Source organism: Camellia sinensis, chromosome 8 (genome assembly GCF_055761805.1).
Source record: "Camellia sinensis isolate YWXY chromosome 8, ASM5576180v1, whole genome shotgun sequence".
In the NCBI taxonomy this organism is placed as follows: Eukaryota; Viridiplantae; Streptophyta; class Magnoliopsida; order Ericales; family Theaceae; genus Camellia; species Camellia sinensis.
Window position 1 is genome coordinate 22,816,145 of NC_138968.1, and position 72,089 is coordinate 22,888,233.

Below are 72,089 nucleotides of genomic sequence, written 5' to 3' on the forward strand. Positions count from 1 at the left end.
TGCTGGGTAACAAGAAATAGTTTGCAAGAAACTCAGTGGAACACAACCTCCCATTTTCAGAATCAGCCCCTCTGACCAATAGTTAGCTGCAATACTCATCTCTCTATACATATGCGTAAATATACTTGTACTGAATAGATGGATAAAAATGCAAGTACCGATTTACGAGTTTATGCATGCATTTGACAATGCTATTTGCTGTCACATTGTAAGCCTATTTAGAAGAAAACCCGAAATGGAAATAAAACTAAAGCAATTGCAATAATGATGTGAATTCAAATACACCCAGTTTAGTATAGCCAAAAAAAAAAAACTTTAATTGTGAATGCCAAACACCAAACTCCCAATTCTACAAACCTAACAAATATTAGATCGAATTTTTCTTAATTAAACAAGGAAAAAAGAAGAGCAAATGAACTCAACAAGCCCATTCAATTCCACATTCACCAACTTGTGCCAAAAAAAAATGCCCACAAAAATTTATTTCCAATTCATCACATACAATACAAGAAACAAGCCCATTCAACAACTCTTACATAAGATTAAACAAACATGATACAGAATGTACAAGTTCGTACACAAACAATCAAAGAACGAAACAATCAAACACTAACCCAGATCAAAACGATTCAAGAGAACTACCAGATCAAAAACAAAATTGCAGAACTAAAAAGAGATTGATATGATTGGGAAATCAAACAAAGTCGAGAGAAGAATGAGGTTGCTAGGGTTTGAGGTCACGTGATCTGTGATCAGCACGTGACCCTAGTGAACACGAAAAGAAGAGCGAGAGAGAGAGAGAGAGGATTTGAAGAGAGAGTTCACGTACCGATTGTGACGAAGGAATGGAGGGATCGCCGGAGATCGGAGGGAATCGAAGTCGCCGGAAAGTGGGCCCCGTTACGATATAGAGCTCGCAATATAGGAGAGGCGGTCGGCGAGAGAGAGAGAATTGCAGGGAAGGAGGAGAGAGTGAGAAAAAAAGTATATAAAGGCAGAGATGGAACCCTTTTCCGTAAATAAAGAAACTTATAATTCATTAACTTTTAATTGCATTTTTAACTTTCTTCAAATGTTATTTTAGTCCATTATCTTTTAATTAACATATTTAAGTTTAAGGTACCGTCGGGTAGAATTTTCTAAATATAATATGATAATAGAGTTGTATTTTGAATTTATGAATTTTTTATTTTTTTTTTTAGATTGCCCAAAATAGGAACAAAGAAACAAATCAAAGAGGCGCCTCCCTCCTAACGAGGGAGCGCAAAGAAGGCGGAACATCCTCCAGCCAGATGGAAAAATTATCCATAACAAAAGCCATTCGAGCGACACACTGGGCTACTGAATTTCCTTCCCTCTTCACGTGCTGAACAGCCCAGGAATGGAATCTGGGCAGCAGAGATTTTGCCTGCTCCACAAAATGCCCAAATGAAGCCAAGGATTTCGAAGCGGAGTGAAAGGCCCGAACTATTATCATCGAGTCACCTTCAAGAACTATGTGGTGGAGCCCCAGATCCAATGCGAATTGAATAGCAGCCAGCGCTGCAAAGGCCTCGATGCAATCCACCGCCATCGTTGACCCCCGTTTGGCTGACATGGCAGCAATGACAGCACCCATATGGTCCCGAGCCACAATCCCAACACCAATAAAGCCATCAGCAGTAGAGCAAGCCCCATCAAAATTAACTTTAACCATTCCTTCTGCTGGAGGAGTCCAACGAATTGGCAGGAGAACGTGCAGCGACACTTGAGTACGAGTCTGGACAGCGCAAAACTCTTGATAATAGTCAGATGCATACCGAGCAAGCTCCACCTCAGTGTGGACCGTGTTATTGAACACCACTTGGTTGCGGTGTGTCCAGATGCACCAGCATATTACCCAAAACAACTCCCCCATTACTAAATCGACAGATGAAATGAACTCGGAAATCCAGTCGAACAAGGTCCCAGACCATTTCCGGTGAACAACCAGCGCGAGACTACTGCATGCCCACACCTTTTTGGCAAAAGGGCAGTCGAAAAAACAGTGGTGAGTGGATTCTGGAGCCTGATGACAGAGGCCACAATCCGCCATAGTTAAAACCTTACGAGTTCGTAAGTTAGAGCGCACAGGCAAAATTTCCAAACACAGTTTCCAGCCAAAAACTTTAATCTTACCAGGGATCCGCATATTCCAGAAACTCTTCCAAAAGCTAGCCCGAGCCAGCCCACCATTCGACGACGAAGCATGCTCAGATCTTCTACGGATACTCATCTCAAGATGGTATGTCGATTTAACCGAAACTGACCCTGTTTTGTATAATGCCATACTAATATGTCTTCTGCCAACAACGGACATATAGGAACCGATTTAATAATCTCAATCTCTGAGGGGGGAAGCAAGCACCAAGCACTCCTTCATCCCAATTCCCCACATCGTGATCAATCAAAGCACTGACTTTAGCATTAACGTCCAGGTGAGAAGGAGGGGTGCAGATTTTGAAAGAAAAAGGCCGCGGAACCCATTTGTCCTGCCAAATGCGAATTTGAGCCCCATTGCCCACGCGCCACCGTAAACCTTCCAACAAGAGAGAACGCGCATTCCAAATACTCCTCCACGAAAAGGACGGACTGGCCCCCAGAGGTGCATCAAGAATCGAGCACTGTGGGTAATATTTGGCTTTCAGAACCTGGGCCACCAAACTATTTGGGAATTGAAGGAGTCTCCAAGATTGCTTAGCCAACAAAGCTTTATTGAAGGCCACAATAGATCGAAATCCCATCCCGCCTTCAGGTTTCACCTTACAAAGGGTTGGCCAACTACACCAGTGAATCTTGCGCCTTTCCTCACGTTGACCCCACCAGAATCGGGCAATCATGCCACTAATCTCACGGCACAATCCATCTGGCAATTCAAAGCAGGACATGATATAAGTGGGGATAGCTTGAACAACTGCCTTAATAAGAATTTCTCGGCCTGCTGCCGATAAGCACTTTTCCTTCCAACCATTAAGACGTTGCCACACTTTATCCTTTATATAACCAAACACTGCCTTCTTTGACCGACCCACAACAGACGGCATCCCCAGGTATCTCCCGCTAGTCACCAATTAGCCCACACCCACTAGAGCTGAAAGGCGAAACATGTTCCTCCAGCCGTACATTCGGACTGAAGCATATCCCGGATTTGTCAAAATTCACCCGTTGTCCAGAGGCCACTTCATATTTCCGTAGCAGACCGTGAACGGTATGCAACGACTGGTCATTCGCTTTAGCAAACAACAAACTATCATCAGCGAAAAAAAGATGGGAAATTTGCGGCCCTCCTCGACAAATAGAGATACCCGAAAGGCGACCCTCTACTTCAGCCCGCCGGATCAGAGCCGATAAAGCTTCAGCACACAGTAAGAACAGATACGGGGAAATGGGATCACCCTGCCGAAGGCCCCGCGAAGGTCGAGAACAACGTGTGGGTTTACTATTTAGAAGCACTGAATAAGAGACACTCGAGACACAATGCATCACCAGTCCAACAAATTTGAATGGGAAACCCATCTTAATCATAACCGCCTCCAAAAAGCTCCACTCCACCCGGTCGTAAGCCTTACTCATATCAAGCTTTAAAGCAAAAAACCCGGTTCCCAATCTTTTATTCTTAAGGTAATGGAATACTTCAAACGCCGTCAAAACATTGTCTGTAATAGCCCGTCCGGGAACAAAAGCACTCTGATTGACTGACACGACCGTAGCCAACACCTCCTTAAGCCTATTAGCTAAGACTTTCGAAACTAGTTTATACACTACATTGCACAGGCTTATAGGACGAAATTGACTCGGCAACTGTGGGTGTTTCAATTTTGGAATAAGAACAATGTAAGTATTATTGATTATAGAAACATCATGCCCCTTATTCAGAATTCCCAAAACAGCCCGACACACATCGCCGCTTACCAAATCCCAGAATTTTTGAAAGAAAAGAGCTGGAGTACCATCAGGCCCAGGGGCCTTTGTAGGGTGCATCTGGAACAAAGCTAGACGAACCTCTTCTGCCACAAAAGGCCGATCCAAATGATGACTCATGCCTGCAGGTATAGAGGTATTGATGCAGTCAACAACCTCATCCACATTTTGAGAAGTATTGGTGTGAAACAAGTCTTGAAAATAGCCTAACACAATATCTTCCAAATCAGCTGGCCGCGAGCACCACTCACCCCTTTCATTTTCCAGGCCTGAAATTGCCTTCTTCTTCTGCCGTTGGGAAGCCTTCGCATGGAAGAAAGCAGTGTTTCTATCCCCATCCTTCAACCAATTTGTACGAGCCCTTTGAGCCCACATCACTGATTCTTTTTCAAGGAGCTCATCCACCTCTAATTGGGCATGACGCAACGCCTCCAAATCAATAGCACTAAGAATCGGCAGAGCTTGTAGCCGTTGGATGTCTGCCAACTTTATATGCAGCTTACGTTGCACATTACCCAGAACCTGCCAATTCCAAGCTTGCAATTGAGAAGCCACAGCTCGCAATTTACCAGACACCAGCTCAACTCCAGAGAGATTACTATCTTGGTGCCATTCCCGTGTAATGATGCCTTCACAAGCCTCCTCCCTCAACCACATTGCTTCAAAACGATACAACTTTCGGTATTTCGGCCTGTGGGCCATCTGAGCTTTAACCCCTTCCAGATCTAACAATATAGGAAGATGGTCAGACGATGTACCTCCCAAATGGTAGACCCGAGCCATCGGAAAAGAATTTAACCACCTCTCATTAGCCACACATCTATCCAAACGTTCCCGGATCAAACCAGCCCCCGCCCGACCATTACACCAAGTGAAAGCCGCCCCTTCAAAACCCAAATCAGCTAAGTCACAGTCAGAAAGGACCTGGCGGAAGCCAGCCATCTGCCTTTGACTTCTTTCCGCCATTCCAGATTTTTCATGGGCATACAATATTTCATTGAAATCTCCCGCACATAACCACGGCATATGCATTTGATCCTGAAGGCGTCGCAACAGTTCCCACGAATCATTCCGTAGAGAAGCGATCGGGTTTCCATAGAACCCAGTAAAACGCCATGAAGCAATCCCAGAGTCAGAAAGGATAACTGAATCAACATGGCCTCTTGAAAAACTCTTAATCTGTAGCTGAATGTCACCAATCCATAATAATGCTAAACCTCCCAGAGCCCCACACGATCAACCGTAAAACACCCCTGCAACCCAAGTTTACAACGAATCCTCTCCATAGCTCTAGCATCAAGTTTGGTTTCCATCAGGAAAACCAGAGTGGGAACTTCCTTCTTCAACAAGAGCTGAAGAAAACGAACTGTCCGTGGGTTCCCAAGCCCACGGCAGTTCCAACAGATGATTTTCATGGCTGTCGGCGGGGCTGGGTCCCAGCCACCACCGTTGAATCCAAACAAATTTGTATATAGAAAATTTGTTTGGTTATGAGTCTTAAAAAGAATTTTGAATTGAGTTTTGAGTTGAATGTTGAACTGAGTTTTTAATGTTTGATGTGACATGTGAAATAAGAAAATTTGTTTAGTTATGGATTTTGGAAAGAGTTTTCAAAACTTAATTCAAATTGTTATAACTCATAACCAAAAACACTACTCAAAACTGTATCGAAAATTCTGATCAATAAGCAAACTCTTTTTAAAATTCAATTAAAAAAATTAATTATTAACAGAAAATAATATTAATCAATTTTTTTAATTGAAAATATTACAAAGGCAATAATTTTTTTTTCAAAATAAATATTCAATTACTGATTCAAAATAACTTTTGATTGTATATTTGGTTCGAATTTTTTAAAAATATTTTTTAGTTAAAATAATTTTATATTTTTAATAATTGTTGTCACAAATTATTTGTTATTTATTGTATTGTTATTTTCAAATAAATGGCCAAAATGTAGAAGTCAAACAAAAATTAGAATATTATTTTGTAGCATCTACACAGTTTACCACACACACAATTCAATTTTATTCAAATTTTTTATTCGCTTTTAACAGAAAATTAGTCTACAATAGCACAAACACATGTATGTATGTATGAAAGAGTTATCCAAAAAAAAAAAAAAAACCACTATAGTGCTTAACCGGCTGGACATCCGGAGAGATGTCCGAAGGGATGTTCCATAGACTCAAAAAATTCAAAAACTGTATGAAAATGTGAGAGTTTTGCATTGAAAGTTTGTTTTGGAATGAGTTCTACCAAACGTGAAACAGAAATGTATTTTGAAATATGTGGTGGAATTAATTTTTGAAAATCTCATCCAAACACTTTGTTCACGTGAAGAGATAGAATTGTAATTGAAACGCTATACCAAACACAGCCTAAGATTTCAGCTCGCATTTTAATGTAATTCTTTTGTCATTTTTTTTTTCTAATCAAATTATAAATATGAGAAATATTTAAACCATTAAATAGACCATCTAATTCACCCGAGCGGTTGCACAAATGGTCATGAAAAAAGCATTTAGGTGCTAAGGTGACTAATGTTTCAGATTTGAGTATATATGAACAAATGTTAGCCTACTTTATAGCTCACTATAGCTAAACAGTTGATAAAGCCCAATAATCACCACCAACTACATATAAATCTTATAATATGGGAGAAATAAATCACTACGACAAAGTACATACAAACCTCAAAATAGGAGAGAAATAAAACCACCATCGCAAAGAGTACAAAACTCCTCTTCATAGGAGTTGGACACAAGATCTCACCATTACAAAAGGTATCAAATTTTTTTTCTATAAAAGTTGAACTCGAAATCTCACGCTACAAAGATTGTTACACAATAACCATACCAAAAGCCCTAGTTCTTTTGTCATTCCATTATATAAAATTGGATTAGATTTATCTTAGGTTCATATCTCAATTTGAGAGGCTTATGGGATCTACCATGAGTTATGTTTTGATAATTCGAATTATTCATTTTGTAAAGTCTTCAAGGTATATCATTTATTAAAAAATTAGGTCGATTTGATAATCGTAACATTTTCATTTCATCATGTTTGTCTCTAAAAAATTGATGGACTTTTTAAAAATATATTTGTTATTTATTTTTTTGGAGACCAATGCGATAAACTAAAAATGTTGTGGTTATTGAATTGAATTAAATTTTTATGGACAATATGCATTGAGTGTCTTATAAAATGAACTATTTAAATTATCGAAACGGAATCCGTAGTGTGTCACATAAGCTCCTTAAGTTTTTTTAAGTTCAGATGTGAACTTGAGAGAAGTATAATCCTATAAAATTTGAGTGAAAGATGAAACAAGATAGGCTAAAACAAAATTTAACTGACTATTAGAGGGTAAAAAAAATATAATTTATCTTGCAATATGTTTCTTCTAATATTTCTAAATTATGTTCATGTGGTCCATTATTAGTTATTTTCTCTAAAATTTTAGGGGTAAAGCTTTACCCCCCATTGTTTTGTGCTGGGTACAGATTACCTCCCTAACATTGGAAAATCACAACATAACCCCTACGTGGGTTTATAGACCAAAGTGCACCGTCCACTTTTCCATCCAAATTAATAAGCGGTGAGGTTCACAGTCCCATAAAGAGAGTAAGCTATATTTTAAGACCAAAATACCCCTTACACATCTTTAAATTTACAAAAGCTTGCTATTCTTATTCCTTCTTCTCTCTCACAAAACAAACAAACACATATCTAAAAAAAAGCCTCGAAACCGACAAAAATCAGCGTGGCGTAGCCATAAATTCTCACTTAAACCAAGGTTGTTTCTCCAACCTTTCATTTTTGCTGATTAATGTTGGCGCATTTTAGCACAGTCCCCTTTCTACATCTGAAGAGAATCCTCAATCACCAGAAAATTGTAGACGAAGAAGAAGAAGAAAAAGAAAAAAAGAAAGAGAACCAGTGAAGAAGACAACAACCTCACCAACCCTAACCAACACCGGCACACACACAATCACAGATTCCACAAAACACATCTCTTTCTGTTTTTTTTATCATATACACAAATATTCATATATATATATATATATATATATTTGTGATCTTCATATTTGAGCTGAAATTGAGAAAGTCATTGCAAACTATGAGCTCATAGCTTGCAGCATAGTGTAGGTTCTTCTTCAAGAAACAATGTTTCCGCTCTCTTTCTAAACTCTCTCTCTCTCTCTCTTTCTCTATATATATATAGAACTTTTTTTTTCTCTTTCTTCTCTCTAGAATGGCTTGTCGGAGGATGAGTGCAGAGAATTTGGATCCAGAGAGGAAGAGGAGTAGGGTTCTCAAGACCAAACAGGCAGGACGAGGCTTGTGTCATGGAAGTTAGGCTGGAGTAGCAGAGTCGCCGAAAAATGCTTGATCTTCGATGCTGATATCTCTTTGTATCTTTCTCTCTCTTTCTCTCTCTCTCTTAATCTTTATATCGATATCTCTCTTCATGCGTTTTACACATCTTTAAATTTACAATAGCTTGCCATTCTTCTTCCTCATTCTCTCTCTACCATTTTTCCTTTTCTCATTATTTCTCGCCCATGAAATTCCCTATTAACTGATCATTCAGTCACTCTATTTTCTCTCTCTACTATTATAAAAGTAATTTTAATTTAATTATAATATATATATATATATACATATACATATAGCTGTTGTGGGTTGAAAGTTGGCAATGGTAGCCATGGGAGAACATAAGCTCTAAATCAACAAGAATATTTATATAAATATACATATATAGTTGATATATATTGGCAGGTTTAATTCAAAGATAGAAGAATAAGAAAATGAGGGTATAATAGTCAATTTACATGTTCTGTTAACAGAAGTTAGCATGCGTCTTGGTCCACAAATCACGTGAGGGTTATGTGGTGATTTTTAAATATCAAAAAAGTAATCCACACCCGGCCACAGGGGTTAAAGTGAAATTTGCCCAAATTTCAGTGATGAGTGATGGAATGGGTATAATGAAATATTGGGATGAAATTTGACAGCTTTGTTACAATTAGATGTCAAAGAACTAAAATAAAATTTGAATAAAAGTTACATTTCTTATTTAAATTTCACATTCATTTTTGTATTCTAATTGCAATGTTGTGTTCTTTCCTTCAATAATTTGTGTTATAAAAGTGATTATTAAACTCACTCTCTAACATCAATCAAATTATTTTTTTTTTCTTTTGCAGTAATCACCATAACTTCTTCTTCTTTAATGCAACTCTTATTTTATTTGTAATTGATGTCGTTCATATTTAGCTCTCTGTAATTGCCTTCACTTTTTAGTGAAAAGTTAAAATGATTTTATCCATCAAGAACAAAAAAAATAAAATGCAACCATGTCAATCATTGATTGATATTGTGAATCACAAATTAACATTACAATAATGGTGTTGCTAAATATGTTCATAATATTTCTCTTTACATAAACCTTCCCACTCTGTGTCGTGTTTTTTTCCAAAAATGGCTGTGAAGACAAATTTTTTAGGTTACATGAAGTTGTTGTCAACGACCAAAGTCCAATGCCTTGGATCTTACGGAACAATAGTCACCTTATTTGGTTTCAATTTCAAAATTCAATTTTTTTAAAATTGATTTTTTTTATTTTTCATATATTTTTGTTTTAAGTGAATTTTTTTAATATTTTAAGTTTTTTTTTTTACTTTTTAGATGCACTTAATCTAAATGTATCTAAAAAGTAAAATATTTATAAAAAAATATTTTAAAAGATAAATACACAAGAATATGAAAATGTATTGAATTTTTTTTTTGAATTTTTGGTATTTAGTAAATTTTTTAAAGTTTTTTTCACAAATATTATACTTTTTAATTATATTTATATTAACTGTATTTAAAAAGTAAAAAAATTGTTTAAAATAATTAAAAAAATTACTAACAATAAAAAAATATGAAAAAAAAATAATTTTCAAAAAATTAAATTTAAAAAATTAGAACCAAACAATATAAATGTTACTTTCTGTTGATAATGGTTGTGTGGGCTGATAATTTAGCCCAATCCAAACATTGGATTTTGCCCATTTAAAGTTTCTTAAAATTTTTATTTTTTTAAATGTATAGGTGGGTGTCCAGAGAAGTTTGGTGAGTGATTTAGGTGTGTTGGATAAAATTAAAATTTAAAAATTGATTTTTTCAAGTTTAAGATTTGTTGATAAAAACTTAAGTAATTAACTGAAAATAAATTGTTTAATATGTGCAAGATGAAATTAAATTTTATTTTATTATTTTTAAATTTTCTTCTATAAATTTTATATTGCGGTAGTGAGGTGGTGGATGTGGTAACGATAACTATGGTGCCAATGACAATGGTGGTGGATGTGGTAACGATAACTATGGTGCCAATGACAATGGTGGTTGATGTGAAAGGGTGATGGTGTAGTGGTGGTGGTGGTAGCAATGAAGGTGAAAGTGAAAGGTTGTAATAGTGGTGATAGTGGCATCATCGCCTATAGTGATAGTGTGGTGGTAGTACTAAAGAGTCCGGATCTTCTACCGTGGTCTCTTGCGGTGGTCCCTGCGGTGCCCCAAAACGACGTCGTTTTGGGGCAAATTTTCAAAAAAAAAAAAAAAAAAACAGAACACACCACCAAGGAAGAGAGATGGGGAAAGAAGATACAAGCACAGAGGAGGAGAAAGAGAAAAGAAGGTCGTTCGTTTTTTTTTTTGGTGTGAAGATTTCTTATCTAGGATCTCTCTTTTTCTCTCTTAAAAAAAAAAACCCTTTCTTTTCTCTCTCTTAAAACCTTCTCTCTTTCAGAGACTGGCCCAACAGATTGAAATCTCCATCTTTTTTTTCTTCTAGTTGTTGACGATCTAAGTTTCTTGCAATGGTGTTACCAAAACACCCACTTTGTGTTTCTTTGTATTTATTATTAATCTTTCTTTATTTTTTGCCCCCGGTTTCAACCTAGATCTGAAATGCAGAAAGATGGATTTATGAAGAAAATCAAAGTTTCAAAATCTCTATGAAAGATTTGAGATCCAAAATCAAAGAGGAGGAGAGGAAATTATTTCGAACTATTGTTCTTTGCTTTTGTTTGTATTGATCTATTTTTTAGTCAATTTTGATTTATCATTTGGATGTTCGAAGTGTTTATATGTATGTGTGTGTATATATATATATACATATCAGAATATATATATATATATATATCGAATGGGTTTATGAGGGATTTGAGGAAAACCCAGATGAGAAAATTGGGTAAATCATAAAACCCAGAGAGAGAAAGGAGATGGAGAGAAGGTGATGTTGGGGAGGGTGGGCAGAAGTTAAATTTGGTGGGATGCCATTCTTCTTTCATCTTTCTCTTCCTCTGTGCTTGTATCTTCTTCCCCATCTCTCTTCCTTGGTTTGGTTCTCTGTGTTGGTGTGTTCTTTTTTTGTTTTTTTTTTTGAAAATTTGCCCCAAAACGACGTCGTTTTGGGGCACCGCAGGGACCACCGCAGGAGACCATGGCAGAGGATCTGGACTCAGTACTAAAATGATGATAGTACTTATGGTGATAATGACAGTGGTGTAGGTAGAGTTCGCGTCAATGGTGAAGTCATAACGATAATAAGTTAATAAGTGTAAAGATACACCATGATATATGATTAAATAGGACCTCGTACATTAATGAATTGAAAGGTATACCATCAAAACATATGATTAAAATAGGATTGGATAAGCCAATAAGTGAAAATGTACACCGCATCACCTTAATCAAATGATAAACCAGCTCATTTCGATCCCGTGACTAATATAAAACATTTGGAAAATTCTAAATATACATAAAATTTATACAAAAAATTTGACAAGAATGATGTGACAATGTCATTATTGTTAGGGGGTGCTCGCAGATCAATTTTTGACAATTCAATTTGCGATTTAGACCTTTCCGGCTGTCTGCGGTTTGGGAAAAATTGAACTCGTAACCGCTTGCAGTGTGGGTTGCGGTTTGTGGGATAAGTTTCGTGGATGTGCGTATGTAGAGTAGCAAACGAGTTGAGCCGAGCCGAGTCGAGCCCTGCTGAGCCTTATTGAGCTCGAGCTCAACTCATTTGCTTATCAAACTTATTTATTGAGCTCGAACTTACTCGACTCGTTAATATTAATGAAACTTGAGTTCGCCTCAACTCAACAAGATAAGATTTTTTTCTAATATTAATTATATTATTTAAATAAAGATAAACAAACCGAGCTTATTCGAGTTTGAGCTCGGCTTGTTTATTAAAAGAGCCTAATATCCAAGCTTGAGCTCGGCTTGTTTACTAAATGAGCCAAGCCAAGCCAAGCCGAGCTCTTGACGAGCAGAGCCGAGCTTGTTCATGAACAATTCAGTTCATTTGCAGTCCTATGCGTGCAGTTGCAAATAGTTTGCGAATTTGGCTTTTTCTTTTAAAAATCTATTTTTGAGCTTGTTTTTCTCCATTTTTTAAATATTCTTTTTGGACCTTTTTCGTCATTTCCATAATTTCATCTCACTTTCCTACTTTGAACAACATTATCAAAACGACAATATCAATTGAATTCAATAATCCCCATTTTTTTTCTCTTTTTATTCTCAAAGACAAGATTAATAGAATATAATACAAATTGGCCTAAGAAGAAGCTAGAAGGAAAATCAAAAATTGAAAGATAAATAAAACACTAGAAAAAAAAAACAAACAAACAATTGCAAAATGATGATTAGAACAAAAAAAAAAAAGTAACTGGAGGAATTTATCGGCAAGTCCAGTCCACATTTTCACGTTGAGCGTTTGTACAAGTCATAAGGTGCCCAAAGAAAAGGGGCTTATCTATTCGCCAAAAGTTTGCAGCTTTGCTTCTTGTCGCCGGCCAAAGGTTTTTAGTGTGTCGATTCACCGATCCCCGGTTAGTTAATACACAGAAAACGAGAGAGAGAGAGAAATGAGAAGAGGCTGTTACTCTGTTGATACTGAGTGAAGTGAGTGAGAATAAAGAAGATTAAGGTTACACACTTATAAAACTTACAAGAAAATTTGACGGTCTAGATTTAAAAAAAAAAAAAAATGTATACAAATGCAGACGGGTATGGGTAAAACCCGCCCACAACTCTCAAAATAGGAAAATCTTAACCCACATTCGATCCTAACGAATCAGTAAAACTGCTCAAATAGGTGCGGATGGTTCAAGTTGAGTGATTTTTGCAAGTCGGATAATCCTATGCCCAGCCCTAATAATTGTAAATAAATTCATTTTCAATAGTGTTTTATTTTAAAATAAAAAATTCACACTGAATTATATCATTATGTATAAAAATTATATATAATTTTTTTTATTTATATAATACTACTCTAAATACTTTTATTCAAAGGAATGAAGAGAGTGGAGCATTTAGCTGTGGACTCATAAATGGGTGGTGTATTGTGTTCAAAAAATAAATGGGTGGTGTATTTAGAATCCGAATCACCCGTCGCCTTCCCCTGTTGCCTTTCCCTGTCGCCCCCAAAACGACGTCGTTTTGGGGGCAAATTTTCCAAAAAAAAAAACGCAGAGAAGAGGGAGGAAGGAGAGGAAGAGAGAGATGGAGGAAGGAGGGAGGAGGAGGAGGCTGCAAGCTCGCCGTCCTCGTCCCTCGCCGCCGTCGCAGCCGCCGTCGCAGGTCGCAGCAGTCGAAACACCTGCGACCGCCGTTGCTTCCGCCTTCCGACCCGTCTCCACCTCCTCCTCCTCCTCCCTCCTCCCTCCCTCCTTCCTCCCTCTCCCTCTTCCTTTTCTTCCTCCCTCTTCTCTGTGGTTTTTGTTTTGAAAATTTGCCCCCAAAACGACGTCGTTTTGGGGGCGACAGGGGAAGGCGACAGGGAAGCGCGACCGACGATCCGGATTCGGTGTATTTAGGCCCACTCAAAAGAAATGGGTGGCCCTTTCACCAGAGTTACCAAATTACCCTCCAACTTCTCTCGTTTTTTGCATCTAACTCCTCCAATGGTAGCGCTATAAAAGGCAGCGCATCCGCAAAACCCTAGTTCTTTCTTCCACCTGCCGTCGATAGTCGCTGCATTGGTAAACAATCAATCCTCTGCGATCAGCTTCGAATCTTCTCATTGTTAGCTTTATTTCTTTTCTTTGAGATTTTATGCTACCGTACTAAGCTCAAGTTCAGTTGATTTTGAGATTATCAATCGTATATATATAGATATCTATTTACCTATCCGTTGCCACTGAAACACCGATCTTTTTCACCATTTTTGAAAACCCATTTTGTGTATGTAATTTTTGTATAATCCAATCTCTGTAATTCAATTTTGGATGCAAACTGTTATATGTTTAGGCACGAAGTAGCTCCACAAACAATTAGTTATCGGATCTTCATGTACAAATCTGAATATATTTGTATGTGATTTAGATCAACAACTCAGATTGGTTTTTGGAGAACTGTTCTGTGTGTGTGTGTGTGCGTGTGTCTTTTGTTGTTGTTGTTTCGATCTACATGAATATTTAATTTTAGTTTATTTGGGTGTGTTATTGAAACAGGTAATGGCTCCAAAACAGCCAAATACTGGCCTCTTTGTGGGGTTGAACAAAGGTCATGTTGTAACCAAGAAAGAATTGGCTCCGCGCCCGTCTGATCGGAAAGGGGTTAGTTGATTTTCTACTTTTCAAATTAGTTTTAGTTCACATCTACATGGATTTAATTTTTGTTCAATACATCTCTAGTCTATGATCTTTGACATTCCATTTTGTTTTTTTGGGTATTTCTTTATGTGGGCATTCACTTAAAATGAAAAATGCTTTTATTTCTGGTGAATAATAATGTGATCTTTCAGGTGGTTCGAAATTGATGAATACAGTGATTTCATTTGTGTTTAAGATTGTGAGCGTGTCAAAATGTGCGTTTGATTTTCTGCCTTTCCAATTAATTTTGGCTCACATATAGATTTATTTTTTGTGTAATGCGTCTAGTCTATGATCTTTGATCTTTCTTTTATTTTTGTATTTATTTAAGTGTGCATGAACTTAACTGAAAATGTTTTATATCAGGTGAATAATGTTATCTTTTAGGTGGTTTGAAATCAATGAATACTGTGATTTGATATACGTGCTTAAGATTGTGACCGTGGCAAAGCGTGCTGTTGATTTTCTACCTTTCAAAATAGTTTTAGTTCACATGTACATAGATTTAATTTTTGTTAAATATGTGGCCTCAATTGGGAACAAGTTATTTTAGTAATTTTTTAGCTTTTTGGCTAAAATATGAAGTAAAAAAAACTAGTATGTGGAATGACTTTTTGGTTTTTAAAACTAGTATGTGGAATGACTTTTTGATTTTTTTACGAAAATATGTGCAAATGGAATTTTTGACTTTTTTGTATAAGTTATAGGTTTTTTGATTTTTTTAATGACTTTTTTGCTTTTAGACTAAAACAAACACTTGCCAAACGAGGCCTCAGTCCCTGATATTTCACCTTCTATTTTGTTTAGTCTTTTTGGTATTTATTTATGTGGGCAAGAACTTGAATGAAATATGTTTTTTTTTTTATTTTTTTGGTGCATGATGTGATTTTTTGGGTGGTTTGAAACTGATGAATAGAATGATTTTATAAAAGTATTTAAGATTGTGAGCTTTACCAAATGTGGAGTTGATTTGTTGATGTATCTCAGAAAACTAGCAAAAGAGTCCACTTTGTGAGGAACCTGATCAGAGAAGTTGCTGGGTTTGCACCATACGAGAAGAGAATTACTGAGCTGCTTAAAGTTGGGAAAGATAAGCGAGCTTTGAAAGTGGCTAAGAGGAAGCTGGGTACACACAAGAGGGCAAAGAAGAAGCGTGAGGAGATGTCTAATGTCCTCCGCAAGATGAGGTAATTTTCCAACTTCCGTACCAATTTAGTGGGCACTCAAAATGTTCTAAAATTTTTTAGAGAAAAAACAATTTTAACTTGAAATTGTAGAAATATTTCACCTAGAGAAATAATTCAAGTGTGGAGAGTTTAGAATAGTCGTGATTGATCATCATCATTTGTTGCAATGTTTGCAGGTCTGCTGGAGGAGGAGAGAAGAAGAAGTAAAGCAGCTATTTACTATCTTTGTACGTCTTTAAGTAAAAATGTGAAATTTCACATCTAGACTTTGAGTAGTCAAATGTTTGTTTTCCTTTGCTACATTGTTTGTTAAAGACTTCAGTTATGCTGAGACTCAATTTTCTTCCAATCAAGAAATAGGAAACTGCTTTATTTTTCCTTTATTTTTTCGAGCCAAAATTTTGATGTAGCTTTTCCATAGTAGTAAAGCGTGAAATGATGATTTTTCCACATGTTTTCTGATAATTTATGTCAATGCTTCTGTTCTTTGGAGCTCTGCACAGAGTTACATTGCTGTTTTGTCGAGGAAAAAAAAAAAAAAAAGAACAAGCAATTTCAGCATATTTTAAAATTGGTAGTTCTGGGCATGTTCAGGAGGATACTGAAGCTTACTTCTGTCCATCCCGATGCGGCTGCGAAATTTCTTGGGTGAGCGAGGAACTTTCAAGATCCATTTGGGATATGGATGGAGAGCCGTAGATTTGAGGTTGAACCTGATTGGAATCCACAGGGATGCGTCAATTGTGAGATCGATTGACATACCTTCAAGCCTTTTAGGCAAGGATGGAACCATTAAGGCTATGTTTGGCAACTCTAAAATAATCTATCTTTTTATCTTTTTTCTATCATATCATCTCTTTATTTTTTTACATATCTTTTCGTAAAAAAATAAAAAGTGCATTTATTTAGGTCATCTTAAGCAACTCCTAAATGAAAAAATTATTCAGTATTCTTGACACGCTGCATAATATTTTATCAATTTCTCTCTACATTTTTTATTTGTTGAATCACACAATCATAGTTTTCTTATATTAGGTCAACACACGGTCGACATGAAATTACTCAAAGATGTGTGATATTCAAAAAACATATAAAAGGAGAGAAAAAAACCATTTAACCGTCATTTTAAATCATCAAATAATAATGATTTTATTTTATAAAAAAATTATTTATTCTAATATATTTTTTAAAAATTTGAAATATTGAATTTTTTAATTTTTATTTCCTAATCTGATTCTCATTGACAAATTTCTCAACTCATTTTTTTGAAAGGCAAGAGTCGGAGACCAATCGAATTATAGTTTTCCTCCGCCATCATCCCTAGGTGAAGAAAATGTATGTTGAATGAACTAGGTGATAAGTTCATGGGAGTCTAGACTTATTAGAGCCCTCTATATAGGCAAAAAGAAGGAGTTTTAGGGCAAATATGCTACAACACATGAACTTGGCTACTACACCAGTACTGGTATTACATGCACTTGTCTACAATAATAGAACAAGAGGACACACTGACGCTACATATTGGACTCTTTACAAGCACAGTTCAATAATACAAACACAGGTACCGTATCAGTATTGGTATTCTTGAAGAGAAGATTTGCACACTCAGACTGTATTTGGTTAGGAGATTTGATGAGGAAAATAAAAAGGAAAAGAGAAATACAAAGAAAGGGAAAAAGAATTAATAGGATTTGAATTCCAAATTTTGTTTGGTTGAGTTGGAAAATGGAGAGAGAAAAGAGCTTAATGCTGTGTTTGGTTGGGGAATTTGAGAAGGGATTTGGAAAGGGAAAAGGTGTGTGAAATTAGGTGAAATGTAGGTGTATTTTATTCACATTTCACCTAACTTTTCCCTTTCCCTTTCTAAATTCATCCTCAAATCCTCCAACCAAACACAGCGTAAGTGAACCAAAAAAAAAAAAAAAAAAAGTGGGATTGCATTTCCCTCCCCCCCCTATATTTTCCATTATAGTCAAATAAAAAATAGAATTGCATTTACTTTTTCCTTTCCATTTCTTTAATCAAATTCTCAAACCAAACACAGTTTCAAGCCCATAAGCAAATTTGTTAATTGTTCTTATCTTATTTGTGTTGACTTTGGCTTTTTTTTGCGACTTTGGCAAGTTTTTTAGGCTAGTTTGTGGGTGTTTGGTAGAGCTTTTTTTAGCCAACTTATGGCTTCTAGCTTTTAAAAAATTATTTTGGACTGTTTGATTAAACTTATTTCAAACAGCTTCTGATTCTAACAACTTATTTTAAGTCAAAAAAGCTGATTCTGAGAAGCTGCTCACCCCTTACTTCTGATTATCAGCTTCTGCTGTGGACATATTAATTCACGGTTATACTCTTAAATTTTTTTATTTTTTATTTTTTTAAAAATAGAAAAAGACCCAAATGGACTATAAAATGTTATTATTTTTTTTATGAGAAATATAGACAAATAGTGAATAATAAAAAATAAAAATTAATTAAAAAAGTTACTTCACAGCTTATTTAACAAACACTACTCAGCAACTTAAATCTATAATCTAACAGTTATACCAAACAGATTAACAGCTTCTTATTAAAGTCATAATCTATAATCTGTAATCTGTTAAGCTACAATCTATAATCTGTTTTAACAGTTATACCAAACAGCACCTCTGTGTTCCCCTAGGAGTTTGGCTTTGTATTTGGCCTCTCTACATGGTGTACTTTTACAGTGTGTTTGATTTGGAGCTTTAGGGAGAAATTTAGAAAGAAAAAGGAAAAAAAGTGTATAAAATTAAATGAAATGTATGTATATTTTATTTATATTTCACTCACATTTTCTCTTTCTTTTTCTAATCTCTCTTCAAATTCTTCAACCAAACACAGTGTTAGGGGTTATGTTTTGAGCATCATGCTATATCATTTTTTTTTTTCTTTTAGTAGTATAAAATTTGATTGCTTACATAAAGAAGAAAAAAAACACAAAAAACAAACAACAGAACCTAGCAAGGCTTCTTTAATCCTGACAACTCAAACTGAAATTGGAGGGTGTTTATCTAAGCTGCAGCACCCCGGCACAAACACAGTTGCAAAATAACTCCAATTTGATAAAAGACATACAAATAAAGTTCCAAAATAACTCCAATCTGACCCCGAAAAAAAAAAATACATCATCTGAACATGCATTCCATCAGTGTCCTACAAGGAATCACTAGAAGGCGTCCGTTCACGGAGGTTGCTTGTTGTAGTTTTCTTTTTTTTCATCTATTGGTGTTCAGTCTACCGAATTTATTAGTACAAGATCGAGAAGTGTAGCGAACCAAAGTCTTCAAGATGAGGATATCAGTATTTTTCCAAAAAAAGAATAAGAAGGGTGTACTGTGTTCGTTTTCACCTCAGGAGCTTCATGGATAACAAACGCACCCCTGCAACCCCCAGGAGGGATGCACCATGCACCAAAAAGGTGTTATCTTCACAGTAGGACGATACCAAAAAGCCTGAATAGAATGTGCATATAACTGCGCCACAGGACAATACCAAAAAGCCTAAATAGAATGTACATATAACTGCGCCACGACAAGTAAACCCAGAAATAAAATGGCATTCTTAAGGATTGTCTCAATTCTTATTCTTTCTCAAACATGCTTCATGGATCAGTACATGTATACAACGATGACATTTTATGTAGAAAACCACCATCAATTAAAAATGAAATCAACTAGAACTCAACTAGGATTTATTAACGACACATATATAGTCCTAATGGAGTGTACAATTCCACAATTACCTGCTCAAAATTTTCCCCAGTACGAAAATTTTATGATGGGCACTGCATTTTCCTTTTCGTCCCCATTTTCCGGTAAAAGGTTGAATTAAATGCACAACCCCAAAAACAACGACCAAAAACAACGAGGGTCAAAACAGGAAAACAACAAAAAATACATCAGCGGCTTCTTAGCAGAAATCACATGGAAAGTCGAGCAGAGAGAGTTCATGTCTTGAACTTTTGAGTGAGCTTCTCAACTCCTTCCTTGCAGTCTCCAGCGACCCTTTTTGCACTGTCCTTTATAGCCACAGTGAATCCAGCTGAGCTCTGCTGCAACTCTTGCAAAGAGCTACCCATCTTGGACACGGCAGCATCTTTTATCTCTCCTCCCCGTTGGCATGCCCTAGAGGCCCGTTCCTTCAAAACAGATATCAAAGAAAGAATAATATTGATGATTTTTGAAATAGTATCTTTGGCTTTCCCTCTAACATCAACTGCCGTCGCTTTGAGTTTGTCTACTAATTTCTCAGCCCTGCTCACAGTTCCTTCATCTGAGAATTGCTTACCGGCATCGACCCATGTAACTCCAACGTCAGTCTCTTCACGGAGGTCATCGTCGATGACGACTTTGATTCCATGCCTCTCCCAGCGATCTCTAGCCTCTTCTAGGACTTTTGCTTGCTCTCTTGCTCTTTTTGCCTCATCTTCAGCCCAAGACCTGGTTTGACAAGTTTGTGAATGGAATAGTTGTTAGAGAAATCAAATATGCAAAAGTTGTGGTCAAAACTTAAACGGTTAAGAGGATGAGATGTAATATAGCTCTCAGGCCAAAATCAAATGTACTTCAATTTTTTACCCATTAAATTCGACCTTTTATATTGAGCTTTGATGGACCTTAATACTGAAAGCAATACCAAGACCTTGGTTGCAGGAATTGCCTACTGATGCTATAGAATTGCAATCCCACAGTTTAGAGGAAGAATTGAGTTAGAATTGCATTCCCATTGAGATAAAGTCATGATTCTAACTGGGATGAGACCACTCAAACATATGAATCCCAAAGAAACAAAAGAAAAACTACCAAGGCAAAAGAAAATTAATGGAGAATGAATATATAGCATATACTGTCAAAAAAGATGAACATATGCTAGACAGTGCAATGAGAATTTACCATGCTTATATTTAATAGTTAAAGGGGTAGTGTAGTGTAATGTAGTCATTTAACATATATATTCCAAGCAAAAAAAAAAAAAAAAAATCTTTCTAACAACATATTAATAAATAAAATACATGAATGCTCCCCTCCCCAACCTTAGTCTTCTATATACCCTTGCTCCTTTGCCACTGCTCCTGCTTTGTGCAACTAAGACCAAGACTTAAAGCCATCATTACAAGTTGCAATATTCAAATGTAAAGTTTCATAACAATATAGCTATTGAAAGTTTGTTCATGCACAATTCAACTAATGCCAAATATTCAATAGAAAAGTGATTGCTAAATGATATCATACAAAGGTAAACGTTGCATGAAAGAGTAATGCAAAAACCATGTAAGAGCATAGACAGAAATTTGCTATCCAATCAAGTATTATCTGCTAGCATATTTTGTTGGTTCAAACACCTTAACTGACATCAGATTTCTGATGCCATTGTATTGTTCTCAGGTAAATTTGTCATATATCAAAAACCATGTTAGTGGCCTACAGAAAGGTATGAATCTGACTGTAGAAACTGGGAAAAACTGGAACCATGGTGCATACGCTGGTGTAAAATTCTTACATTATCAATAACATAAATAATCACAAACATCTAATTTTCACAGCTCAGTTAGGTAGAGCACCTCATTTACACGTGTGCTATATGATTCCTTTAGGAGTCCATCATAATTAGCTTTTCAAAAACTAACAGCAGAAGCATTATACAAATCTATCCCCTTCATTGTGTATGTTTCCCATTTTAATTCACAAGGTCATTATTATTCAAAATAACAATATGTCTATGCCATCAATCTCACCTGGCCATCGACAAGGCTTTTCGCTCAACCTCCAGCTCATGTTGTAACCGAGCAATCTCTTGGTTTTCAAATTCTGCTTCTTTCCGAAGCTTACTGAGCCTTTCTTTTTCATATGATATCTCCACCTTATTAGTCATAAGGCTCTCCAATTGCTCCTCTACCTCATGCCTTAATCTCGAGAGAACTTCCATTTCTGATTCAACCACAGCACGGTCCTTCATTAAGGTAATAAAATCTCCCTCTCGCTCGGCTCTTAACCTTTCCAATTCTTGCTGTGCCTCCTCGGCCAATTTTTCCACAGCATCAATCTTTTCTCTTTCCAATAACAGTTCCTTCTCGAAACTTGCATTGACATCTTTCTCAACCTGAGCTACTAAAGCACTGTGTGCAGCAACAGCATTTTCTGCCATAGATTCTGCCTCAATACGTGCAAGCTCCTCACTCACTATATCAGAACCTTCACCGGTTGCAAGAGCAATAGCAGCCTGGCCTATAGTCACTGGCTTGTCTGGCTGGAACAGCCTTGTGTAACCTATCATAAAAACAAACCTCAATATCAAATTCAGGACAAGTCCTCTAAGGAGCAGTTACAGGGAAACACAACCCACCAAATGCAAGTGCTATTATTCCATTTTCTCCCGCAGAAAAATCAGCCATGAGCGCAGGGCATGCGTCAGGGTTGATCTTATCAATGTCTATGAAACCTGAAAGCTGCTGCAGGATCTATCCATGAGCAAAAAGGTTATTAAATTCAAAACTTATCAGTTACACTTAAAACTATTCATGATGAGTAATTGAAGCATAAACTCGCTCTTCAATTTATAGCACCTTTCTGTCAGCTTGTGGAAGCTGTCTTTTCTCTAGGGCCATCTTCCAAGTCACAAGATCCTGACGGGATAGAGGGCTGCACAAATAATTGATATACAGAAGAGAAAAAAAATGAGGAAACATAGAAATCTTTAACCTTGTAACTTATCCATGAATCTGAGATACCAACAAACGCTCTAATTATATATATGATTTTGAAAGATACATTATGCATCAAGATCAGTGAATGAAAGGAGACAAACATGTACATGCCAACACTAGTAGGAATATACTCTAGCAGCATCGGTAAATCCACCAACATAAGAAACCAAGAGAATACATGAAGCATAAAGATGTTTCGTTCATAGATGCACAAATAGAGAATAGAAACCACCCATGTATCTGCTTTGCTCATGGCAGAGTAGAAACCAGCAAAACCTTGATACTCAAGAAAACAAGAATCCAACAGGAGAGCATGAAAAATTACATTCCCCACCAATTGCATAATCTTACCTTTCAGGAGAGAAGCAAAGGGAACTCTGGTCTTCATCTAAAGAAGGAATATCATATCTTGAAAGCTTGCTAGCGATGAGTCCAGCTTCTGCCAAGCCTGAAATGTAAAACTTGTTTAGAGACCATTATGTGACAAAATGAACTCTTAAATCAACAAAAGCTACCTATCCTATGATCATTTTAGCTCAAAAAGGTGAATTGTATTGCTACCTTGAATGGACGGGAAGTCAGGGTCTTCTGGTGTAATATCATCAAATGCTAGTTCGGTGACATTCTCTATATACATAGCAGGATACACTTTGTAGACAGAGTTCCTACAAGAAGTAGAAGAAAATTGCAATTCCAATAAATTAATATTAAACTAGGTCCAAGATCGCCATTCTACATGTCACGCAAACAACAGTCACATGCATACCTTGACAGGACGCTGCTAGCGGAAACCAACCAACGAGCATACTCACGACGAGTACATAAATCACTAGGTTGAACCTCAGCCTCGATAATCTGTAAGTATTAAAGGTATTCAAATTCTGGGGACAAACTTTCCATTATCTTTGCAGTTAATTTACCAAATCCTTCAGTTGGGACAACTAGAAAGTTTTCATTTCAGTAACTGGGTATTATAAATGAGGCATTAATGCCCTTGCTCTAGCTATACAGTGAAGCTTACTTATGAAAAAAAGCTTTATAAGGAAGCAAATATTATGAGCTATTTCTTTGGTAAACTTGATAAGTAACATTAAGTCTTTTGCACCAAAAGAAATCAACTCCTCAAACGAATATTAGATGACTATAACTGTGGAAGGTTCTAACAATCAATTAGATAAGAAACTAACAATGGGTAAACAAAATGGTAGCCTAGATAAAATGATGCCTTAGTTTTTGTGGGTCTAGGTATCTAAATAATTCATTTAATTAAAACGATATTGTCAAGGGTGGCTACAAGAGAAGACAGCAAAGGCCTTCTACAACTACCTGAAACTGAAAGAGGACAATAAGACAGACCTACCCAGGGAAGAAAATGTTAAGCTTCTCCAAAAAATTTGTAGGTAACTCTGTGTGCCATCAAATGGGTCCACAACAATACAACAACCTTTTCAGATTTTGTTTAAGATATATGAGTCAAAGAATGCATATTCTCTTGACCCATATGATCAGAAATTCAAAAGCCAAATTCCTAGCCAAGCAAGGCAATGTGCCTTGAAAGAACTTTTCCAGAGATGAGATTATGCATTTTTTTTGTCCTTCCTTTAGTTCTTTGGGCATTTGTTTTTACTTCTATTTTCCTTTGTTTAATTGGACAATATCTCTTTTCCACTGATTTGTTTCTCTCTCATCCCCTTGAAAAGTATTTTGTTTCCCACTATAACAACTAAAATAATAGACAAAAATTAAGTTCAATATAACTAACTTTGGGGCTAGGCACAGTATGAATTGTATTTTATCATCCTCCAACCTCTCCTTTAGTTTGCACCGTTACACTGGAAGGAGTGTTGTGTTCTTATTTGTTCAAATTTTTTTTTTCTTTAAAGAGCATTTATAAGATACCACTGTTTTATTCAACAAAATGAGGTTAGCAATTATTACTTAGTGCACAGTGGCAAACAAAAGAACTCTATTGCAGATTATTTTGCTATTATTATCACAAGGGTTGCATTGGATTGACAGGTGAAGGGAATGAAAGGGTGGAAAGGAACTTCTATTCACTTTTTAATGCATTTAGTAACCTAGGAAATAAGTTCAAGCCTACACCTTGTGCCTTTCAACTCCTATAAACAAAGACTTTAGAAGAATAATAATCATGAAAAAAGTTTCCAAACTGGCTTCTTCTATATCCTACATCATACAGGTCTGCTCTGCACGCAGGTGAGCATCAAGGAGTTAGATTCCACTAATAACCATATCCTATAACACAGCATAGCGTCTCTCTTTCTCGGGCATGCTTTAGGAAATATATGATAATAAATGAGTGTGTGTCAGATATGTGTCCCAAAACTGGTTCAAACACATTGACCATCCATGTAACATATGGTAAGGTGAGAAACTGTTTTTTTTCAAGTGCTTCAATTACCTATCCCTCCAGATTAGCTCTTCACTCTCCCTCTTATACTAATTTTTCTTTCCTTTCACCCCTGATCCCATTTTTAGCCCCCCTAGAACTTGCGCATAGACCAGGCTCTCTCCAACTCAAAATTTTTTAGGTGCCCAGAGTCACATGGCATTACCCTACATCAATCACCAATCACCAATCACTTCCCCCATGTTGTTTTGTAAAACACCTATACAAATGTGATGGGCCTCATTGTATAAACCAATCACATTCACGTTGGGTACCACTTGGCAAATACCCTAAAGGCATCCAAAAACTTCTCCTACTCTTATTAGCTTCCTTGATAATAGTCTTCAGAAATTTTCCAAAAAGTTCTTCGATAAAAATCTTCTTCACAATTTAAAACCAAGGCGACAACAAGTTTTGCTTTCATGTAAAAACTCAGAATACCTTCAACTTCATTCTCGCGCATGTTTTCCCTCAATACTAATGGCTATGGCAAAATCGAAGTTACATACAAGGTTCATGGGTAAAGTGTGAAATGATAGAATAGCACGGAACCACAGCTGAGTCATTAGTTACTCTTCTTCACCTTTCTTTGTCAACTAAAGAAATGCAGAGACTTCCATTATTCCTCATCAACTAAACATAAGTGGCCAAAAAAAAAAAGTTTATCCAATTTTGATTTAATGTAGTTACTTTTCTGCCTTACTCTTGAAATGTTTTGTGGTTGAATCTCAACAGATAAACTTAAAGATTTAAGGGAAACAAACGTGAATAAATAATTAAAACACATAGCCAAACACCTTCCCACTCTTCCAACAGTGCAAGAAGAGGTACCTTCAGAACTTGCAACGCTGCTAGTGCCTGCCCCTGAACCTGATCAACAACTGCAGGAACCAAAACCTTTCCAGGAAGCACCTGTAAAGCTGCAGAAACTACAGATGGAGCAGGTATGCCAGCAGATGAGAAGGAATTCCCAGGATTTGTTGATTCAAAAAATGATGTATTTTCATTAATACTACTGTAAGTATTTGAGTCTTGTTCATTTGCAAATGGATAGGCTACTGCTGACACTGAATTTGTTCCACTTGGCCCATCTCCATTTAAATTATGATCTTCCAATGATGACTTGTTTCCCTCAGCTGAGACTTGTGTTTTTCTCAGGTCAAGTTCTTCTCCGGCTGAAAGTGAGAAGTTAGAATTTTCTGTTCTGCTTGAGCCAGGCACTCCCTCCTTCCTGTCAGTGCCAGCGTTAAGATTTGTTGGATTAGCATCAGAGACTGACGATTTGGTATGTTTGGCATCAATAAGGTTCTCTTTCAGTTCAGTAGCAGATTCTGATTTTTCAGCAACAAGATTGCTATCTGAATTTTCAAAGGCCACAACAAAACCATAAGCAATCTCGGATTCAGGCAGTTGAGGTGTGCCTGGACTTCTATCAGGAGCAACTGACATGTCATCAATAGCTGATTCATTTTGCAAATCTTCTTGAATGGAAGCATTGGTAATGCCATCACCACTATTGAATGTGTACCCCACATCAGAACCACTTTGTCTATTTTCGTTAGTTGCTTCGTTATTTTCTATAGACAAAGAAGAATCATTATCTATACCTGTCTTGCTAAGACAACTGTCTTCCTTCATTGTATCCTTGCTCTCCTCATCCTGTACAACTCTATCATTTTGGTCATCAGAGTCCAACAACACTTCCTGCTGTGTTGTCAAGGGCTCCATTTCTGCCGGTCCTGCAGATACGGATATGGGTATTCATACATATAAAGGAAAACTGGTGAGCACAAATAGACACTATAGAAAGAGTATCTCTATAGTTAAGGGTTGTTAAACCACAGAGTAGATTAACAACCAAGATTAATGCAGACAACGAAAATCTAAAAACAAACTTTTTTGAAATCAAAATCCACAGCCTTCAACTTTAATCAGTTTCATATAAAAAAAACAAAAAAATTAACTACTCACTTGAAGTATTCCGCTTGCTTATAGACAAGGTTGCAAAAGTAAGCCCAGCAACAAGAACAACCCCAGCAACTCCTGCTCCTACAATCCCTGAAAGTATCCTACTTGAGAAGTGTTAATAGTCCTGAAAAATATGCATTAACTCCAAAATCATCAAAATACAGATAATATATCACACGGAAAGCACCCGAATTTTGAACAAAAATTCCCCATCCAAGTTGATCACATTCTATACCAGTCTCGAATTTCGATAAATTCAATATCAATTAGCTATCTCAAAATAATGAAATGGATAGAAAGCTTGTAACATCATCTATAATATAAGAATTCAACATGATAGCGCACCTGTTTCCACAAATTAATCAACTTAAACAACAAAGATTTCAACCTTGCTTCCCTTCATAATTAAATTCACCTTGAAAATTTTAACGGAAAAAAGAAAAAAAAGAAACTCAACCATATTTAGCTGATTTTATCAACTTGAAGATTTTTTCTTACCTCCAAGCCAATTCTTCCTCTGCGAGTGGACAGATTTTTCACCACCATCGTTTCCAGACCAACCAGAGAAAGAGTCTGCCGAAGAGTTGGAATTGGTCCACGAAGAATTCCTCTTAGGACGCTGTTGAAGTCCATTACCATTTCTTGAAGTATCTCCAGAAAGCGAAATCACACGAAACCCACGATCTAGCTTCGTCCCAATACGCATTCGAACAAAAACAGTGTGAGATTTTCTGCAATTGAGAGCTAATCGGAGCTGAAAAGAGCTCGGAGACCATGTCGTACTACTAATCGAAGTCATCTGAAGTTGAAAGTGTCGAATTGAAGCGTAGAAAGAAGGAAGAGAAGTGAAATTTAGGGTTTTGGATAAACCCAATTTGCAGAGAAGGTTGTTCGAGTGGTGGTGTTGTTCGATATCGAAGAAGATGAAACAGAGATGTTTCGAAGTCACATACCAAACACTCTCTCTCTATCTCCGTGCCTGGGAATTAGGGGGTTTTGATGTGAGGTGAAGCTAATTTCTAGGGTTTGGTGTTTGTTTTGTATTGAAAGAGATAACGAAAGACTGATCTCTCTCTCTCTCTCTCTCTCTCTAACAGTCTCTGTCTGTCTATAATCTCATACTGTCTGTATATCTCTTTTCTGCCGATCTCAAGCACCAAATTTAATTAACCGAATAACCAGATATCTTGAATCCCAAGACGTACGCACACACATATATTTGTGCATTTCTATAATTTCTATAATTGTTAAAAAATGATTTACAAATATAAAAAATATTTTTTTATCTAAAATACTGTGACATAATGGAGTTTTTAAAAATTTGAAGTAAAAAATAATAGATTTTTTTATTTGAAATTAAACAATTACAAAAAAATATATTGCATGAAAATTGTATATAAAATTAACTGTTGTCCAATTTTAGACAAAAAATATTATTTTAATAATTATGCGACATAAAAATAGATAAATTATACAATTTTTTACATTAAAATGATATTTTTTATTTATTATTTTCTCACCAAAATGGTTTTTTCTTAAAATATTGTATGCATTTGTGAAAGAGTAATGCTACGCACACATAAGGGAGCACATAATCATACACAGAAGCATGTAGATTGGACGATTGGTAAAATGATCGGGTGGTCGATTGCAACTATCATTTTGTCATTCAATCGATCACCTGATCGTCTGACTATTTTCTTGTCAACTACGAATATCATTATACAATTTTTTTACATTAAAATGATATTTTTTTAAGAATCGTGCAACGTAGCTCAAAAGAGAGGGCGTCTGAATCCCTCGAATTTAAGAGAGGGCGTCTAAAATGATATTTTTTTTACATTAAAATGATATTTATTTATTTATTTTTTCAATCAGAAAAGAAGAAGAAGAAGAAGAAAGAAGAAGAGAAGAAGAAGAAGAAGAAGAGGCGGAGGCAGAGGCAGGGGGCGGAGGCAGAGGCAGGGGCGGGGGCTGCGACAATCGGAGGCGGAGGCGGGGCTGCGACGAGTTGCGACGATCGGGCAGAGGTGACGGCGGGCGGGGCTGCGACGACGAGCTGCCATCTCCTCTTCCCCTCTCTTCTCTCTCTCTCTCTCTTCTAAATTTCGGGCTGTTCGAGGGGACAAATTTTGGGGGAAAAATCATTTTCCTTCTTTTAATTTATTATTTTAGACATTTGTGAAAGAGTAATGCTACACACACGCAGAGAGAGCACAAAATCAAACACAGAAGCACATAGGCCGAATGACCGGCAAAACGATCGGGTGGTCGACCATGACTATCATTTTATCATTCAATCGATCACTTGGTCGTCCAGCCGATTGATCAACTATCATTTTATCTACAACAACTATCATCTTGTCATCTGAATGGCCACCCGATTGTCTGACCTATATGCTTTTGTGTTTGATTAGGTGCTCCTCTTCTGTGTAGTAGTATTATAGTTTGCGAAATAGTTTGCTGCATAAGCAAGTGAACATTCATTCAATTTAAAGATTAAAAAAATACATAGATAGATAAGGACTCAATGTGTCATGAGTCATGACTATTGAGTTCCCAACTAAAAAAACACTCGTTTGTTTGGGCAAATATTATTCTCTAAAAAATATGTTATTACATTTTTGATATATATTTTTGACATTTAGTATAATAAAAATTAAAAATCAATAAAAAATACTTTTTAGATTAAAATTTCACCACCACCACAACACTGCTGCCAACAACCATCACTAATAAAATTATTAGTATATTAATTTTAAGGATGCCACCAAATATAAAAAATGTTCACTCTAAAAGAACATTTCATGAGAACACTTCTATTAAAAATATTTTCAGCCAAGACAAACGGAGAATGAGTTTGAGTAATTGGTCCAATTAGGTGTTGGTTACTTGGGTCAGAATCTAACTCAGGTCCATTGGGTTTGGTAGATTGGAGTGGCATTGAGGGCAATCTCTTGCCATTGGGTGCTTCTTCACCAATGTTTTGATGATTCCAGTTATTTCTCCAGATGAGAGTAGGTACTCAGAAAGATGCTGCAACATCTCATGTAAAATGGGTGACAGTGGATATAATTTTCTCGCCACCCAATCAGAACGGGAAAAGACAGCAGTGTTCAAATTCTATACCTAAACCCTGCATGTTTCAAGATACTAACCAACTACCATTCTAACACATCAACTAAAGTTTCTGCAGTCTTGGAGTGTCTCAATAATACAGATTGTATAAAAGTGACAGTTCGAAGCAAATGCTATGTTGTGAACTATATGTAGCAGCAATGCAATGGTCAGCAAGTAGAATGATAGAGATGCATGTTATGTGTATTATTGAGAATCTGAGATTGGAGGATTGGCAACATTTTTGTAGTCCAAAAGGTCATAGAAATTTCAACTTTAAACAAATAACTATTTTTCCCATCAAAGTTTGTTCAGGAAGCGTAGAAGAACTATCACAAGAAATTTTACACTTTAAATTGGCTCTGGATGATGAAGACCGCAGCTTAAACTTCGGTTAAATGAATTTTATCATTCATATTTGGTGTCGTCGTTCCTTCCCACAGCTCCATTAACTCATTTCTTATCCAAGAAAGGATGATTATGGGTCCCAGAGTAGACGGTACCTATATTCATCAGAAAAGAGGGAAAAATTACTGATTCAATAAAAGTATGTGTTACACCATCTCAATATTACAAATACATTTTTTGAGATTTGTTTAAAATACGAATTGCCCTCTTTGGTTTGAAAAATTACAAATACCCCATTAATTTTTTTATTTAATAGAATTAACTAAAAAAATGAAATTCTTAACTGCTCTCCCATACAATGATAAAATTACCTAAATTATTAATTGAAACAAATTTTTGACATCATTAAAAACTGTTAATGGACTTGATGATTTATTAATAAAATGAACCATTTGTTATGAAATTAGAAATTTCAAGGGGCGGGATATAATTTCTAGAACTATAGAAGGTAAATCGTATTTTAAGCAAATCTCAAAGGGTGTATTTATAATTTATCCTAAACTAAAAGGAACTTTAGCAACATGCAACACCATGCTAAATTTTGCTCACTTTCGCCATTTCAAAAAATGATGATATATAACAAATGAAATAAATAGAAGGAGAAGGACAAGAAGAAAAACACTTTCTTTAAAGAGATTTCAAATTCTCACATCTTAGCACTAATCTAACACATATCGCCCTAAAATTCCATTGAAGATCAGCTCACAGATTTCCCAGCTCTTATGCTGCCCAAAAGTTCAAATTTTTCTACAAATGGGAACTCATATGAAAAAGTAGTATGTAGTCATTTATTCACAAAAACAGAGGTGCCAATACAAATCTGGCAGATGGTTTTTTTGAATGGCAAAATCAGGAGCCTCTCTCTCTCGCATGGCAGCGAGAGGTTTAGACATATGATTAATATAAAGCCCATGCAGCTTCTTTCCAGGAACAAAAAAGTCTAAGGAACACATAAACCAATCACAGAACCCTCTCACATGATAGGGTTGTGTCCGGTTCTATAATTGGTTTCTTTGTATGTAGTAGAGCAGTTCCAGGAACACTATACTCATTGAAAAAGAAAACAAAAACAAAAAAGCAATTTGATATTAATAATAGAATACCAGATACAGAAGTGCTGGTTGGGGTGAGTGAGTCAAAATGCCAGCAGCTAAAGCAGTTACCAATCCAATTGCATATCCAGAAATGGCAAACCATATGTATTTGTGCCCCTTGGAGGAAGTCAAATCCTCCAATGGATTCACAGAATCCCTGCTCTTTCTATGATCAAAACATAGAACCAAGGCCAGAAGCATAGCAGGAATGGCCTGCAACACCAATACAACCCAAAAAACTCAGAAAATTGCGGGAAATCTTATTAAGAAGTTAGATAATTGCACAGTGGTCCTATACAAAAACCAGCACAACCACAAAAGCAATTTTGGGAAAGAAAATACAATGTATTTTGGTTTTACAATTGGCATACAATAGCAAAATATGGATGGTGTGTGCAAATACTAATGATTCAAAATTAGAAGAAATTAATGCACCCTTTGGGAATTTGATCCAACTGATATTGATTCAAGAATCCCATCCCAAGGAAGAATTATAGATGAATTACAAAACCATAAAGCAAACCCAAGAGCATTACAAAACACATATACAGCACCCAACTTGGAAACTCCCACCAGCATGCTAACATGAAAGATAACCTGACGTTTATAGATGTCATGTACCCCAAACTCTTCTGGGTGCACAAAGATGAATTTTACATTTTATAGCTGGTATCTTTCATGTATGTCTTTTTTAACACAAAGGAATAACAAAGCTGTAGAAAGTCATAGACCCAGAAATGTAGTGGATACTTATTGTCCTTCAAGAGCAGCATACACGAAAGTCTAAAACCAACACACCACTGCACTTTTAGTTCTAATAAACTCTGACGCCACAATCCATAATTGGAGGAAAGAATCACAATAGACTAATGTAGTCACAAGAGAGAAAAGATGTTTTACCATGTCGCCAAGACCAAGCATCATATAGTCAACAGCACTACTTCCAGGAACCATTCCACCAAATAAATTCCTAGGAAAGACAATTTTGACTGGAAGCTCCAGCTTTTTCGTAATCAGTTGCAATCCAGGAAGATTCAAACTGTTAGCCACTGTATGAACAGGATTAGATGCTTGCTGCGTTGCCACCGAAACCATGACATTCGCACCAAAAAACCTCTCAGAATAGAAAACCCAGAATATGTCGTACAAAAACAAACAACCAAGAAGCATAGCACAAATTTTGATGTTGGGAAGGCGCACGTGGCTCACAAATGTAATACAGAGAGAAATTCCCAGCAAGTTGTTCAATATCCAGTGTCCAGAAACCAGCCAACCTGCAACAATACCAGAGCAAAGCAACACTAAAAGCCCCTGGATTCGGGTAAATGGTTTGGAACAACACCGTGACACAAAAGGGTCAGACAAACCAAATTGTGATTTGACATGGGCAATGTAAGGCCATATGCAGAAGTAAAGGGATGATACGGAGGCAATGGCAGTGAAAGCGGTGAGGAGTTGTGAGACAGAAGAGAACAGATAGAACATCAACAGCAGGCTGAAAGAGCTCATTATCGGAATCATCAGTGCTTGGGACCTATCTAAAGTAATGGATGCTTCTGAAAAATCACGGTTTCGCTCCATTTCTTTTCCATAATTTAGGGCTCGAAAAGCCGATCCAGATGTCACAGCTATTGCAGTGAAAATAAGAGTAAGTGGAGCTGGCTCCAACAGATATGCTAGCTTCCACAGGGGCTCCATAATTGGGTAAGTGAAAAACTTCTTTATAATCTTGTAGCGCAATTCAACTGTTGTGCATATATATACATATGTATCTAAATGTTAACACTTTAAACACCCTGAAGAATTACAATAATGTTGAAAGCAAAGCTGCAATTTTACTCCGATGAAGACTGGATCAGAGAGATTCACGCTCTACCTACAAAACAATGATCTTAAGAGAATGAGAATGCGCCAAAAAATGATGGATTTGATAATTTTTCATATTCAAGCCGGGGATAGGCTATGTAGACTACTACCTGTTTCAAAAAGTAATGCTTTGTTTGTTTCAACCACAAGTGCTTCAAATAATTTGTTTTTTCTATATGGAAAAATAAAAATTTCAGGTATATAGTTTCTTTCACAAGACTAAAGAAGCACGACAATAAATTTTGGAAGCTTTGACACAAATTACACATCTAATAAATAGGACTTCAAAAGAAAGGTTTTTTAACAGTTTTGCGTGTAAGCATCACAGAAAACATAAAACAGGAACAAATTCTCATTTGGTTTGTTGTTCTCTCACTGAAACAGTATTCAGAAAATCAAGTAAAAAAGAACCAATTTTCATGAAACATCCAAAAATTACTTTTTGTTCCCAGTTTTTCTTTTCCAGTTAAGAGTACCAAGATGACCTAAAACACCAAGGTCACAAATTTTTTCACAATGTTCATAAATTTTTCTGTTTTCTTCTGAGAATTGATTTGTAAAATCTATGCCAAACTGGCCCATATCTCAGAACATAATGCAGGTCAATGGATATAGTTTATCTTAAATTTGACATGACTATCTCTATCCCAAATTTTCTTTCCTTCCAAAGAAAAACTAGTCCTTTCACGTAAAAACTGCCTCTTTACATTTCATCCGATTCAAACAAAACAACAACTCACTATAATTTCAATTGAAACATCTAGGTCATATAAAATTAACAAATGAGCAACGATTTCGATTTTAAAAAATGGGAATACGAAAAACAACGAATAATCATTGAATATGAGCTAGAATAGTTGATTACATCAAGAAAGCTATAGATTCAACAGATAAAGAAGATCTGAAACTCAAAATTGAAGTTTAGGATGAAACCAGTGTGAGAAATTAGGGTTTTTTATGGAGCAAATGGACTTACCTTGGACTCGAAGACTTCAAGAGTGTGAAGACCTCTCTCTCTCTCTCTACCTCTGCCCAGCGAGGGCGTGTTTCTCGGGGGAGTTTCCACAGAAGAGAGAGAGGAGACACAGAGGCAGAGCTGAAAACCAAAACGAGGAACAACGTTGTGCTCGATTTTGCACTTTGCCCCCACAATATTTTGTAGTATTTCCAATTTTGGCCTGTTTTGGCATCTGAATTAAAAGTAATTTTTTTTTAACTTTTTCACTTTTTTTTTAAATCGTATCACCTTCTCATTTTTTTTAACATGTTTTTGAAAAAACATTAAAAATTAGTTTTTAACTTATTTTCCAAAACATCTCTTTTTGGCTTGTTCTTTCGTTTGACTTTTTAGGTAAATTTTAATCCAATGTAAACTTTTGAAAAAAATTACAGATATATGACAAATTTTATATGCATTAATAATTAAAATCATACATTTTTTCATTATTCTGTAATTATTTTCTGATGATGCAACTAATAGGTAATTTCTCCTTATTTTTTTGCACGGTATATCTTACGTTATAAACTTAGGCAAGTTAGAGGTGGACAAACATCTACTTTAGCCATGTTGGATTTGGTGGGTTGGACTTATGCTGTATGGTACTAAGTTTAAGTTTGGCATATATAAAATAATTAATTTTTTTATTATATCATCTCTTTTTTTTTATATATCTTTTCGTAAAAAGATAAAAAATATACTTATTTAGGTCATCTTAGACAACTCTTAAGAGTACATATATCGTCTCAAATCTGATCCAACTTGACCTCAAACTTAATTTAATCATTCTAAATATGAATTTAAAATAATTTTTAAATCTTAGACATGTCCATTTAACTTAGATCTCGTTTAGAAACATGTTATTTAGAATTTTTTTGACTTTTTATGAAAAGATGTACAGAAAAATAAAAAAAATAATGTGACAACTTATAGTAATTTTTTTGACAATTTGACTAAAATACTAGGATTCGTTTGGAATGTGGATTGACTTTTTGACTATTTTAGTCTGGGTTTAAAAAATCTTATTTGTGATAGTTTTTTTTAGCTTTTTTAAACTTTTGTGATAGAAAAAAATGAAATGATTGTGGTTTAAATGTGACATTTTGTCTTATTGAGTTAAAATGTCTATTTTGTCTTTTTGTGATTATTTTAGTAAAAAAATCTCATTTTAACTTATGCCAAACGAAAGCTTAGTCCCCAAATGAACTATTATTATTATTATTATTATTATTCTTATTACCTTGAAAGATAATTAAATTATTTAGACTCTTTTAATAATTGTTTAAGCGTGAAAATTAATAAAATTTAATTATGAAATAAATAAAAGTTTTGATTTAAGTCTTATAAAGAAGTAACGTACATAGTTTTCTTTTATTTTTATTAAAATTTTAATTTATTTCATAATTAAATAATATAAAATTGAAAATTAATATTTTATAAATATCACGGTGGACAGGACTCTGGACTAAAACTTTTTATTTCAAATTCAACTTGAAAATTAATAGTCTAATTCTATGAACTAAACATGTTTTTTCTGTCTTAAAAATATCGGTTTTAGTGTGCAGGTCATTGGGCCCATGCTCCAAGGCCACCACTGACCAGTAGTTTTTGACTTACTGGGCCAGGCCCGAATATGCAATTTCGTGAAGTCAAAATTTCAAATTTGGAGCCCCCAAAAAAGTTAATTACACTCCATCCTTTTAAATTTTAGTTTAGTGCCATTTTATCTCTTAATTTTAAAATATTTTGGATCCTTCAATTATAAAAAGGGAGCTCGGTTCAAAAATTAAATCTTAGATTTTTCTTGCCTAAAGGTTCATGTGCTAATCTATTATGTCCATAAAGACAATTTATCACGAAATGGCCAAAATACCCATCCACCACCTCCGCCTTCTCTCACGAATAGAACAATATCTCTATTTTTATTTTATCTATTAAAAATTCTCTCTCTTCCCCTTCTCTTTCTCTCTTTATTCTCTCTTTTTTTGCTTTATCTGTTAAAAGCTCTCTTTCTTCAAACCTTCTCTCATACCTCAACTCTTCTTATTCAGCCATCCCCGCCTTTTCATCTTCATCAGAGTTACCTTTGCCGCTATCGCATTCTTCTTCATTGGCTTCATTGCCGACCTTGGCCACATCTCCAACTGTGACAACCCTCGCCACTGTTTACTGATATACCTCTGATTACTGCTAAACTGTGGTTAAGCATGTTAAGTAACTGATCTGACTGAAATTCTGACCTGATTGATTGAGTGTATTAGTTTAAATGCAAATCTATCTGTTTGACTGCTAAATGATCTGTTCATGTTTTATGTTTTAAACTGCAAATTGAAGGCCTTATCGGTGACCGAATCCGAAACTGATTAGTGTTTTATGCTAATTAGAATTTATGTGATTTTATGGTATGTTTAATTGAAACGTGATTTGGAACGATTAAATAATGTTAAATTACATTAGTTACTTTAATTATAATTTTGCCATTGAGTGGCCATTTCCCTATACACTTGTTTGGGACTTAATTAGTTTATTCCATACGTCATTTCCTCATCCTTCTTGAGACCAAAACCAACTAGAGAGAGAGAGAGAGAGAGTCAGGAGAGCTTTCGTTTCAACAAGAATTGCTTGGAAAATTAGAAGAATTGAAGAGTAGATTGCATAATTGAGCTTCTAGACTTGAAATTGAAGACCTAAGGTAGGATAATCATCTTCTTGAACTTGAATTCTAGTTGTATCTTGCATGGTCCATGAGCCATTAGTGATCTAAGTCTAGAATTGGTTTTAAATTGTTGAATTGAAGCTTGAATCATGCATGCATGTACACATTGTTAAGTTTTGAGGTTGATTTCATGGACATCGTCACATGCATGCCTATATTCTAGCTATGGTCCATGAATTCATCATGTTTTTGAGTGAATTGACTCATTTGATCAAGTATTTGAAGCTTTGATTTCAATTGAACACTTGCATGTTACATATACATTATGTTCATGAAGTTTTGTTTGGATTTGTGTTTAATTGAGCTACCTTTGGGCTTTGATTTTGCAAATTGATCTTCGAAACATGTCATATTATGAGTTTTAATGTGTTTTCTAGAAAATTGGCCCAAAAGAATCGAATTTGATGCTTTAAATGTTGAATTTGAGCTTGGAGGTTCAATCTGGAAATTCTAGATTTTGGACCCACGCTTGAGCGTAATACTTCACGCTCGAGCGTACACTCTGAGTACATGCATCCCGCTCGAGCGGGAAAAGTAACGCTCGAGCGTGAAATGCGTGTATCTAGTACTTTTCATATGTTTACAGTCTGCTCGAGCGGAAGTCGAGCGCCCATCGAGCGTGAATTGCATGCATTCAGTACTTTTCATGAGTTTACAGTCCGCTCAAGCGAAAGAAGTCACGCTCGAGCGAATCTCCTTTATCTGCATGTCCGCTAGAGCGTAGAAAGCCACGCTCGAGCGAGACCCCTGTTTTCTGAAAAATTTGAAAACTGTTTTAAAGTACATCTTTGCATCTTCATTTCATCCTAGGCATTCCTAAGCCTAGTTTAAGGCATCTTAATGAGGTTATTGATGTAGAACCACACCGTGTCAAGTAGGGACTGAGTCATTGATTCCCAAGTGTGTAACTTAGTGTGTGTTCATTCTATAACTGTGTAGGGTTGGCATCTGAGGACGCTCACTAGCTGCTATTAGCCTAGTGCTCTGTGAGTAACAATGTTGTAAAGATATGTTCAATCACGAATATTTTCTGAATAATCAACTGTACTGCTTTCTGAAATGATATTTCTTACTGAATGAATGTTTGTCTTATTTGTAAACTGTATCCGTGACATCCATAGCAATTTACTGTTACTGCACTGTTACTGCTACTATCACAGAGATCTCTGTCGGTTCCCATGTTTGGAACCACTACTGTTTACTGTTATGATGGCCATCAACTGATTGTTCGGTCTGTTAAGACCTACTATACTGTTTGCTATCGGATGTACCACATATAACTGCTATGGTTTCTGAATGACTGATATGACTGCTTATTGACTGAAAGGACATTCATTCTTAACCTCTTTACATAACTGTTATTCACTAGGCTTTAGTTCACTGTTTATATATATATATATATGTAGGTGTCCAGGTACCGGACTAATGCTAGGAGCGTCAGGCTAAGCTCCCGTTTTGTGAAAGCCAACCGTTGTGCCTCACTTCGAGGTTCCGAGTACGTCAAGCCAAGGCTGTTTTGGGGTGTTTTAGATTTCCCCTTTTGCCTCTGTTCTGTAATAAATATTGAGACTGGCACTGTACTGTTATGGTAAGGATTTGGTCCCCACCTTGAATGTCTGTATATGATGTGTGTATGTACATACTGTTTTGCTTATGAATGTGAATATGTTCAGAAAAGCCTTTTTGCATACAGACTGTCACAGCTCATTGGACATCTTTTAATTACTGTTTTGGCTTCCGCCAGCCCCTGTACTCTGTATTACTGTCTTTACTGTTAAGTAGGCCTTCGATAATCACGGATTACTGGCCAGTTACGGTGCTAAACCCATAGGGGCGGGTTTGGATCGTGACAGAGTGGTATCAGAGTGTTATTAAACCACGAGTTATACCGCACACACGTGTCCAAATGAGCTATAGGATGTCCTAGAAAAGTAATTAGGGCATTGCATAAACATTGAAAAAAAAGTGTATGTGGCCATGACATGAATATAGGTGCTAATGTGCTAAGGTGTTTAAGTATGCAACTGCCTATGTTTATTATCATTGTATTGCATATAGTGAAATGGACAATGCAAGGAATGCCGATGAAACAGAATCATCTGATGCCAGAATGGCAAGATTAGAAAGAACAGTTGAACTGTTGACTGAGGCCTTGAGGCTACAACAGAACCAACAGCCCCCCACCTCCTCCAGTTCAACCCGAGCAGAATGTTAATGATGATATAATTGCTCTGACACAGAAGTTCAGCAAAATGAAACCACCATCTTTTCAAGGAGGCCTTGAACCGTTAAAAGCCGAAGCATGGGTTCTAGAAACTGAGAAATTGTTCGAAGTGTTTCCTTGGTCGGAAACACACAAGGTATTACTGGCTACCTTTACCTTACAAGAGGAGGCTAGAAGGTGGTGGATGCTTGTCCGTGATGCGAATACTGTCATGACTTGGGCTCAGTTTAAAGAGTCATTCTTCGAGAAGTACTTCCCTCAGTGTGTCAGGGATCGCAAAGTAACTGAATTTGAACAATTAAATCAAGGTACCATGTTTATAACCGAATATGAATCAAAGTTTACTGAACTCTCCAGATACGCACCACACATGGTGGACACTGATTACAAAAAGGTTAGGAAGTTTGAAGGCGGCCTTAATGTTGAAATACTTGACAGAATTAATGTGCTGAAATTACTGAAATATATAGATGTTCTTGACTGTGCAATAATAGCCGAGTCGAATATTGAGGCACTGAAACAGACTGAAACACCGGGAACTGAATGACGCGGTAAGAGATGAGGCTTTAAGTTCAAGAAAGGCCGAAATAATTCATCGAACAAAAAGCAGAATACAGGGTCAACAACCAGTTCCAGGCAGGGGAGTGGCTCCATACCGCCCTGTTCAGAATGTGGTAAGAGACATAAAGGGGTTTGTTATAAGATCTATGGTGCTTGTTACAGGTGTGGCAAGGTGGGCCACATAGTTAAAGATTGCCCTTCCACTGCTCAAGGCAATAGTAAAGCTGCAGCTAGCGCAGCAGCATCAACTGCTCCACCGAAACCCAACCCCAAAGCGACTAGAAAAGAGCCTATGAGGCAAGGCCAAGTGTTCGCGCTTGTACCGGGAGATGTGCAAAATACCGAGACCGTTGTGTTAGGTATAATCTCAATCTGTACTCAAAATGCTTATGTTCTGATTGATTCGGGGTCTACACATTCATATGTCTCGCATGCTTTTTCACGGAAATTGAATAGACCATTGGAACCCATAAACTATTTGTTAGCTGTATCTTCGCCCGTTGGGGGATCCATGACTTGTGCTTATAAGTACCCTGCATGTGAGATTATTGTTGGAGATGTGCATTTGTATATTGATTTACTGCCTTTGAACATTGACCATTTTGATGTAATATTAGGAATGGACTGGTTAACAAAATATCATGCTACCATAGACTGTGTAACAAAATAAGTTGTTTTCCGTCCACCTGGATTGCCTGAATTTGTGTTTAGTGGAGTTGGTGTAGTACCTCCCCCGTATCTGATTTCATCCATAAAAGCTTTTAAACTGATTAAAAAGGGGTGTAAAGGGTATCTGTGTTGTGTATTGACTGTACCTACTGATGCTAAAACTGATGTGAACAGTATTCCTATAGTTAGAGAATTCCCATATATTTTTTCAAATGATTTACTAGGGGATTTGATTGATAGGGAGATTGAGTTCACCATTGATGTAATTCCAGGTACACAGCCAGTATCTAAAGCTCCTTACAGAATGGCACTGACTGAATTGAAAGAGTTGAAAGTTCAGCTGCAAGAATTGCTAGATAAGAAGTTCATCAGGCCCAGTACTTCACCATGGGGCGCACCGGTTTTATTTGTAAAGAAGAAAGACGGCTCACTGAGACGTTGCATTGACTACCGTGAACTGAATAAGGTAACAGTGAAAAATAAATATCCATTCCCTCGTATTGATGACTTATTTGATCAGTAACAGGGTGCCCAAGTTTTCTCTAAAATTGACCTTAGATCTGGATACCACCAGTTGAAAGTCAAGACAGGGGACATTGAAAAGACTGCTTTTCAAACGAGGTACGAACATTATGAATTTCTTGTTATGCCTTTCAGAGTTACCAATGCACCTGCTGCATTTATGAACCTTATGAATAGAATTTTGAAAGCATTCCTCGATGAATTCGTAGTTGTTTTTATAGACGACATTTTGATTTATTCCAAAAGCATAGAAAAACATGAACAGCATTTGAGAATTGCTTTGCAGACCCTAAGAGAACAAAAATTGTATGCTAAACTGACAAAATGTGAATTTTGGCTTGATAATGTTATGTTTTTGGACATGTAATCTGTAAGGATGAAATTTCAGTTGATCCACAGAAAATTGAAGCAGTAGTGAATTGGCCCAGATCGTCTAATGTTACTGAAGTCCAAAGTTTTCTAGGCTTTGCCGGGTACTACAGGAGGTTTGTGAAAGACTTCTCCAAGATTGCTTTACCGTTGACTCAGAAGGGGGTATTATTTGACTGGACCGATCAGAGAGAATCAGCCTTCCAAGAGTTAAAGACTCGACTTGTGACTGCACCGATTCTCATCCTACCCTCAGGTACGGATGGTTATACTATATTTAGTGATACTTCTTATAAGGGTTTGGGATGTGTTTTAATGCAGAATGGTAAAGTTATCACGTATGCTTCCCGACAACTGAGACCACATGAAAAGAACTACCCGACCCATGACTTAGAACTTGCCGCAATGGTATTTGCATTAAAAATCTGGCGTCACTACCTTTATGGAGCAACATATGAAGTGTATACAGATCACAAGAGTTTGAAATACTTCTTTACATAGAAAGAACTGAACATGAGATAGCGGAAATGGTTAGAACTGATAAAAGACTACGATCTACAAATTCTGTACCACCCAGGAAAAGCTAACATCGTTGTTGATGCACTCAGCCGGAAATCAGTTGGAAATTTAGCCTGTTTACTCACTGGGCAGAAAGAATTGCTATGTGACCTTGAAAGATTTGAAGTTGAGATCGTTTTGTGTGAACAAGGTGGAACAGTAGCTACTATTTCTGCTCAACCGGCACTTATTGAAGAGATTAAAGAGAAACAGCAACATGATGACTTCTTGAAAAAGATCATCGATGAACGAGAATCTAAACTTAGGCCGGGTTTCAAATTTGAGAACAATGTGTTAAAATTCCAGGGAAGATTATGTGTACCGAGTGATTCTGAACTAAAAAGAAGAATTCTGCAAGAGGGCCACAATTCGAAACTATCTATCCATCCAGGAAATACGAAAATGTACCAAGACTTGAAACTAAATTTCTGGTGGCCGGGAATGAAGAAAGAGATTGCTGACTTTGTATCGAAATGTCTTCATTGCCAACAAGTTAAAGCTGAACATCAACGACCCGCAGGCTTACTGCAACCCTTATCTATACCGGAGTGGAAATGGGAACATATCACTATGGATTTCATTGTTGGTTTACCTCGCTCCAGTAAAGGTATGGACTCAATTTGGGTTATTGTTGTTAGATTGACTAAATCTGCTCACTTCTTACTTGTCAAAACAATTTATAATGCGGACAAATTGGCTATAATCTATATTGATGAGATTGTTAGATTGCATGGAGTGCCTGTGTCCATTGTTTCTGATAGGGACTTGAAGTTTACATCGAGATTCTGACAAAGTCTACAGACAGCATTGGGTACTGAACTGAGACTGAGTAGTGCGTACCATCCTCAGACAGATGGCCAGTCAGAAAGAACCATCCAAACTCTGGAGGATCTATTGCGTATGTGTGTTCTTGATTTCCAAGGAAATTGGGAAAGCCATTTGCCTTTAGCTGAGTTTGTTTACAACAACAATTTTCACTCGAGTATTGGTATGGCGCCTTTCGAGGCTTTATATGGCAGGAAATGCCGATCTCCTATTTGCTGGGCAGAAGTTGGAGATGGGCCTTTGCTTGGGCCTGAAATTGTATATGAAACTACCGAAAAGATGAAACTGATTCAACAGAGGCTGAAAACCGCACAAAGCCGACAGAAAAGTTATGCGGATGTCCGAAGGCGAGATAGGAAATATGAAGTAGGTGATCACGTTTTTGTTAAAGTGACATCGATGAAAGGCCAGACTCGTTTTGAAGTCAAGGGTAAATTAGCGCCAAGATATGTCGGGCCGTATTAGACTATTGAAAAGATTAATCCGGTGGCGTATCAAGTAACGCTTTCTCCTGAAATGGAGCATATGCATAATGTCTTCCATATTTCAATGTTGAGGGATTATCTTCGGGATCCCTTCCATGTGATTGAGCCTATCCGTGTAGTGCTAAGTGATGACTACACTTATGAAGAACGACCTATCCAAATTGTAAACCGTCGAATCAAAAAGTTGAGGAATAAAGAAATCCAGTTGGTAAAAGTTGATTGGCAAAACCATGGTGGCGTTTATGCCACTTGGGAAAGAGAAGATGATATATCGAAGAGATATCCTGAATTGTTCCCACTGAATCTAGTATTCATCCAAAACGAAGGTAATTTGAGTTTGGAGGACCAAACTCTTTGTAAGGAGGGGAGACTGTGACAACCCTCGCCACTGTTTACTGATATACCTCTGATTACTGCTAAACTATGGTTAAGCATGTTAAGTAACTGATCTGATTGAAATTCTGAACTGATTGATTGAGTGTATTAGTTTAAATGTAAATCTATCTGTTTGACTGCTAAATGATCTGTTCATGTTTTATGTTTTAAACTGCAAATTGAAGGCCTTATCGGCGGCCGAATTCGAAACTGATTAGTGTTCTATGCTAATTAGAATTTATGTGATTTTATGGTATGTTTAATTGAAACGTGATTTGGAGCGATTAAATAATGTTAAATTACATTAGTTGCTTTAATTACCATTTTGCCATTGAGTGGCCATTTCCCTATACACTTGTTTGGGACTTAATTAGTTTATTCCATACATCATTTCCTCATCCTTCTTGAGACCAAAACCGACTAGAGAGAGAGAGAGAGTTAGGAGAGCTTTGGTTTCAACAAGAATTGCTTGGAAAATTAGAAGAATTGAAGAGTAGATTGCATAATTGAGCTTCTAGACTTGAAATTGAAGACCTAAGGTAGGAGAATCATCTTCTTGAACTTGAATTCTAGTTGTATCTTGCATGGTCCATGAGCCATTAGTGATCTAAGTCTAGAATTGGTTTTAAATTGTTGAATTGAAGCTTGAATCATGCATGCATGTACACATTGTTAAGTTTTGAGGTTGATTTCATGGAAATCCTCACATGTATGTTTATATTCTAGCTATGGTCCATGAATTCATCATTTTTTTGAGTGAATTGACTCATTTGATCAAGTATTTGAAGCTTTGATTTCAATTGAACACTTGCTTGTTACATATACATTATGTTCATGAAGTTTTGTTTGGATTTGTGTTTAATTGAGCTACCTTTGGGCTTTGATTTTGCAAATTGATCTTCGAAATATGTCATATTATGAGTTTTAAATTGTTTTTCAGAAAATTGGCCCAAAAGAATCGAATTTGATGCTTTAAATGTTGAATTTGAGCTTGGAGGTACAATCTGGAAATTCCAGATTTTGGACCCACGCTCGAGCGTAATACTTCACGCTTGAGCGTACACTCTGAGTACATGCATCTCACTTGAGCGGGAAAAGTAATGCTCAAGCGTAAAATGCGTGTATCCAGTACTTTTCATATGTTTACAGTCCGCTCGAGTGAGGGAATGCACGCTCGAGCGAGGACTTATGTCTCACGCTCGAGTGGAAGTCGAGCGCCCATCGAGCGTGAATTGCATACATCCAGTACTTTTCATGAGTTTACAATCCGCTCGAGCGAAAGAAGTCACGCTCGAGCGGATCTCCTTTATCTGCATGTTCGCTCGAGGGTAGAAAGCCACGCTCGAGCGAGACCCCTGTTTTCTGAAAAATTTGAAAACTGTTTTAAAGTACATCTTTGCATCCTCATTTCATCCTAGGCATTCCTAGGCCTAGTTTAAGGCATCTTAATGAGGTTATTGATGTAGAACCACACCGAGTCAAGCTAGGGACTGAGTCATTAATTCCCAAGTGTGTAACTTAGTGTGTGTTCGTTCTGTAATTGTGTAGGGTTGGCATCCGAGGACGCTCACTAGCTGCTATTAGCCCAGTGCTCTGTGAGTAACAATGTTGTAAAGATATGTTCAATCATGAATATTTTCTGAATGATCAACTGTACTGCTTTCTGAAATGATATTTCTTACTGAATGAATGTTTGTCCTATTTGTAAACTGTATCCGTGACATCCATAGCAATTTACTGTTACTGCACTGTTACTGCTACTATCACAGAGATCTCTGTCGGTTCCCATGTTTGGAACCACTACTGTTTACTGTTATGATGGCCATCAACTGATTGTTCGGTCTGTTAAGACCTACTATACTGTTTGCTATCGGATGTACCACATATAACTGCTATGGTTTCTGAATGACTGATATGACTGCTTATTGACTGAAAGGACATTCATTCTTAACCTCTTTACATAACTGTTATTCGCTGGGGTTTAGTTCACTGTTTATATATATATGTTGGTGTCCAGGCACCGGACCGATGCTAGGAGCATCAGGCTAAGCTCCCGTTTTGTGAAAGCCAACCATTGTGCCTCACTTCGAGGTTCCGAGTGCGTCAAGCCAAGGCTGTTTTGGGGTGTTTTAGATTCCCTCTTTTGCCTATGTTCTGTAATAAATGTTGAGACTCACTGTACTGTTATGGTAGGGATTTGGTCCCCAACTTGAATGTCTGTATATGATGTGTGTATGTACATACTGTTTTGCTTATGAATGTGAATATGTTCAGAAAAGCCTTTTTGCATACAGACTGTCACAGCTCATTGGACATCTTTTAATTACTGTTTTGGCTTCCGCCAGCCCCTGTACTCTATATTACTGTCTTTACTGCTAAGCAGGCCTTCGATAATCACGGATTACTGACCGATTACGGTGCTAAACCCATAGGGGCGGGTTTGGGTCGTGACACCAACCACCCAATTGGCTACCAAGCTTTGTAACTCTCATCAAGAATTTCAATCTCAAATGCAAATTTGGTCACCGCTCTTTCCACTTCAGGTCAAAGATCCACAACTCCCTTTGCCTCAAATCTGAGATCTAATCGACTCTTAGCCACCTCTTTCGCCATGGATAGTGGCGCTAATTCTCAAGTCAACGCCGTGTGCAATGGCGGTAGCGGAGTAGTGGTATAGCCGTCCCCAGGTAAATGTATAAACATATGTACAAAATGTCGTCTAAAATCAATAAAATGATTTCTCACCAAACTATGTCACAAAGAATGAACCTTTTACCAATAAAAAATATTCACTGAATATAATGCCTTATACCCTCTTTAACTTGGATTTATCATCAATTTTTTCTTATAAAAATTACGTCAATTTCATTCCTTCAAATATGGTATTAGTACAATTTTAAAATTATAGAGATAAAGTGATAAAATAATAAAGCATAATTAAAAATAGAAAAAGTTAATTTGGCAACTTTGGAATAGATTTTTAGATTATTTTTGTGAGGCGTTGAATAGCATGTGATAAGATGGAATAAGTAATAGGGGATAGCCTATGGTGCACACATTTTAAAATGTGTTTATCATATGTACTTTATAATTATAGAATAAAATGATATAATTTCATATTTTTTGAATCATAACTAAAAAAATACAAAAGAAGAAGAAGAAGAAGTCATAACTAAACACAAATGAGACTAACCAAAGATCTCAAAATAATGTTATAATTAAAAAAGAAAATTGATTATAACCAAAAATGAAAATAACGTAAGTAAGAATATATATGGTATAAAGTGTGTATGATAAAACTTATTATAAATAATGAATAAAATATATATGTATTATAGAACTCATTATATTATATTATATTATACTAAACTATTTGACTTAAATTAAATAAGTGCATTTATTTAGATAATGTCACGATCCAAACCCGCCCCTATGGGTTTAGCACCGTAACTGGCCAGTAATCCGTGATTACCGTAGGCCTGCTTAACAGTAATGACAGTAATACAGAGTAAAGGGGCTGGCGGAAGCCAAAACAGTAAATAAAAGATGTCCAATGAGCTGTGACAATATGGATGCAAAAAGACTTTTTATAAACATGTCACATTGATAACCAGAACATATGTACATGCGACATATATATAAACATCCATGTCAGGGACCAAATCCCTAACTATAACTGTACAGTCAAGTCTTAAATATTTATTACAGATCAGAAACAAAAGGGTGAAACTGAGACACCCCAAAATAGCCTTAGCTTGAACAGACTCGGAAGCTCGAGGTGAGGCACGGTGGTTGGCTTGACAAAACGGGAGCTTAACTTGACGCTCTTAGCATCGGTCCGGTGCCTAGACGCCTACATATAAATATAAACAGTGAGCTGAAGCCTAGTGAATAACAACTGTACAAAGAGGTTAAGAATGAATGTTTTTTCAGTAATTAAACAGTCATATCAGTTATTTAGAAACCCAAGCAGTCATATGTGGTACATCCAATAGTAAAACAGTACAGTAGGTCTTAACAGACCAAACAGTCAGTTGATGGCCATCATAACGGTAAACAGTAGTAGTTCCAACATGGGAACTGACAGAGATGTCTGTAACAGTAGTAGTAACAGTAACAGTAGGTTGCTACGAATGCCACGAGTACAGTTTACAAATAGGACACACATTCATTCATTGAACAATAGCATTTCAGTAAGCAGTACAGTTGATCATTCAGAAAATAATCATAATTGAACATATCTTTACAACATTGTTACTCACAGAGCACTGGGTTACGGATAGGCTAATGAGCATCCTCGGATACCAACCCTACACAGTTACAGAACGAACACACACTAAGTTACGCACTAGGGAATCAATAACTTAGCCCCTTATCTAGACTTGGTGTGGTTCTATAACATTATCCTCATTAAGATGCCTTAAACTAGGCCTAGGAATGCCTAGGATGGAATGAGGATGCAAAAATGCACTTTAAAACACTTTTCAAATTTTGCTGAAAACAGGGGTCTCGCTCGAGCATGGTTTTCTTCGCTTGAGCGAGCTTGCCAAAATAGAGGGGTCGCTCGAGCGTAGACTTCCTCGCTCGAGCAGTCTGTAAAAATACAAAAGTACTGGATGTTAAAAATCTCCGCTCGATGCTCGCTCAAGCGTAAGACACAGCTCTTCACTCGAGCGTAGGTCTCGTCGCTCGAGCATGTGTCTGCGTGCACCAAAAACCTGAGAGCTTGTAATCTACGCTCGAGCTAGCATTCCGTCGCTCGAGCGGAGCTCTGAACAAAATGATGGTCGCTCGAGCATGGAATCCTTCGCTCGCCAAATCTGGAATTTCCAGATTTGCCTTTAAAGCTCAAACCAAGCATTCAACACATCAAAATTTAACCTTTTGGGCCAATTTTCTGGAAAACACTTGGAAACTCATAGTATAACATGTCTTTGAAGATCAATTTGTAAAATCAAGCCTAAAGGTAAGCCAATCTGAACACAAATTCAAGGAAACTTGAAGAACAATACAAGAACTTAACATGCATGAGTTCTAATGAATTCCAATGCTCCAAAACATAACCAAATGCAAGATTGAGCTCAAAACTATGGTGAATTCATGGACTACAACCAAAATGTGGACATGCATGCATAAATTCACTCTCAACTCTATACTTTAAACCAATTCTTGACTTGAACTCCAAATTTCCATGAAACATGCAAGAGATAACTTGAATTCACAATTGAGAAGATGATTTTCCTACCTTAGGCCTTGAATTCAAAGTATGGAAGCTAAATTATGCAAATTCCTTTCAATTCTTGTAACTCTCCAAGCCAATTTTGATGAACTCAAGTTTTCTCTCCCACTCTCCCTCTCTCACGGTTTGGTCTCAAGAAGATGAGCAAATGATGCCTCAAACATATGCAAGGGTGGGAGAAGTAGTGGCCTAGCATAAACCACTCAATGGCAAAATGGTAGTAAATGCAAACTAATGTAATTTAACTTTATTTAATCTAATTTAATCATTCCAAATTGAATTTTAATTAAACCTACCATAAAATCACATAAATTCTAATTAGCATAAAACACTAATCAATTTCTGGTTTGGTCGCCGATAGACCTTTAATCCGTAGTTCAAAGTTAAAACATGAACAGATTCATTCAGAAATCAAACAGATAGAAATGCATTCAAAACAATACACTCATACAGTCAGTTCAAAATTTCGTACTTATCAGTTACTTATCATGCTTAATCATAGATTAGCGCTAATCGGAGGTAAGGGTTGTCACAGTCTTCCCTCCTTAAAAAGAGTTTTGGTCCTCCAAACTCGGATTACCTTCATTTTGGAAGAATACTGGGTCTAGGGGGAACAATTTAGGATACCGTTTCATCATATCGTCTTCCCTTTTCCAAGTGGCATAAATGCCACCATGGTTTTGCCAGTCCACTTTCACTAACGAAATTTCTTTATTCCTCAATTTCTTGATTCGTTGGTTCACAATTTGAATAGGCCGTTCTTCATAAGTGTAGTCATCACTTAGCACTACACGGGTAAGCTTAATAACATGGAAAGGATCCCGAAGATAATCCCTCAACATTGAAATATGGAAGACATTATGCATATGCTCCATTTCAGGAGGAAGCGCTACTTGATATGCCACCGGATTAATCTTTTCAATGATCTCATACGGTCCGACATATCTCGGTGCTAGCTTACCCTTGACTCCGAAACAAGTCTGCCCTTTCATTGGTGTCACTTTAACAAAGACATGATCACCCACTTCATATTTCCTGTCTCGCCTTCGGACATCTGCATAACTTTTCTGTCGGCTCTGTTCAGTTTTTAATCTTTGCTGAATCAGTTTCACATTTTCTGTAGTTTCTGTATGATCTCGGGCCCAAGCAAAGGCCCATCTCCAATTTCTGCCCAGCAGATAGGAGATCGACATTTTCTGCCATATAAAGCCTCAAAAGGCGCCATACCAATGCTCAAGTGAAAGCTGTTGTTGTAGGCAAATTCAGCTAAAGGTAAATGGCTTTCCCAATTTCCTTGGAAATCAAGAACACACATACGCAGTAGATCCTCCAGAGTCTGGATGGTCCTTTCTGACTGGCCATCTGTCTAAGGATGGTATGCACTACTCAGTTTCAGTTCAGTACCCAATGCAGTTTGCAGACTTTGCCAAAATCTCGATGTGAACTTCAAATCCCTGTCAGAAACAATAGATACAAGCACTCCATGCAATCTAACAATCTCGTCAATATAAATTGTAGCCAATTTATCCGCATTATAGATTGTTTTGACAGGTAAGAAGTGAGCAGATTTAGTTAATCTATCAATAATAACCCCAATTGAGTCCATACCTTTACTGGAGCGAGGTAAACCGATAATGAAATCCATAGTAATATGTTCCCATTTCCACTCAGGTATTGGTAAGGGCTGAAGTAAGCCCGCGGGTCGTTGATGTTCGGCTTTGACTTGTTGGCAATGTAGACATTTCGATACAAACTCGGCAATTTCTTTCTTCATTCCCGGCCACCAGAAATTCAGTTTCAAGTCTTGATACATTTTTGTATTTCCTGGATGGATGGAAAGTTTTGAGTTGTGGCCTTCTTGCAAAATTCGTCTTTTCAGTTCAGAATCATTCGGTACACACAACCTTCCCTGAAACTTCAACACATTGTTTTCAAATTTGAAGTTTGGCCTTGGTTTGGATTCTCGTTCATCAATAATCTTTTTCAGATAGTCATCTTGGTGTTGTTTCTCTTTAATCTCCTCAATAAGCGCCGGTTGAGCAGAAATAGTAGCCAATGTTCCACCTTGTTCACGAAAAACAATCTCAACTTTAAAATTTTCAAGGTCACATAACAATTCTTTCTGTCCGGTGAGTAAACAGGCTAAATTCCCAATCAATTTCTGACTCAATGCATCAGCAACGGTGTTGACTTTCCCCGGATGGTACAAAATTTGCAAATCCTGGTCTTTTATCAGTTCTAACCATCTCCGCTGCCTTATGTTCAACTCTTTCTGTGTAAAGAAATATTTTAAGCTCTTGTGATCGGTGTACACTTCACATGTAGCCCCATATAGGTAGTGGCGCCAAATTTTCAATGTAAAAACCACTGCGGTAAGTTCTAAATCATGAGTAGGGTAATTCTTTTCAAGCGGTCTCAATTGTAGGGAAGCATACGCGCTAACTTTTCCATTCTGCATTAATACACATCCCAAACCCTTATAAGAAATATCACTAAAAATAGTAAATCCATCCGTAGGTAGGGCGAGAATCGGTGCAGTCACAAGTCGAGTCTTTAGTTCTTGAAAAGTTGATTCCCTTTGGTCAGTCCAGTCAAATGGTACTCCCTTTTGAGTCAACTAAGTCAACGGTAAGGCAATTTTGGAAAAATCATTCACAAACATTCTGTAGTACCCGACTAAACCCAAGAAACTGCGAACTTCAGTAACATTTGTCGGTCTAGGCCAATTTACTACTGCTTCAATTTTCTGTGGGTCAACTGAAATGCCATCCTTATTAATCACATGTCCCAAAAACAAAACATTATCAAGCCAAAATTCACACCATTTACACCACTTTTTAATCAGTTTAAATGCTTTCATGGATGAAATCAGATATGGGGGAGGTACTACTCCAACTCCGCTAAACACAAATTCAGGTCATCCAGGTGGACAGAAAACAACTTGTTTCGTTACACAGTCTATGATAGCATGATATTTTGTTAACCAGTCCATTCCTAAAATTACATCAAAATGGTCAATGTTCAATGGCAGTAAGTCAATATATAAATGTACATCTCCCACAACAATCTCACATGCAGGATACATATACGCACAAGTCATGGATCCCCCAACGGGTGAAGATAAAGCTAACAAATAGTTCATGGGTTCCAGTGGTCTATTTAATTTTCGTAAAAAAGCATGCGAGACATATGAATGCATAGATCCCGAATCAATCAGAACATAAACATTTTGAGCACAAATTGAGAGTATACCTGACACAACTGTCTTGGTATTTTGCACATCTCCCGGTACGAGTGCAAACACCCGGCCTTGCCTTAAAGGCTCCTTTCCAGTAGCTTTGGGGTTGGGTTTCGGTGGAGCAGTTGATGCTGCGGCGCTAGCTGCAGCTTTACCAGTGCCTTGAGAAATGGAAGGGCAATCTTTGACCATATGGCCCACTTTGCCACACCTGTAACAAGCACCCAAAATTTTGTAGCAAACTCCCTTATGCCTCTTTCCATATTCAGAGTAGGGTGGTATGGAACCACTTCCCTGACTAGAACTATTCGTTGACCCAGTATTCTGCTTTTTATTCGATGAGCTATTCCGACCTTTCTTAAACTTGAAGCCCCGTCTCTTACCGTGCCACTCAGACGCTGGTGTTTCAGTCTGTTTCAATGCCTTAATATTCGACTCAGCTATTATTGCTCGGTCGAGAACATCCACATATTTAAGCAATTTTAGGACATTAATTCGATCAAGTATCTCAACATTGAGCCCGCCTTCAAACTTCCGGGCCTTTTTATAATCAGTGTCCACCATGTGTGGTGTATATCTGGCGAGTTCAGTGAATTTTGATTCATATTCAGCTACTGACATGGTGCCTTGCTTTAACTATTCAAACTTAATCACTTTGCGGTCTCGGACACACTGGGGAAAGTATTTTTCAAAGAAGGACTCCTTAAACTGAGCCCAAGTCATAGCATTGTTGGCGGCACGGATGAGCATCCACCACTGTCTAGCTTCTTCTTGTAGAGTAAAGGTAGCCAGTAATACCTTATGTGCTTCAGAACACGGAAACACTTCGAACAATTTTTCGGTTTCAAGAACCCATGCTTCGGCCTTTAATGGTTCAAGCCCTCCTTGGAATGATGGTGGTTTCATTTTGCTGAACTTCTGCGTCAGAGCAATTATATCATTATTAACATTTAGGTCTGGCTGTACTGGAGGAGGTGGCGGCTGTTGGTTCTGTTATTGCCTTAGGGCTTCAGTCAACAATTCAACTGTTCTTTCTAACCTTGCCATTCTTGCCTCAGATGATTCAGATTCATCGGCATTTCTTGCGTTGTCCATTTCACTATAGGCAATATGGTAATAATAAACATAGGAAGTTGCTGACTTAAGCATATTAGCACATTAGCACACATATTCATATCATAGCCACACACACTTTTATCAATGCTCATGCAATGCCCTAATCATTTTTCTAGGACATCCTATAGCTCATTTGGACACGTGTGTGCGGTATAACTCGTGCTTGGTATCGCTCCAATACCACTCTGTCACGACCCAAACCGCCCCTATGGGTTTAGCACCGTAACCGGCCAGTAATCCGTGATTACCGAAGGCCTGCTTAACAGTAATGACAGTAATACAGAGTAAAGAGGCTTGCGGAAGCCAAAACAGTAAATAAAAGATGTCCAATGAGCTGTGACAATCTGGATGCAAAAAGACTTTTTATAAACATGTCACATTGATAACCAGAACATATGTACATGCGACATATATACAAACATCCATGTCAGGGACCAAATCCCTAACTATAGTTGTATAGTCAAGTCTTAAATATTTATTACAGATCAGAAACAAAAGAGTGAAACTGAGACACCCCAAAATAGCCTTAGCTTGAACAGACTCAGAACCTCGAGGTGAGGCACAGTGATTGGCTTGACAAAACGGGAGCTTAACTTGACGCTCCAAGCATCGGTCCGGTGCCTGAACACCTACATATAAATATAAACAGTAAGCTGAAACCCAGTGAATAACAGTTGTGTAAAGAGGTTAAGAATGAAGGTCCTTTAAATAATTAAACAGTCATATCAGTTATTTAGAAACCTAAGCAGTCATATGTGGTACATCCAATAGCAAAACAGTACAGTAGGTCTTAACAGGCCGAACAGTCAGTTGATGGCCATCATAACGGTAAACAGTAGTAGTTCCAACATGGGAACTGACAGAGATGTCTGTAACAGTAGTAGTAACAGTAACAGTAGGTTGCTATGGATGCCATGAGTACAGTTTACAAATAGGACACACATTCATTCATTGAACAATAGCATTTCAGTAAGCAGTATAGTTGATCATTCAGAAAATAATCATAATTGAACATATCTTTACAACATTGTTACTCACAGAGCACTGGGCTACGGATAGGCTAATGAGCGTCATCGGATGCCAACCCTACACAGTTACAGAACGAACACACACTAAGTTACGCACTAGGGAATCAATAACTTAGCCCCTTATCTAGACTTGGTGTGGTTCTATAACATTATCCTCATTAAGATGCCTTAAACTAGGCCTAGGAATGCCTAGGATGGAATGAGGATGCAAAAATGCACTTTAAAACACTTTTCAAATTTTGCTGAAAACAGGGATCTCACTCGAGCGTGGCTTTCTTCGCTCGAGCGAGCTTGCCAAAATAGAGGGGTCGCTCGAGCATAGACTTCCTCGCTCGAGCGGTCTGTAAAAATACAAAAGTACTGGATGTTGAAAATCCCCGCTCGATGCTCGATGCTCGCTCGAACGTGAGACACAACTCTTCGCTCGAGCGAAGGTCTCGTCGCTCGAGCGTGCGTCTGCGTGCACTAAAAACCTGAGAGCTTGCAATCTACGCTCGAGCCAGCATTCTGTCGCTCGAGCGGAGCTCTGAACAAAACGATGGTCGCTCGAGCGTGGAATCCTTCGCTCGAGCGTGGAAGCCAAATCTGAAATTTCCAAATTTGCCTTCAAAGCTCAAACCAAGCATTCAACACATCAAAACTCAACCTTTTAGGCCAATTTTCTGGAAAACACTTGGAAACTCATAGTATAACATGTCTTTGAAGATCAATTTGTAAAATCAAGCCCAAAGGTAAGCCAATTTGAACACAAATTCAAGGAAACTTGAAGAATAATACAAGAACTTAACATGCATGAGTTCTAATGAATTTCAATGCTCCAAAACATAACCAAATGCAAGATTAAGCTCAAAACTATGGTGAATTCATGGACCACAACCAAAATGTGGACATGTATGCATGAATTCACTCTCAACTCTATACTTTAAACCAATTCTTGACTTTGACTCCAAATTTCCATGAAACATGCAAGAGATAACTTGAATTCACAATTAAGAAGATGATTTTCCTACCTTAGGCCTTGAATTCAAAGTATGGAAGCTAAATTATGCAAATTCCTTTCAATTCTCCTAACTCTCCAAGCCAATTTTGATGAACTCAAGTTTTCTCTCCTACTCTCCCTCTCTCACGGTTTGGTCTCAAGAAGATGAGCAAATGATGCCTCAAACATATGCAAGGGTGAGAGAAGTAGTGGCCTAGAATAAACCACTCAATGGCAAAATGGTAGTAAATGCAAACTAATGTAATTTAACTTTATTTAATCATTCCAAATTGAATTTTAATTAAACCTACCATAAAATCACATAAATTTTAATCAGCATAAAACACTAATCAATTTCTGGTTCGGTCGCCGATAAGACCTTCAATCCGCAGTTCAAAGTTAAAACATGGACAGATTCATTCAGAAATCAAACAGATATAAATGCATTCAAAACAATACACTCATACAATCAGTTCAAAATTTCGTTCTTATCAGTTACTTATCATGCTTAATCATAGATTAACACTAATAAGAAGTGAGAGTTGTCACAGATAAATATATTTATTTGGATAAGACTATCTCTTTATTTTTTACACATTTTTTATAAAAAATAAAAATATATATTTATTATGATAAACGAATCTTGCACTTTCCATCCTACATGCACCGTATAATGTGTCATGCACACTAAAGCACGTGAGTAGGTGAATTACCTAATACTTTGGCCAAATAGGCAATCTGATACCTAAGTTAAAATTAAGTATCTATTTGCCAATTAGGTTAAAAATTATTTTTTTGATTTTTTAAAAAAATGTATAAAAAAGTAAAGAGGTCATGGGTGTGTTTGGTTTGTGTTTTGAAACATGTTTTTAGAAGAAAATTTCCAAAAACATGTTTGGTTAAAATTTTCTCAAAAAAATTTTAAAATTTCTTCTTTCTATTACACATCAATCAATCACTTTTCCTCTCGAATTTGGGGTGATTGATGTGCACCCCCGCACAACAGCCACTGTTGTATAGTCAAATGGGCCCATTTCATGGCTCATTTCGATAATCTGAACTGTTCATATTTTAGAATGCATCAAGTAGAACATAGTTGCAAAAAATCAAGTTAATCGGATATTGTTTACCATTTTATCTATTAACATTTGTATTCATTTAATACTTTAAATCACAATTATTATTTATTTTTGTAGATACAAATATGAGTGGATGAATGGGTAAATGATATCCGATAAACTTGATATTTGCATGTATGTTTTACTTAATATATACTATAATGTGAACGGTTCGGATTATTGAAATGGGTCTCGAAATGGGCCCATTTGGTTGTATAACAGTGGCTGCTGTGGGGGGTGCACAACAGCCACCCCAAATCCTTTTTTCTCTTCTCTGTCTTTCTCAATCACTTTTTTTCTCACACACATCTAATCAATTACAACAAAATATTAAATTATCCCAAACTCCAAAACTATTGTTAAAATATACAACCAAACAAATCAAAAAAAAATTCTAAATTCTCTCCCAAAAATATATATATTATTTTAAATTTATCTAAAAACACAAATCAAACATACTAATGTAACTTAAAAAAAAGTTAAAAAGCAATAAACTGACTTCTATTTTAGTGATCAGAAGAGACTAGCGAAGAAAGAAGAGAAGTTTAAATAGTGTAAATGATGACTTGTTTTCTCATATGTTAGTGTAAAGCTCCGTATTTAAATAGTCTTGTACGTGTTACCGACTCTTCCTCTCAAAGACCATACCTAGATAAATTGTCATCATTGGAAACTTTTTTCAAAATTTTGGTTTTATAGTTAACCACCGCTATGGAGACAAAACATCTTTATAGAGTAATTTTTAAGGCTTCGTTTGAAATGTAGGTTGGTTTTTTAGCCTTTTAATCTTTTAATTATTTTAGTCTAGGGTTAAAATAGCCTAATTTGAGATGAATTTTTTGATTTTTTTGACTTTTATGAAAGAAAAAATATAATAATTATAATTTGAATGTGACAACTTTTAATATGATATTAAGAAGCTTATTTTATTTTTTTTGAGACTAAAATAACCCCGACCCATGCCAAACAGATACAAAATTTACTCAGTGTGGCGGATAGTATTGGCCTGCTCTCTATATACGTTACTTTACGTACTTTGATCACCATTGACCAACTTCATTAACGCTATACCTTTATATTCATAGTGTAAAAGGAGCTAATTTGAGCCCATTAAATTAATTAGGCCCAATAGTCTAAGGTTGGTGGGCCTGAATTTATCGTAAGTCCAAGATTGGTGAGCCCAGATTTATCGCCATCAAACAGGCCGAATCGTTCTAAGCCTCGAAAAGGTTCAGATCCACGAACTTAGAGACTTACTCGGGCTCAGATTCAAAAGGGTTCGGATCCACGAACCTAGAGATCCGAAGTACTTGGCTTCGAACGGATTCAGATGCAATCTAGAAGCCGCTCCATTAATGAGTCCCAGAACACTTGCGGGCTCGAAGTTTTCCGGGATCTACGCACCAGAACCATGGGTGTAATGGAGTTCGAACAAAGGACCTGATCCCGATGACGGTGAGTGGAGATAAATTCACTCTTCGGTTAAACTAGCCTATACCCGGGTCGAGGTGACACGATCTAGGAGGTCCCTGAGACTCGACAATATTTGCGGCAGGGCATTCTCTTGAACTACCCCTGACCCTTCTGCGACAGGGCGTCCTCTGGGACTACCCCTGACCCTTTGGGATGATTGGGGATCATTGGTTAGGTGTGGCTAAGAAGAAGAGTTCACCGAGAGGTTGATCTCTTCTTTGAGGGTTTTCCTCATCCTCGGAGAGGTCACCTCCTCGGACAAGGTGGTTAGAGAGAATATTCCCCATGTGCCTTGCACATGGGTTCCATCCTACATCATGAGGTGCCTATAAACAGCACCAACCTATAGCTTTATAAGGGATGGATTTTTTGGAGAGAAAACTCTTGGAAAAGAACTAATTTCCCTTCTCCATTATCTACCTTGAGAGTGAAAGTGGGAAATCCATGGGAGAGCCTTGCCATTATTCTCTTTCTAGCTACTTTGTCTTCTTCTTCACCCAATCTCTTATCTCCATCATCTCTTTGCTTTTGTGTTCTTAGTTGAGACTATTAAAGAATCTAAGCCTCTCATAATTTTCTAGAGAATTCGAATTTTTCTTCAAGAATCTTAGAAGATCTTCAAATTTTCCAACAACGTTCTTGAACCCGATCTCCTGCGATTGGGGTATGTTGATGTTCCGAAATGCTTCAATTAGTGCCGAGAAGGTAGGTAACTTGTGATTAACAAGAAGCATTTTGTATCCGTTCAATGCAACCTTAACACAGGTTTGGACCAAGAAGCTTTCCTTCATAGCCTCATGACAATCCATGGCTTTGTCTTGGAACCCCGGTTGCAGGTAATTGTACTTGTTTGCATAGAAAGCTTGGTAAAGAGGAGTCATTAAAATCCAACATTCAAATAAGAAATTAAAAGAAAAAAAAAAAAAAACTGGATAAAGGATGATTATCATAACCTAGAAAAATTCGGCCCTGAAGTCTAATCTTCAAGATTGCTATTGAGAGGGAAGTTGCATTCTTTTGTGGAAATATGCAATAATATATGCATCAATACAAGAAAGGCATTTTCATCTATAAGGACAAGTTATTACACACAAAGCGATGTTGATTATAAATAAATGCTACCATGGAGTACTTCAAATAATAAATGCTTACACACCAAGAGGCTAAATAATAGATTTTGTCCAAATTAAAAACAAATCTCTTTTGTTGGTTGTGCTGTGATGAAAAGACATCTAACAATACTCCTTTCACACTAGGGATAGTAAAGTTGAAGTAGAGTTACCGGTGTGCCATGTGGATGGTCAATTTATCAAAATCAAATGGCTAATGTCATCAATTTTCCTACACATGACATGTGAAAGGGCTTCAAGAAGCAGTATTATTTTCATAAGAACTAAACAAACATGTTTTGTCTCTTAAAACCCTTATTCAAATGTATTTGATCTATCAAACACATCATATAGTGGTTTCTAATCTCTAAATTGATCATATAATGAGTGGAATTAGCTGCTAGTATTCGTCAGGAAAAAATAAATAGAGTGGTATGAGGCTCTTTTAGTTATACCATGGAATCAAATTAACTATGTTGAAGATGTGCTCAATAATATAATAATATGCCTAGTACATTTTACCTTGTATATAGCAAATAAACAGATAGAAAACAACCATTCCTGATATTGGTCTTCACAAAAATTAGTCTGGAAAAATAATAAACTCACCTTGTACCACGAAAAAGTGGATGGAATTGCATCAAGAATCAGATCAGTCCATCCAGCTGTTTTTTTTCATCAATGATATAAATTTTCACGAACTTACCCTTGAGTCCAACCTGAAGCAAAAAGTAAAACTATTTAGGACATAAATAGTCAAGTAGGAGGGCCTAGCCACACTTATGATGATATGAAGTTACCCCTCTTCACAAAAGTTAAAGTCAAGATATGAGAACAAATAGAAGGTTAGTAATTGTTGTCGGGTAAAGTCATGATGGTATTTTCTGGAGTTAAGGCACATGAAGTTCATCATCTGTAGCACCGTGTAAATGACAATTAAAGGCATGACAAATGCAGTGTGAACACTAAATTGATATGGTATGAAAGTGGGGTGAGTAAGTTTTAATATGGTCTGCAGAATTAACAAAAAAGAGATCTGACCTTTGACACAAGGATGCATTTGAAACCATTACTTTTCAGATCTAGGACAGGTTAAGAAACTTAATTATGTTTACAATTATTTTATTTATTTATTTATTTATTTTCTTTGGTGGAGGGGTAGTGTTACTGAAAGTTTCTAGGTTTAGGGTTCTATTCAATGCTCACAACATTGGCCAAGATGTCACAAAATCAGCCTGATTGCATTGTTCTCTGCATCTGACATGACAATTGCAACATGATAAAGAGAAAATGCAAGATTATCATGACTAGCAAGATAAGACTTGATATTGGTCCATATATCACAATACGGTAAATACTGCAATGTGTCTTGCAAGATGCTTCAGTCTTATTCCTGCATATTTGTCATTTCCAGTAAGTCACTAAAACATATTTTAAAAGGTTCATTCTTTAGCAAATTGGAAGTCAACATTGGAAACAAACATGTTTACTGATAAAAACTTACATCTACTAATTCATTGAAAATCAACTAAAAATATGCTTTATACACACATTTGTCTAATACACTGATTTCATATTGGAAAATTTTGCTGAATCCATGTTTAGATCAAAATGCAGAACAAAAAACTGAGATAATATAATAAAAAAAGAAGTACCTGATAGGTCCATAATGAGTTAGAGAGGTCAATATCCCCATTTCTAAGCCCAGTAAGCTTAATTGGACACTTAAATCCTGCCCCATCTTTCTCAAGGAAAGCACCATAATTCTGTATAATAAATGAAAGAGTATGAACAAAAAGATGGAATTAGTATATCTTGGAGGACTATATCACTGCAAGAAAAATGCATCAAGTAATTTCCAATTCATGAAAAGAGATAAGACTTTAAAGGTAACCCCAGCAATAAGCATATAACCAACTCAAGCTAATGGCAAAGCTACATGTCCCTGAGTGGGGTCAGGAAACTCCACTGAAATTGTAAAATCATTTTGGGTAACTCAATATTCTTTCCATTTTTTGACTTTTTAAAATACCCATACGAAGTTCTTTTAATAAGGAAAGGGTCAATTTTTGTGACCAACATCACTTATGCTTCCATTTTGGCTCTAGGAGAATTTTTGTGAATCATCTTTTAGACATTTCTTTTACTTCAAATTACTCATGCCATGCCATAAGAACAATAATTGTTAACACAAGTTTACATATTTGTGGTGTTCTCTTTTGGGTTCTAATCTATTCAATTTTTTGTTTACTTGGGAAAAGGTAATATCGTGTAGACTCAAATGTTTAGTTTCTATTTCTAGTAAATCAAATTGGTGGTTCTGGTTCATGATTTTAGTTTGATTATTGCGAATTGTGATGAAGATATTGGTATACTTCATATAATTAGACAATTGGGTAATTAATTGGTTGTTGCCCGACTCTACGAAAGAAAAATCCTAGATCCACCCCTGATGATTAGATAGTATACTTTCCGGAAGAAGCAAATGCAAGAATCTGGTCAAACCCAACAAAATACAAAATTAGAGTTGACATTCCTAAATATGTAACTAGACAGGTAGATGCGAAAATTCTATCTAAGAATATTTTACACATCATATCCTAGTTTCAAAAGATGATAAGGAATTTAACACTGTAAGCCTTCTTGGAAAGAAGAGTCATGAATATATTTTATTTAAAAAGTGGTTCAAGATACAATCCACTCTAAGAAAAATTACCTGCAAGCCTATTGTCTTAGATAATAACACTAAATCATTGTATCCTTGGTTAAGCTGAACAGGTTGGTACACCTTTACCCAATGGCCAGCCGCACTGCCTTCACTTTCAAAAGACAGATCACAGAGTCAAAGAAAAAATCTTGTCTATAAATATATATAGACACACACATACAAAGGCACAAAGTGATGATAAAACAAGAGAAAACAAGGGAAGATAAATGATGTATAGAAAGTAAAATAAATTAAAAGAGAAGCCTACTGCATAAGTGAACTTCAGTCCCAGAATGAAGGAAATTCTACTAGGGATGCACAAATAAAAATTAAATGTACCTATAAGCTTCCCATTAATAAATATGTGCACCAAGTCTCAACTGAATTTTCATCCCAAAATGAGATTTCATCATCAGAAACATATATTATGCAGTTAGATATTGACTAAGCATTAGCTAAAATAAGTTGTATTAGAAAATGAGTTATTAAAACATTTGTCAATACAAAAATGATATTTCTACTTATACAGTTTAATCTTAGGCCAGGTTTGGCATCTTTAATAAAAGTCAAAAAGTCACTATTCTATTTAAGTTACATCATCTTCTTTAAATCATATTACCTCTCTACTATATCACTTCAAACCTAACTCATATTTCATAAAAAGTCAAAAAGTGCACTTATTTAGAACACTCCAAACAACCCCTTAATGTACCAAGCTGTAAGACTTGGATAAAGATGTGCTTGGTCATATATGACAAATAATTAGAATGGTCCTTTGTCACATTTAAATGCTCCAAAATGCCTTGGACAGTGAAATTGTCCTCACCCCATGCACTAATTGGCTCTTTAACAGTCAACCAAGTTTTTGAGATATAGGTAACTTCATCCTCACTCAGTAATTGTCGAAGTACAGAAACATTTGTAGAAAAAGGCGAACTGAACTCTGTTGTCTTAATGGAAGTCTAAGCCCTAAAAATTGAAACAAAAATCGAATTTCAAAACAAGTTACTGCAAATGAATATAAAAACACACTAACCTTCTCTAGAAATAATGGATAGGCACCATCGCACGACACAGAAGCACCGCAGCATGCTAGTAGCATATTAGCAAAACACATATAACGCCCTGCTAATTTCATACATGAATCCATCGTAACCAATATAACAATTTACTCCAAAAGCCATCCTGTTCATTGAACTAAGATTTAAATTTATAATTTCCATGTTTACATGGCCATGAAACATTATACCTAACTCCAAGTTCAACAAACAAAATGACAATTACAAAAGATGAACCCTTCTGGGTATACAAGACAATAACAAAATAGATCTAACAGTCCTAGTACAAAACTATAAATCTTCACAGCAAAATATTTTCAACTGTCAATCCCAACACAGCTTACTTCCAGTCACCATTGTAGTTCTACAACATTATTTCCTGAAAAATAAAATAGGGGTGAGCTATATGCCCAGTAGGAATACATTTAACCAAATATTTAATTTTTTGAATAAATTTATGGCATACTTGAGACAAAACATAATAAGGAGTTATGAACACGTGTAATCTTCACTAATTATGCAAATACATAACGATTAAGCATGGACAATTACATTTCACGCCTTTACAACACAACATTTAAACAATCACGTCAATGGAAAGCAAACCATGAGTCCCATGTAAGAGTCCAACACAAGTTGCTCTAGTTTCAAAAACCATCCCCACATTTGCCGACTATTATACAGCGGGAAGTGGGCTCAACAAGAAAACCATCCGCTTTTCCATTTTCGCCGACTACAATACGGCAGGACTGTGTGGACACCCAAAAACATCTTTCCCACATTCGTTTAGCGATAAGCCTAAATAAGACATTTGGGCACCTTTTAACCTCCCCGCACGCGGGTACTAACACAACACCACATTTTCCAAAACCGACTCTTACCCGGGCTGATGCACAATTAACTATTCTATCATATTTTAATTCCATCAACAAGTATCCATCATCACAATAAATGGAACACCATATAATATTCAAAGAATAATAACATTCAAGTCACAATTCCTTTACCAGATCCACATTCATATCTTTCATCTCTTTATTATTCACAATATTCCATAAATCATTCAACTTAGTGTTTCCTACTCAAATTGAGAATTTAGGATTTTACCAAATTTGGAGGTTTTTCTCCTTCATCATAGATATAGGTTTTAACAACATTTATATACATGTTTTGAAAAATGAGTTAAGAAATTTCAAGCAAAAATCAAGTAAAATGGTCTATTTATGTAAAACATGGGTTTAATCCAACAATATCCACAAATTAGCTCATATGTCACAACAATACCATGAAATCTCTTCAAAATAAAGAAATAATAGGGTAAAAGTATTTCTACCTTAAGATTGGAAGCTAAGGATGGAGACCCATCTTCAAACTCCAATGAAATCACAAAACAATCGGTAAAAGTCTTGATCCATGCTTGTTCTTCAACCTTCTTGAAAGATTTGGGGTGAATCTTTGGTAAAAAGTAGAGAAATTAAGAGTTTGGAAGGTTAGGGTTTTGGGTTTGGAGGATGGGAGGAGAAGAAAGGGAGAAAAATAAAGTTTTCGGGCCAAAAAGTCATTTTATAATGTCTGTTAGTGACTTGGTCTCTCGAGCGAAGGAAGCTTGGCTCGTACGTAGAAAACAAGCTCCCAGAATCTCTGAAAATTGTGCAGTTCGCTCGAGTGAGAAGCGAAGAAAATCTCGCTCGAGTGAGCATGCTTCCAACACAAAAACTCAAAATTCAAACAAGTATAACTCTCTCGTTCGGAATCCGTTTTAGGTCGTTCTTGTGTCTAAATCGAAGCCCTGGAAACAAGCTTTCCAATGGTTCCAACCTCACATTCAAATTCAAAGTATGGAAGGATAAAAGGGCAAAAGAGTGAAGGTTGGTCAAAAATGAAAACTTAAACTTAGGGCTTTTGATTTAATCTCGCCTAAATACCTTGTTAAGGCTTCAATCAAGGTTCCAAACATCACCAAAGGGTCCTTAATTATAATATTTAAAGTTCACTTGCCAACCCATCAATACCAAGAGTCCGACAACTATACAAGTTTTAAGGTGACAGGCACCACTTTATACCAATCCGATGTGAATTAGAATTCGAGTCATTACAACACACCAGCTCCAACAGCATAACAACAAACCAGCACCAACACCTATTCAAATAGAAAACCAGCACTAGAAACACACTAACCTGTTCAAGAACCACACTAACTTGTTCAAGAACCACATACAATAATATGGATGTCTACAATAGGTCCAAACATGGCATATAAACTACTTGGGAAATGGAAACTCAACCAATGTTGTTATAAACAAAAACAATAATCATCCAAGTCGTCACAAAAGAAGCCCATGTATAACTCACATGGGAGAGCAAATCAAAATAAAAACAATATCAAACATAACATCTTAACAATTAGTAATGTAACCAAATTAATATCAAATGCATCTCAATATCCCAAATTTTATTCAAATATCCAACAATACTAAACATAAGAATCCTAAAACGTGTCTAACTATATCCAACAATCCCAAACATAATAATTCCAAAAAGTATTTAAATGTTTAACAAAATAACCTATAAAACGAAACAAAGAAAAATAAAATGAATGCCTACGTGTGAAACGACAAATTATCAAATCTTTCATGACCATGTATAGCACTACTGAACCACGAACATCCATTACCAACTTGTGAACAAAAGGATAAATACATGAGTATTTTATCAATGCATTAACTTCAAAAATAATATACAAATATAGTTAAAATTAATTGAATTAATTAAACTTATTTAGATTTTAAGTGTAAATAAAATAAATCAGTTTAATGAGGTGTCAAATTTACCTCTATTTCAATCAAGAGAAGTTTCATCCTCCCTTACACCCGACACATCCTCCCTAACACTGTTGCTTGGAATTAACCCCGGAATGGTTGCTAGATCTATCCCATTTTTTGCAGCCAACATTTGAATAGCAGTTTGCATTGTACTCATGTTTTGAGCCTGGTCAAGTAACTGCTTTTCCGGGTCAGCTAATTGTTGTCGCTGGTCAACTAATTGTTGTCGAAAAATAATCACCTCCAAGTTAGGAGCCTCAAAATGTGTGAAAGATGAAGTAGTGTCCTTACAGATCCCATATCGCTTCAAGTAGACCGACCTCCCAAGTACTTCCTTGGAAATCTGTTCCTCAAATAATGGATGTGTGACACTAGATTGAGATTGCTCAGCGATCTTTGAAACCATAATGGTCTATGTATGAAATATAAAAAAGCTTAAAACATAATATAAAAATGCAGACATATATTATTGAAATTGAAATAGTTATGGTTACATGATGTTCCTCAGCTATGCTATTTATCCACACTTCCCCATGTCGGTGACATTTGTGGGTGTCCTCGAATAGTTTCGTAATAGTTGGTTTGTTTCATTGTACCTTTCATTTCATTAGATTTTCTAGTTAAACAATAATTATGTATTTATAATTTAGTACGTTCAAATTTGTAAATCTACACTTACAAGGCTAGATGCTCGCAATGCAAATGATCTCGAGTCGCTCTTATGATTATACTTCACACAACCTCTTGCTTTCATCGCATTCTCTGACTTTTCTTACAAATAAAAACAAAAATAGGTAACATTAATTAGTATACAAGGAGGATATTACTTTAGTAAATATTTTTATAAATACCTTCCAATAGTTAGTTTCTCACAGATTGTCAATCATAAATTCCCAATCATCCTATGTACAAGGATATAATGCCTGACTTTTGAGGTTAGATACTTTGTCTTCTTTAAGCGATTTGTAGTGCGTGTGTAATCTACTTTTCTATTTAGTGTATAAAGTTTGGCACTTTTGATCAATAATACATCTCACATCCACATCATTATTATAGTCCCCAATGTCAAAAGTTTGCTGCAATTGGAAACAATAAAATTCAATATATTTTATATACATTGCGATTAAGATAAATAACATGTTGAATATCTAATACACATAATTCAAATTACCCCAACTCTTGTAACAATGGACTCTTTTAACCCAAAGTCAATGGCTATCTATCCATCATTTCGGACTGGGGCATAAACAGCTGCTAGCGGTGTGGCATAATCCTCTTCTATTGCTTTGGTCAAACGATTAAGTGTAACAGGTATTCGATTACCACGTCCCTTTCTAATCTTCTCTATATTCTTTCCTCGGGTTAGTCCTTTTACACGCTTCTTGCCCAAAACTGGAATTGATGCTATTATGGCCAAAATTTTATTCAAGTTAGTCGACATAAAACATGAATGCATTAAATAAATATTGAGATGAGAAATTATCATTTCATTTTAGTGGTCATTTATTTTTCACCTCCACTGTTAGTGTCACTCGAAAGGTGGTCAGGTTGAGTGGTTAAGGTAAGGAGCTGATCGGGCTTAGTATATAAGACGAGAAGATGGATAGGCTAGGTCGAAACCTCAGGTGTGCTCTTTGAATGATTAACTTGTGCTACTAAAGGTCGTCTCAGAAGAGTAAGTGTATCTTCATCAGGAGTACTTCTCTCTTCCCTAGGTGTTTGTGAAGCTATTAGGCGAGTTGCAGACCTATTTGTTTTCTTACCAGGACCCATATGAATATCCTGACACAATATAAAAATAATTTGTTAATACATTTTTAGTATTTTAAGGATGGTTATTAACAAAAAAAAGTTTGAAATAACTAGACATAACACAAGTAATATAACAAGTGAAAAAATAGAAAAATTTCTTCTTATACACACATGTATTACCTCAATCACTTAAGAATCAAAAGGCTCGCCATCATCACTTGAAGAACTCAGTCCATCATCATCAAGTGGTTGATAGTCCTCGTCATTATCACTTTCACCCACCTTTCTCTTTCCCACCCTAAAACTTTGAATAAAACCAAACATTGAATTCTTGAGGGTCTTTATCCCTAAAACATCAAATCTGATTTTATTTTTTTGAATTGTTTTTTCTCTATCCTTCTCATGTTTAGTCATCTTCTGGACCAAGCTGCCAGGCTTCAGAAATAATTTACTGTTTCTAGATATCTTTGCAACTATAGATATGGCATATAATTAAATGAAATAAAATGTGAAACAATGCTATGAAATTTGAAAAACAATGCCATGAAATGTAAACCAAGCAATTTATTATTAAATTATAACACTTGTCCATATAATAAAAAAAAAAACAAACACTACATATCATAATCTATATCAAGATCTATATTAGGATCTACATCAACATCAGGTTGTCTATGCAGTTCATCATCTTCATCATCATTATACACTATCATTGTGTTATCCTCATCATCATTTTGAACTAAATTCTTAGCCATTAGTTGATCATTGAAAATGATCTCAAGATCCATATCATCCCTGCTATATTGAACATCATTATCTTCGATCACTACCCCAACACCATCAGTAGTTTCATCCTGTTGAAAAGCATCATTAGAGACATCATCTCGCTCTGGTAGATCCCATACTCCCCGATGCTTAACCCATTCCATGACTCTCCAATTTTTGCCTTTGTTGGTATCATTGACGTAGAATACTTGTCTCACCTGACTAGGTAGAACAAATTGGTCATCTTTATACCAAAGTCTTGTAACATCAATACTTGTGACATGTTCATTGGAGTATGTTCTATTCTTGTGACTGGTGTCATACCATTCACATTGGAACAAAACCACTGTACCCCCATGCAAGTATTTCAATTCTCATATTTTGCACAAGTAGCCATAAATATTAATTTGGTTCCCATTATGGTCACCTTCTACGACCAACCACTATTTTGGCACATACGACGATTTTCACGATTTCCAGTATGGAATCGAATTCCATTGTACATGCACCCAGAATAAAAGTCAATTACCGATCTAGGACCATTTGTTAATGACCACAATTTGCTAGTTGCTTTTGTTCGCAAATCATTCATCTACATAAAACACCATATAACAAGTGTATTAAGTTAATGTGGATTGAAAGTTATTACATGAGTATTTAGTTAAGTTCTTTAGTATATCTTACACGTTTTTTGAACCATTTGAAAATTCTTCTCGTTGTACCCGAGTTATATCACATCCTTGTAGATTACGTACAATATTCTTGTGCTCCCTACCCAAGGAAATGTGATATACGTAATTAACTTAGAGAGTTTGAAACAAAATTGGACGATTATGCATAAACATAATTAAATTAAAATACATACTCAATATATGACTCGACCTCAGAGCTATTGTACAACACAAACCAGTGAGCCATTTCTCGTTCATTCTGCGAAGGGTCAAGAGCCATTGTGATAAGTGAGAATAGACAAGCTTTTTGGGTGAAGACCTCCATCCCAGGACCACATTCACCACCATCATCATTTCGTTTGGGTTTATCAATCCTTTTTAAGTACATTGAACAAAAAGTAAGACACTCTTTGACAATGTAAGCCTCAATGATAGAACCTTCTGGACGTGCTCTATTATTGACATACCCTTTCAAAGTCTCGAGAAACCTTCAACAAAAATTGACAATGAGAATTATGCTTGTTGATGCAAGAAAATTACTCCTTAAACAATAGTCTTTTATGGGTGGATTTTTGCACAATAGTTTACTTATAAAAAATTAATAAATAACCATATATTCATAATGATTACCTTTCGATCGAGTACATCCATCAATATTGCACCGGTCCAGCAGATATGGCCTCACGCGGTAAGTGAACAGCCAAATAGACCATCACGTCAAAGAAAGCTAGAGGATAATTTTTCTCCAACTTGCAAAGTATGGGCATAATTCATTCCTCTATTTTTTCCAAATCAGTCTACCTTAATGTTTTTTAGCATAGTTCTTGGAAGAAGTTGCCTAACTCAAATAGTGTTGTAGAGATCTCTTTGTTCACAAAACCACGTATGCCAATTTGAAGAAGTCGCTGAAGCAGGATATGACAATCACGACTTTTCATGCCCGATAATCTTCCATTTGTAGAAGTCACACATCTTGAGATGTTTGCTGCATAGCCACTTGGATAACTAATAGACTTCAAGAATTCACAAAGCCATCTATTTGTCGAGAATCTAATGTGTAGGCTGCCCGAGGCTTGATAACGGATCCGTTATCTTTTCTCTGTAGATGTAATTCTTGCCTTATGCCCATTTCTTGTAAATCATCACGTGCTTTGTATGTGTCCTTGTTTTTCCCATCTATGGCCAACATCATCCTATAAAAGTTTTCACAAATATTCTTCTCAATGTGTATGACATCAAGATTGTGTCAGGGCTTCTTCCAATATGGTAGCTCCAATATTATGCTTTTCTTTGTCCAATTCAATTCTTCAGACTCTCGTAGTCTTTTCTTGTTGGTAGGATCCTTTCCGAACTTGACTTCTCGCAATTGATCCAATTGAGCCATTACTTTTTCCACCGGTAAATCCAAGGATTTCTTCCTAAGCTTACTTGAACCATCAAACTTCTTGTCCTACCCACCCAATCTTACTGATCAACCCGCGTGACAACAGACTGTCATTGCAAAAAGGCCAAGCCAAATAACCTTTAGTTCTCCATTCGGATAAGTCACCATATGTGGGGAAGTCATTTATGGTCCACATTACAGCTGCATGCATCCGGAAGGTCTATTCAGTGGAGGCATCGTAATTCATCACGCCATTCTCCCATAGCTCCTTTAATTCATCAATCAATGGCCTTATGTAGACATCAATATTAGTCATTGGTTGATTAGGTCCATGAATAAGTAAGGACATCATGAAAAATGGGGCCTTCATACATCTCTAAGGTAGGAGGTAGGAGGTTATAGGGCATGAGTATGACATACCATATACTATAGGAAGTACTCATGTTTCCAAAAGGATTGAACCCATCGGTGGCTAGGCCCAACCTAACATTGCGAGTCTCTCGGGCAAACTCTGGATAATGCAAATCAAATTCCTTCCACTCTTTACAACCAGCCAGATGCCTCCCTACATCATTATTAACATGCTTATTACTATGCCATCTCATGTCTTTAGCCGTCATTCTAGACATGTACAACCTTCTCAACCTAGGTGTCAATAGGAAGTAACGCAATATCTTGTGAGGGATCTTCTTACCATTGCTATCATTTACTCTATACCTAGATGCTTGACGTGTGGGACATTTTTCCAAGTGAGCATTCTCCTTCCAGAATAGTACACAATCATGTTTACATGCATTAATGAGCTCGTATTATAAGCCCAAGTCACGTAGTAATTTCTTTCATTTATAAATTGACCCTGGCACCACATGGCCTTCTGAATAACGAATGATAACAAAGTATTTGAGTTTTTGCAACCTGGGTACAAGCGACATTGGAAAGCATCTAACAATTTATCAAAGTTTCATACATTCTCTCTTTCTAGAGTATCACTCTCCATACAATTCCCTCTCTGATAGTCGTCTATCAGTTCATCATATTCACCATTGCTTTCATCAAAGTTGTTGTGTTCTGAAAGTTCACCGTACTCTAACCAAGTGGTGTATGATATTATCATCCCATTTATGAGCAAATGAGCCTTTACAATATCATACTCCTGCTTATAAAAGTTACAACAGTTGATGCATGGGCACTTAATCTCCCTAAACTCACCCAAATGAGCCTTTGCAAATTCAATAAATGAGTTCACCCTATCTACATATGACTAGTTGAATCTGTCAGAAATTAACATCCAACTCCTATCCATATTTGATGGGCATAGCCTTTATTTATTTATGTATTTATTTATTTTTATTATTATTATTATTATTATTATTATTATTATTATTATTATTATTATTATTATTATTATTTATTTTTTAAATATGAGACAAAGTAGTTAATATTATTGTAGAACGATACATCATCGTCAAAAAAGGTGCATCTAGCTATAAGCTTATTTAATTTTGTATAAAGGTTTCGACCAACAAATCCTTTAAAATTCTATTCTATCTACATATATTTTGTATTAAGTTAAGTGTTTTTTACATTTATCAACCAAAAAAAAAAGTGTTTTTAATTTTACATGCCTAAACTTAGTCATGAATTTTAAAGGATTAATAAATATTAAAACAGTTGAGTGGAACTGTTTATGTAGATATTTGGGTGCCAAAGTACACGGGGAGGACAAGCAAAATCAGGAACAAGAATGGGCATTACATCCAAAACCTAGCATGTACACATTCTTTAAAAAAAATATGAAATAAAATTAATCAATTCTGTGTTTTTTTTCTGCAGGGGTGATTCAACAAGTGGAAAATGTTAAATTGACATCTGATATTCGTATATGTTTTAGACAGTAATGGGAAACCATAACAGCATAACTTATTATGAAGCTCCTACATCAAAGTCTGAATTCAGTCATA

General features: G+C 36.3%; 5 protein-coding genes across 10 annotated transcripts in view; 1 reads left to right on the forward strand and 4 right to left on the reverse strand.

The window, feature by feature from the left end:
• LOC114315278 (C2H2-like zinc finger protein) overlaps positions 1–1,011 on the reverse strand; it is an 8,279-nt gene extending 7,268 nt beyond the window's left edge. The window contains exon 1 of the mRNA XM_028261877.2: positions 830–1,011. The gene's annotated coding sequence lies outside the window, so the exon portion shown is untranslated. The remainder of the gene's footprint in view (positions 1–829) is intronic.
• Positions 1,012–2,309: 1,298 nt separating this feature from the next.
• On the reverse strand, positions 2,310–3,062 carry LOC114315309 (putative mitochondrial protein AtMg00310). The gene has a single exon (XM_028261928.2). It carries the CDS (start codon positions 3,060–3,062, stop codon positions 2,310–2,312), a length of 753 nt encoding a protein of 250 aa, XP_028117729.2.
• Positions 3,063–13,839: 10,777 nt separating this feature from the next.
• Positions 13,840–16,170, forward strand: LOC114315279 (large ribosomal subunit protein eL36y). Of its 2 annotated transcripts, none has more exons than XM_028261879.2 (4): positions 13,840–13,988; positions 14,460–14,564; positions 15,588–15,787; positions 15,964–16,170. In XM_028261879.2, exons 2-4 carry the CDS (start codon positions 14,463–14,465, stop codon positions 15,992–15,994), a joined length of 333 nt encoding a protein of 110 aa, XP_028117680.1. In that variant the 5' UTR covers positions 13,840–13,988; positions 14,460–14,462; the 3' UTR covers positions 15,995–16,170. The 2 variants fall into 2 exon arrangements, with proteins under 2 accessions (XP_028117680.1, XP_028117681.1); XM_028261880.2 differs by having other exon boundaries at positions 13,849–14,031.
• Positions 16,171–19,355: 3,185 nt separating this feature from the next.
• LOC114315280 (oxidoreductase/transition metal ion-binding protein) lies at positions 19,356–28,116 on the reverse strand. 4 transcript variants are annotated; one of them, XM_028261884.2, is made up of 11 exons: positions 27,382–28,094; positions 26,887–26,973; positions 26,523–26,654; positions 25,747–25,844; positions 23,272–23,360; positions 23,067–23,170; positions 22,857–22,953; positions 22,365–22,440; positions 22,145–22,259; positions 21,537–22,068; positions 19,356–20,241 (listed from the first exon to the last, which is right to left on the reverse strand). In XM_028261884.2, exons 1-11 carry the CDS (start codon positions 27,680–27,682, stop codon positions 19,749–19,751), a joined length of 2,124 nt encoding a protein of 707 aa, XP_028117685.2. In that variant the 5' UTR covers positions 27,683–28,094; the 3' UTR covers positions 19,356–19,748. The 4 variants fall into 4 exon arrangements, with proteins under 4 accessions (XP_028117685.2, XP_028117682.2, XP_028117684.2 ...); XM_028261881.2 differs by having other exon boundaries at positions 25,747–26,654; positions 27,382–28,116; XM_028261883.2 differs by having other exon boundaries at positions 22,145–22,247; positions 25,747–26,654.
• A 2,067-nt stretch (positions 28,117–30,183) lies between these two features.
• Positions 30,184–34,558, reverse strand: SPPL1 (SIGNAL PEPTIDE PEPTIDASE-LIKE 1). 2 transcript variants are annotated; one of them, XM_082882243.1, is made up of 5 exons: positions 34,345–34,523; positions 33,479–33,540; positions 32,403–33,378; positions 31,512–31,715; positions 30,184–30,503 (listed from the first exon to the last, which is right to left on the reverse strand). In XM_082882243.1, exons 3-5 carry the CDS (start codon positions 33,198–33,200, stop codon positions 30,384–30,386), a joined length of 1,122 nt encoding a protein of 373 aa, XP_082738369.1. In that variant the 5' UTR covers positions 33,201–33,378; positions 33,479–33,540; positions 34,345–34,523; the 3' UTR covers positions 30,184–30,383. The 2 variants fall into 2 exon arrangements, with proteins under 2 accessions (XP_082738369.1, XP_082738368.1); XM_082882242.1 differs by lacking the exon at positions 33,479–33,540 and having other exon boundaries at positions 34,345–34,558.
• Between the last annotated feature and the right edge of the window lie 37,531 nt (positions 34,559–72,089).

Coding starts and splice junctions, on each gene's coding strand:
- LOC114315279 (XM_028261879.2), top strand. CDS start 14,463: ATGGCTCCAAAACAGCCAAATACTGGCCTCTTTGTGGGGTTGAACAAA. Junction 14,565..15,587: donor GCCCGTCTGATCGGAAAGGG/GTTAGTTGATTT, acceptor GATGTATCTCAG/AAAACTAGCAAAAGAGTCCA. Junction 15,788..15,963: donor AATGTCCTCCGCAAGATGAG/GTAATTTTCCAA, acceptor CAATGTTTGCAG/GTCTGCTGGAGGAGGAGAGA.
- SPPL1 (XM_082882242.1), bottom strand. CDS start 33,200: ATGGAGCCCCTGTGGAAGCTAGCATATCTGTTGGAGCCAGCTCCACTT. Junction 31,716..32,402: donor TGCTTGGTCTTGGCGACATG/GTAAAACATCTT, acceptor TTGGTGTTGCAG/GCCATTCCTGCTATGCTTCT. Junction 30,504..31,511: donor AACCAGCACTTCTGTATCTG/GTATTCTATTAT, acceptor TGATGAATATAG/GTACCGTCTACTCTGGGACC.
- LOC114315280 (XM_028261881.2), bottom strand. CDS start 27,682: ATGACTTCGATTAGTAGTACGACATGGTCTCCGAGCTCTTTTCAGCTC. Junction 26,974..27,381: donor GAGGAAGAATTGGCTTGGAG/GTAAGAAAAAAT, acceptor GGATACTTTCAG/GGATTGTAGGAGCAGGAGTT. Junction 22,954..23,066: donor TGACTTCCCGTCCATTCAAG/GTAGCAATACAA, acceptor TTTACATTTCAG/GCTTGGCAGAAGCTGGACTC.
- LOC114315309 (XM_028261928.2), bottom strand. CDS start 3,062: ATGCCGTCTGTTGTGGGTCGGTCAAAGAAGGCAGTGTTTGGTTATATA.